At 57.5% G+C, this 60,948-nt stretch overlaps 8 protein-coding genes across 40 annotated transcripts; 6 read left to right on the top strand and 2 right to left on the bottom strand.

Annotated features, from left to right (window-relative positions):
- Positions 1–439: 439 nt before the first annotated feature.
- Positions 440–3,054, top strand: MYADML2 (myeloid associated differentiation marker like 2). The gene is made up of 2 exons (XM_008997922.5): positions 440–583; positions 773–3,054. Exon 2 carries the CDS (start codon positions 952–954, stop codon positions 1,873–1,875), a length of 924 nt encoding a protein of 307 aa, XP_008996170.1. The 5' UTR covers positions 440–583; positions 773–951; the 3' UTR covers positions 1,876–3,054.
- Positions 3,055–4,891: 1,837 nt separating this feature from the next.
- PYCR1 (pyrroline-5-carboxylate reductase 1) lies at positions 4,892–12,046 on the top strand. Of its 22 annotated transcripts, none has more exons than XR_013536075.1 (8): positions 4,892–7,251; positions 7,896–8,021; positions 8,256–8,326; positions 8,936–9,115; positions 9,308–9,526; positions 9,706–9,798; positions 9,935–10,098; positions 11,049–11,869. XR_013536075.1 is itself a non-coding variant. In XM_078374979.1 (8 exons), the coding sequence occupies exons 1-8, from the start codon at positions 5,384–5,386 to the stop codon at positions 11,212–11,214; spliced, it is 2,973 nt and encodes a 990-aa protein (XP_078231105.1). In that variant the 5' UTR covers positions 4,892–5,383; the 3' UTR covers positions 11,215–12,046. The 22 variants fall into 22 exon arrangements, 17 of the variants coding, with proteins under 17 accessions (XP_078231105.1, XP_078231104.1, XP_078231106.1 ...); XM_078374979.1 differs by having other exon boundaries at positions 8,170–8,326; positions 11,049–12,046; XM_078374978.1 differs by having other exon boundaries at positions 8,170–8,326; positions 9,305–9,526; positions 11,049–12,046.
- A 6,774-nt stretch (positions 12,047–18,820) lies between these two features.
- MAFG (MAF bZIP transcription factor G) lies at positions 18,821–24,887 on the top strand. 3 transcript variants are annotated; one of them, XM_035302134.3, is made up of 3 exons: positions 18,821–19,020; positions 23,275–23,339; positions 23,427–24,887. In XM_035302134.3, exons 2-3 carry the CDS (start codon positions 23,304–23,306, stop codon positions 23,877–23,879), a joined length of 489 nt encoding a protein of 162 aa, XP_035158025.1. In that variant the 5' UTR covers positions 18,821–19,020; positions 23,275–23,303; the 3' UTR covers positions 23,880–24,887. The 3 variants fall into 3 exon arrangements, with proteins under 3 accessions (XP_035158025.1, XP_078231161.1, XP_035158026.1); XM_078375035.1 differs by lacking the exon at positions 18,821–19,020 and adding an exon at positions 19,092–19,416 and having other exon boundaries at positions 23,427–24,883; XM_035302135.3 differs by lacking the exon at positions 18,821–19,020 and adding an exon at positions 23,014–23,156 and having other exon boundaries at positions 23,427–24,883.
- A 3,364-nt stretch (positions 24,888–28,251) lies between these two features.
- SIRT7 (sirtuin 7) lies at positions 28,252–34,408 on the top strand. Of its 2 annotated transcripts, XR_004743671.3 has the most exons (11): positions 28,252–28,353; positions 28,424–28,561; positions 28,674–28,778; positions 30,736–30,806; positions 30,904–30,976; positions 31,688–31,786; positions 31,860–32,096; positions 32,223–32,303; positions 32,504–32,610; positions 33,082–33,167; positions 33,763–34,408. XR_004743671.3 is itself a non-coding variant. In XM_035302132.3 (10 exons), exons 1-10 carry the CDS (start codon positions 28,261–28,263, stop codon positions 33,959–33,961), a joined length of 1,203 nt encoding a protein of 400 aa, XP_035158023.2. In that variant the 5' UTR covers positions 28,252–28,260; the 3' UTR covers positions 33,962–34,408. The 2 variants fall into 2 exon arrangements, 1 of the variants encoding a protein (XP_035158023.2); XM_035302132.3 differs by lacking the exon at positions 33,082–33,167.
- A 493-nt stretch (positions 34,409–34,901) lies between these two features.
- On the top strand, positions 34,902–41,889 carry PCYT2 (phosphate cytidylyltransferase 2, ethanolamine). Of its 8 annotated transcripts, none has more exons than XM_002806880.6 (14): positions 34,902–35,041; positions 36,784–36,872; positions 37,344–37,505; positions 37,736–37,802; positions 38,482–38,566; positions 38,740–38,784; positions 39,070–39,123; positions 39,426–39,564; positions 39,810–39,892; positions 40,182–40,259; positions 40,599–40,664; positions 40,846–40,911; positions 41,132–41,220; positions 41,295–41,889. In XM_002806880.6, the coding sequence occupies exons 1-14, from the start codon at positions 34,953–34,955 to the stop codon at positions 41,389–41,391; spliced, it is 1,209 nt and encodes a 402-aa protein (XP_002806926.5). In that variant the 5' UTR covers positions 34,902–34,952; the 3' UTR covers positions 41,392–41,889. The 8 variants fall into 8 exon arrangements, with proteins under 8 accessions (XP_002806926.5, XP_078231144.1, XP_008996158.4 ...); XM_078375018.1 differs by having other exon boundaries at positions 34,902–35,644; XM_008997910.5 differs by lacking the exon at positions 37,344–37,505.
- Positions 41,890–43,128: 1,239 nt separating this feature from the next.
- On the bottom strand, positions 43,129–43,796 carry NPB (neuropeptide B). The gene is made up of 2 exons (XM_008997908.5): positions 43,518–43,796; positions 43,129–43,422 (listed from the first exon to the last, which is right to left on the bottom strand). Exons 1-2 carry the CDS (start codon positions 43,758–43,760, stop codon positions 43,150–43,152), a joined length of 516 nt encoding a protein of 171 aa, XP_008996156.3. The 5' UTR covers positions 43,761–43,796; the 3' UTR covers positions 43,129–43,149.
- A 2,695-nt stretch (positions 43,797–46,491) lies between these two features.
- LOC103793428 (anaphase-promoting complex subunit 11) lies at positions 46,492–52,616 on the bottom strand. Of its 2 annotated transcripts, none has more exons than XM_035302137.3 (3): positions 52,476–52,616; positions 51,421–51,540; positions 46,492–46,834 (listed from the first exon to the last, which is right to left on the bottom strand). In XM_035302137.3, the coding sequence occupies exons 2-3, from the start codon at positions 51,527–51,529 to the stop codon at positions 46,689–46,691; spliced, it is 255 nt and encodes an 84-aa protein (XP_035158028.1). In that variant the 5' UTR covers positions 51,530–51,540; positions 52,476–52,616; the 3' UTR covers positions 46,492–46,688. The 2 variants fall into 2 exon arrangements, with proteins under 2 accessions (XP_035158028.1, XP_035158029.1); XM_035302138.3 differs by having other exon boundaries at positions 52,486–52,616.
- A 136-nt stretch (positions 52,617–52,752) lies between these two features.
- ALYREF (Aly/REF export factor) lies at positions 52,753–56,492 on the top strand. Its single transcript, XM_035302133.3, has 6 exons — positions 52,753–53,016; positions 53,503–53,634; positions 55,007–55,154; positions 55,752–55,815; positions 55,916–56,093; positions 56,187–56,492. The coding sequence occupies exons 1-6, from the start codon at positions 52,759–52,761 to the stop codon at positions 56,199–56,201; spliced, it is 795 nt and encodes a 264-aa protein (XP_035158024.1). The 5' UTR covers positions 52,753–52,758; the 3' UTR covers positions 56,202–56,492.
- The last annotated feature ends 4,456 nt before the right edge of the window (positions 56,493–60,948 follow it).

The following is a 60,948-nucleotide window of genomic DNA, read 5'->3' as shown; positions in this document are numbered from 1 at the left end:
GCTGAGGCAGGAGAATCTCTTGAATCTGGAAGGCAGAGTGAGCAGAGATCGCACCACTGCACTCCAGCCTGGGCAAAAGAGTGAGACTGTCTCAAAAAAAAAGGAGAGTTCAATGTTTTTCTAGGTGTTCAATGTGAAGGACAAGTGAAGAGCTACGAATCGATCCCTGCAGACAAGAACTAACAGTCAAATGTCTCTGCTCCAAGCAGGCTAGGGACAAGATGGAATGAGGGTGGGGAGGGGGGCCCTTGAGGAGTAGAAGCCAGGGTCTCCTTACTCTGCTCCCAGTACTGCCACAGCAGAGCCCTGCGAGGCCTGGGCAATGGTAGCAGGGTCCTGAAGCCCGCGCAGGCTCTGAACTATCTTGCTGTCCGGAAGGGGTGGGGTAAATGTTGGGGAAAATGCCCAGAAGCCTGGGATCCCTAGCTGCCGCCTTCCTGCCTCCTTTGCCCCTCCCCCGTGCGGCTGGCCCTGGAGGCTGTAGGAGCTGGGGTTACCCCATGGGGACCCTCATGTTCTCTTCTCCCCTCCATCTCCCTCCCCTCCCCACAAGCGTGCAACCAGCTGACCAGACTGACAGCAGGTGCGTGGAAGGTGGGAGGCGGGAGGTGGGAGGCGGGGAGGCGGGGAGGCGGAGGTGGGGTGACGCCAGCAGCCTATGGGTTAATGATCCTGGCAGGGGCTCCACAGGGGATCAGGGTCAAATGTCTAAGATGGGGACAGGCACATGGGCTACTATTCTGGGGCTCTGATCACGGCTGTCTATTTATAGGGCTGGGGGGGGCCGCCTCACATAGGCAGCAGAGAGGCTGCCCTACTGCAATGTCACCGTCCTCACCGCCTCTGCAGGCTGCGAACACCTACCACTACTGCAAGGGACTGAGGGGCCTTGACCTAGCAAGAACGCCAGGGCCTTGGGGCACTGTGTGAACTGGTAACGTGGCTGCCCACATGGGCAGCAGCATGGAGCCCCCTGAGGGTGCGTACCTGTACCTGGGCGCTGTGATGTCCCCCGTGGGTACAGCCCGCGTGCTGCAGCTGGCCTTTGGCTGCACCACTTTCAGCCTGGTGGCCCACCGGGGCGGCTTCACGGGTGTCCAGGGTACCTTCTGCATGGCTGCCTGGGGCTTCTGCTTTACTGTCTCTGCACTGGTGGTGGCCTGCGAGTTCACAAGGCTCCATGGCTGCCTCCGGCTTTCCTGGGGCAACTTCACGGCTGCCTTCGCCATGCTGGCCACCCTGCTGTGCGCCACAGCTGCGGTCCTGTATCCGCTGTACTTCGCCCAGTGGGAGTGCCCACCCAAGCCTGCCGGATGTGCTGCCAGGGACTTCCGCCTGGCAGCCAGCGTCTTTGCTGGACTCCTCTTCCTGGCCTACGCTGTGGAGGTGGCCCTGACACGGGCTCGGCCTGGCCAGGTGACCAGCTACATGGCGACCATGTCGGGGCTGCTTAAGATCGTCCAGGCCTTTGTGGCCTGCATCATCTTCGGGGCACTGGTCCACGACAGCCGCTACGGGCGCTACGTGGCCACCCAGTGGTGCGTGGCCGTCTACAGCCTTTGCTTTCTGGCCACGGTGGCCGTGGTGGTCCTGAGTGTGATGGGCCACACAGGGGGCCTGGGCTGCCCCTTTGACCGGTTGGTTGTGGTGTACACCTTCCTGGCTGTGCTCCTGTACCTCAGCGCTTCCGTGATCTGGCCAGTCTTCTGTTTCGATCCCAAGTACGGCGAGCCTGGACGGCCCCCCGACTGCGCTCAAGGCAGCTGTCCCTGGGATAGCCAGCTGGTGGTGGCCATTTTCACTTACATCAACCTGCTCCTGTACATCATCGACCTTGCCTACTCCCAGAGGATTCGCTTTGTGCCCAGCCTGTAGCCCACAGCAGCAGCTGCCCACCTCCATTCTCTGGCCAGCATCTCCAGGCCCCTTGAGGGGGACTCAGGTGAAGGTGTCAAGTAGTGAGCAGAAGGGAAGCCAAGAGCTCAGGGTAGATGAAGTGCATTGGGAGAGGTCACTCCCCAACTTCCAGGGTGGGCTCACAGAAGGGCAGAGGGACAGGGGCTGGGTAGTAGGGCAGAGGCCCAGAGCAGAGGCAGGGAGAGCCTCCCCTTGGCCAATCCCCAGCTCGCTCTCTCACCACTTCCCAGTGCTCCTGGAGCTCAGTGCTGGTCACTGCAACATAGGGAAAACCTTAAAGCAGCTGCTGTTGTGACCCATTCTGCTGCTGGGGACACAAGGCTGGAAGGATTTGCGAGGCACCCAGTACCTCCAGTAGTGTCTGGAGACCACACTCAGGCTGGCTAAGGCAAGCCGAAAAAGGAATGATTTCCAGAGGAGACAAACCCAGGAGAGCACCTGGGCCAGGCAAAGGGAGGAGGGGCATAGGGAGCCAGAACCACCTCCTGGCTCGGAGGGGCAGCTCCCAGAACCCTGGGACCAAGAGGTCTGCTTGGGGGGCTGTGCCAGCTCACAGACAAGGAGCCAGAAATCTGGACCAGCCTCTCCCACTCAACTTTGGGAAGCCTCTGGGCTAGTGGCCACAGCCTTCGGGACCAGAGCTAAGACTGTGCTATGGTGAAACCAGGCTGCCTCTGGTGTCCTCAGGCTGGAGGTGGCGCAGGTGGCCTGGAAGAGCCTGTAGAGGTCGGTGGCACCAAGTGCACCGTGTGCAGGGAGGAGACGGTTCTGCCTCAGCCATGGAGCCCCACCCAGACACCCACCATCGGCTGTGGTGAAGCAGCTTCAGCTGTGACCCAGTGGGCACCCATGGCACTGGAGGGAGCCCGGTTGAGGGCGGCCACTGGACAGTCTGGGCACTGCTCGCCTCTGCTCAAGGGTCCAGTTGCCAGACACTCCTGACACCGGGGCTGCCACCCTCTATGCTCCAGCCAGTTTCTCCTGCACAGAAGCCCAGCCCAGCCTGAACCAGCCTGGAGCCGACCCACTGGCCATCCCTGAGCCCAAGCCAGATGGGCGGTGGCACCACAGCCCCTCAGCCCATTAACTAGGCCCAGACGTCTTTGAGCGGGAAATAAATGCTGATGTTTAGACACACCCTGCCTCTGGCCCAGCAGTCTCTTCTGAGGGAGCCGTGGGCACCAGCCACTCCCAGCGACCCATCTCAGCACGCTCTGGGGGAAGGCTGAAGAAAGTGGCCCTGGGTGTATCCCAAGATTGTGGTGCAGGGAAGGCTGGGCTCCTTAGGGTCTGAGCAGCCTCCTGGGGATGGGGCAGGCAGTAACCTCTGCCTCAGAGGGGTGACAGGCCAGTCTAGCTCAGATGGGCCTGTGGCTCATGCCCATCTCTCCCAGAGGTCCTCAGCGCTCACCTCCTTCCCCTAACACCCATCTAGGCATCTCTGGAGGCCCTGGACATGAAGGTAGACAGACACATTGCTGCTCCTTTTGGACTGCAGTCCCCATAGTCACACCTGTGCTGCTGCCAGGATGTGAGGAAGGGCCTCTGTGGGTCACTGGGGAGGGGCTCGCTTGTGTTAGCAACAAACAGGGTCTGACCAAGCAGGTGGGTGTTTTGGGCTCAGTGGCTGATCCTAGACAAGGGCAGTCAGCTGTGGAGTCTGTCGCTGGCTGAGGGCGGTGGTGAGGGGGCACAGGGACCACCTGCCTCCTGACTCTAGGGGAGACCTGGACACCAGTCTTGGAGGGGCCCTGGCCTCCTTCTCTCCTTTCTTTGCTGGCCAGAATTCTGAAATGAGTTGTCAGCAACTTCCCAGTTTCCTCCCTGTCCAGTGGCCTTCTGCCCCCAATACTCCACCAACCTATTACTAAATCTCAAAGGTCCTGAGGAAGAGAAAGGAAGGGGAGGGGATCAGGGCTGGGCAGCTTGCTTCAGAGTCAGTCCTGTTGACAGTGTATCCTTAGCCCAGAGGGCTGTCCATGTTGAGTTTTGGGTTTTTAGGGAAAAGCATTACTTGCTTTTATCACTTAATGATAACATGATTTTGAAACTGGATCTGAAAGCGCTGTGGCAACACTAGGCTTCATGCCCCAGGTTTGAGCTGTCCATCTGGACAAGCTCCTCCCATGGCCACCACACAGAGGCCTCCCAGTGTTGGTGGTGGTCATTACGTGTCCACACAGGGGGACCAGGTGGACAGATGATAGCTAGAACACGTGGCCCTGACGCTGCTGCAGGAGCATACCAGGTCTTCTGAAACGACATGCTAGAACAGCCTGTCATCATCTGAGAAACAGCATGGAAAACATAAGGCAGCTCCAGCCGGGCGTAGTGGCTCACACCTGTAATCCCAGCACTTCAGGAGGCCGAGGTGGGCAGATCACCTGAGGTTGGGAGTTGAGACCACCCTGACCAACATGGAGAAACCCCGTCTCTACTAAAAATAAAAAATTAACTGGATGTGGTGGCACATGCCTGTAATCCCAGCTACTCTGGAGGCTGAGGCAAGAGAATCACTTGAACCCGGGAGGCGGAGGTTGCGTTGAACCGAGATCGCGTTGCTGCACTGCAGCCTGGACAACGGGAGTGAAACTCCATCTCAAAACAACAAAAAGAAAAACATAAGGCAGCTCCTGTCACTCCTTGGTAGGGGGATGGGCTGTCAATGATCACTTCTGACTTTGCCCTTTAATGCTGCCACCTACAGGAACTCTTGACTATCCAGAGGTTTAAACGAAGACCAGGATGAACTCCTAGCATGTCTTCAGGTGAAATGACTGGAGCTTCACTTTCTTTAAAACCCAGGGCAGGCAAGATGCTCCAGGACTGGGGGATGCTCCGGGCGGCCTGGGAGCTGGGACTTGATGGGATCGGCTTCCTGGGTTTGCTGGTGGAGCGCCACCGTGTGCCCAGCTAAAAAAAGCTCAGATGGTAGTGCCCGTGGCTGAAGTGTTAAGCCAATTTCTTTCTTTTCCTTTTCTTTTCTTTTTTTTTTGAGACGGAGTCTAGCTCTGTCACCCAGGCTGGAGTGCAGTGGCCTGATCCCAGCTCACAGTAACCTCTCCGCCCCCTGGGTTCAAATGATTCTACTGCCTCAGCCTCTCCAGCAGCTGGGATCACAGGAGTGAGCCACCACAGCCAGCTAATTTTTTTTTCTGTATTTTTAGTAGACGGGGCTTCACCATGTTGACCAGGCTGGTCTCAAACTCCTGACCTCAGGTGATCTGCCGCCCGAGCCTCCCAAAGTGCTAGCAGTACAGGCGTGAGCCACCACGCCAGGTCAAAAGAGTGATATATTTAAAATGCTTCCACTTGTGAAATTATTTTCAACCCTATCCTCACCAGAAAAGAAAAGAAAAAAAAAAAGGAAAGAAAACACTGTGCAGCCGGGCTTCTGTAAACGCGATGGCAGGAGGGATCAATTCCCAGAGAATGCCTGCCCTGCACCCAGAGACACCAGCTTGACATGTCCCTGTCCCGGTGGCCCACGAAAAAGCCTTGCACGGAGAACCCCTCACAAGCGCCCCTGACAATTAGACGCCCCTCACGGAGAGGCTCCCCTCACACGCAGGCTCCCCTCACACGCAGGCTCCCCTCACACGCAGGCTCCCCTCACGGGCAGGCTCCCCTCACGGGCAGGCTCCCCTCACGGGCAGGCTCCCCTCACACGCAGGCTCCCCTCACACGCAGGCTCCCCTCACGGGCAGTCTCCCCTCACACGCAGGCTCCCCTCACGGGCAGTCTCCCCTCACACGCAGGCTCCCCTCACGGGCAGGCTCCCCTCACACGCAGGCTCCCCTCACACGCAGGCTCCCCTCACACGCAGGCTCCCCTCACGGGCAGGCTCCCCTCACACGCAGGCTCCCCTCACGGGCAGGCTCCCCTCACACGCAGGCTCCCCTCACACGCAGGCTCCCCTCACGGGCAGGCTCCCCTCACACGCAGGCTCCCCTCACACGCAGGCTCCCCTCACGGGCAGGCTCCCCTCACGGGCAGGCTCCCCTCACACGCAGGCTCCCCTCACGGGCAGGCTCCCCTCACGGGCAGGCTCCCCTCACACGCAGGCTCCCCTCACACGCAGGCTCCCCTCACAGGCAGGCTCCCCTCACGGGCAGGCTCCCCTCACACGCAGGCTCCCCTCACGGGCAGGCTCCCCTCACGGGCAGGCTCCCCTCACACGCAGGCTCCCCTCACGGGCAGGCTCCCCTCACGGGCAGGCTCCCCTCACACGCAGGCTCCCCTCACGGGCAGGCTCCCCTCACGGGCAGGCTCCCCTCACGGGCAGGCTCCCCTCACACGCAGGCTCCCCTCACACGCAGGCTCCCCTCACACGCAGGCTCCCCTCACGGGCAGGCTCCCCTCACACGCAGGCTCCCCTCACACGCAGGCTCCCCTCACACGCAGGCTCCCCTCACACGCAGGCTCCCCTCACACGCAGGCTCCCCTCACACGCAGGCTCCCCTCACACGCAGGCTCCCCTCACACGCAGGCTCCCCTCACGGGCAGGCTCCCCTCACACGCAGGCTCCCCTCACGGGCAGGCTCCCCTCACACGCAGGCTCCCCTCACACGCAGGCTCCCCTCACACGCAGGCTCCCCTCACACGCAGGCTCCCCTCACGGGCAGGCTCCCCTCACACGCAGGCTCCCCTCACACGCAGGCTCCCCTCACGGGCAGGCTCCCCTCACACGCAGGCTCCCCTCACGGGCAGGCTCCCCTCACACGCAGGCTCCCCTCACACGCAGGCTCCCCTCACGGGCAGGCTCCCCTCACACGCAGGCTCCCCTCACACGCAGGCTCCCCTCACACGCAGGCTCCCCTCACACGCAGGCTCCCCTCACGGGCAGGCTCCCCTCACACGCAGGCTCCCCTCACGGGCAGGCTCCCCTCACACGCAGGCTCCCCTCACACGCAGGCTCCCCTCACGGGCAGGCTCCCCTCACGCGCCGGCTCCCCTCACGCGCAGGCTCCCCTCACGGGCAGGCTCCCCTCACGGGCAGGCTCCCCTCACACGCAGGCTCCCCTCACGGGCAGGCTCCCCTCACACGCAGGCTCCCCTCACGGGCAGGCTCCCCTCACGCGCCGGCTCCCCTCACGGGCAGGCTCCCCTCACACGCAGGCTCCCCTCACGGGCAGGCTCCCCTCACACGCAGGCTCCCCTCACGGGCAGGCTCCCCTCACACGCAGGCTCCCCTCACACGCAGGCTCCCCTCACACGCAGGCTCCCCTCACGCGCCGGCTCCCCTCACGCGCAGGCGTCCCTCGGACCGCCCCTCCGCCAGCGTCCTCAGACCTCTAGTGCAAGTCCCGGGAAGCGCTACTCAGAGAAGCGCGAGTAGGTGCCCCGAGTGGAGGGGTGGGTGCCTGAGAGGGGGTCCGTCCGGGCGCAGGGGTTCGGTGGGGCGCGCGAGAGACGGGTCTGGCGGGCGGCGTGGGTGGGGGCTCCCGGATGATGCAACCGCTCCGGCGCCGCCGCGCGCTCTGAGTGGCCAGCGCCTTGTGGCCGCGCCCGGATTTGCCAGCGCGGCGGGGGCGGGGGCGGTGTGTGGGTGCCGCGTGGCGAGCGCGGAGCTGAGGACTGGGGACCATCTGCGCGCGGTAGCTGGGCTGGGATCGGGCTCTGGGAATAGTGGGCGGCGGCCACCGGGTGGGTAGCGACGGTCGCCCAATTCCGAGAGGGGTGGGAACAAAGACCGGAGACCCCCCCGGGCGCCAGGCCCTCCCCGGACTTTCCCCCTCCAGTCACTTCCTCTGCGGAGCCTGGACCCCTTCAGTAGATGCAGGACCCTCGGCAGCTGCCCGGGGATCGCCGCTCTGTCCAGGGTCCCCGGAGCAGTTAACGGGTCGGGGCTACGGACAGCAAAGTGGAAAGTTAGACCAGCTGGGACCAAGGGAGGTGGGCACGCGGCTGTGGGAGGAACGGCCATGCTGGAACTACCCCCCCAACTTGCTCTGGATCCTGCCGGTCTCGTCCCGCAGCTGCCTCTGCAGAGCCGGTGTCAACTGTGGGGGCTTTGGGCCAGGGGTCTCCGGACAGCATGAGCGTGGGCTTCATCGGTGCTGGCCAGCTGGCTTTTGCCCTGGCCAAGGGCTTCACAGCAGCAGGTAGGCCCCTGGGTGGGGGACGGTGAGGCCCAGTGGGAGAGGCTGGCCTCTTTCCCCTTCTGCAGCGCTGGGGGCTGAATGTGGGGGACTAGGTCTCAAGGCCTGAGTCCTGGGGGAACTAGGAGCTTGTGTGTATTTGGGGCTTTAGGTGTGCTGTCTTATACCCTCCTTCCTGGGAATGGGGAGGGACAGAGGCCAGAACTGGCCGTGAAGAGGAGCTCTTTCCCCTCTCAGGCATCCTGGCTGCCCACAAGATAATGGCCAGCTCCCCAGACATGGATCTGGACACAGTTTCTGCCCTCAGGGTAGGTGAAGGTGGAAGGGAGGAAGGAGACTGAGTCCCTGTGGAGCTGGGCATGGAGAGGCAGGAGTGTGTGCTGCAGCCCCCACCCCAGTGAGGGCAGGGTCCCTGGGCTGGGGTCTCGTCTCCTGCCTCCTCATCATGCCAATTGCTCTTGGGAGCTGGGTGGTGGGAATGTGTACAGCTGATGAGAGGGGGCTATTCTGGAATGTAGTTCCCTGCACAAGGTTAAAGTTTGAGCAGGGCTCCTCTGGGGGCCTGGCAGGTGGGTCCACAGCCTGCCAGCCAAAAAACACACCTGGAGATGGCAGGCACACCACTGGAGACCACCACTCACACGTGGAGGGCAGGGGTCTGGGTTGGCAGTCCGAGACGGGTGACAGGGTGGTGGCGTGGATGGAGGCTCTTTTTCTGTCTGTAATAGGAACACATTCCACAAAGAGTTTTTCCTCAATTTCTGGGTGGGAAGGGTAATTGAAGGGGTGGTCAGAGGCCTGAGCCCCCAGCCCTGCCCACCCCCAACTCCAGCATTCTCTGTGCCATTCTGCCCTTGGGTTGGTGGGGGTGCGGACAGTCATAGGACCAGGCTGAGCCCACCTGTTGCCTCCCGCAGAAGATCGGGGTGAAGCTGACACCCCATAACAAGGAGACGGTGCAGCACAGTGATGTGCTCTTCCTGGCCGTGAAGCCACACATCATCCCCTTCATCCTGGATGAGATAGGTGCCGACATCGAGGATAGGCACATCGTGGTGTCCTGCGCAGCCGGTGTCACCATTAGCTCCATTGAGAAGGTAGCACTGTAGGCCCAGCGGGGTGTGGAGAGGGTAGACTGGAGCCCTGGCCCTCAGTGCTTCCGTTTTCATCTGCAAAAGGGTTCCAAGTGTCCCAGCCCACCGAGAGAATGCGGGCACTGTTCGGTGGGGTAAGTGCATCTAGGCGCTGTGTCCAAGGCCAGACTGACACACTGGTTTCTCCTCCAGAAGCTGTCAGCATTTCGGCCAGGTCCCAGGGTCATCCGATGCATGACCAATACTCCAGTCCTGGTGCGGGAGGGGGCCACTGTGTATGCCACAGGCACACATGCCCAGGTGGAAGATGGGAGGCTCCTGGAGCAGCTGCTGAGCAGCGTGGGCTTCTGCACAGAGGTGGAGGAGGACCTGATCAACGCCGTCACGGGGCTCAGTGGCAGCGGCCCTGCCTACGTGAGGACTGTGGGGGCAGCTGGTGGGAGCAGAGACTTCCCAGGACCACAGGGTGCATCTGTGCCTGCCCCCCTGGGAGGACCAGGGTGGAGGGCTCCAAGGCTGTGGGAACTGGAGCTTGCCCAGAGGGGAAGGATGAGAGGCCCAGGACAGAGGCTCAGGGTGCCTTCTCCCCACAGGCGTTCACAGCCCTGGATGCTCTGGCTGATGGGGGCGTGAAGATGGGGCTTCCAAGGCGCCTGGCAGTCCGCCTCGGGGCCCAGGCCCTCCTGGTCAGTGTGTTCCCTGACCCTCTGGTGGGGCTGCTCTGGGAGCAGCAGAGTTGGGAGTGAGCCGGTTCTGCAGTGGCTGGGGAAGTGCCCTGCAGAGGCAGGTGGGTGCCCACAGCCATCAACCTTCTGGCTGCAGGGGGCTGCCAAGATGCTGCTGCACTCGGAACAGCACCCAGGCCAGCTCAAGGACCACGTCTGCTCTCCTGGTGGGGCCACCATCCATGCCTTGCACGTGCTGGAAAGTGGGGGCTTCCGCTCCCTGCTCATCAACGCCGTGGAAGCCTCCTGCATCCGCACACGGTGGGCTCCTGATCTGCGTGCATCCCTGGTTATGTCCTGGCATGGCCGAGGCCTCCTTTTCACACACATCTGCTCATTCACACACTCAGCAGATATGTATTGCACTCTGGCCTGGCGTTGGGCAGGACACGGGGGGCCCTGAGGTTCCCTGGGGCGTTATTGTGGGCAGTGCCCCCACCTTCCATTTTCTGCGAGAAGGGGACGTCCACAGAGGGACCCAGATGCCCTGCCCTGTGCTCCCCACATAGGTCCACGGTCATCACAGCCAGGAGGGTTATTCAAGCCAGGGGCCACACCAGTAGGGTGGCAGGGTGGCCAGGCACATCAGGAAACCTCTGTGGGCCAGGTTCTACTTTCTTCCTTCTCTGACTGGGAGATTAAGTAAGTTAGACCAGCCGGACATGCAGTAGCATCCAGGCACAAGGAAAACTCCATGGAAAGTGAAAGAGAAGCAAAGAGCAGAAGAGAGATGGAGTTTGCTGTTTGCCTGGGATCCCACAGCTGGTCAGGGTCAGGCTGGGAGCCGCTGTCCCCAGTTAAGGTTTGCAGGGTGGGTAAGGACATCTTTCTCGCCACACTGGCCGCTCTCCAGCCCAGACACCCTCAGAGCCTGCTGAGTGCCAGAGTGTGACAGTGAGGGGAACACGGAGTTCCTGGCCTCACCTCCAGCCTGCAGGGGAGATGGGCGTAAACCCACATCCCATGGTGGGGTCATGAGGACTGGGTCTGGGGGGCACTGTGGGGAGATTTGGTGATGCCAGGCTGATTCGAATGAGGTGGGAGGGAGCTGAGCAGCTGTGCAAGAGTGGGTCACTGGCAGAGGGAATGAAAGGTGCTGAGATGGGAGTGACCACATCGCCCAGGCCTGACTGGCACTGGGAGCTATGGCTTTGCTCCCATGTCCCGGGTGCACATTTGTGCTCTGAACCTCACCTCTCCCACCTCTCCAGGGAGCTGCAGTCCATGGCTGACCAGGAGCAGGTGTCCCCAGCCGCCATCAAGAAGACCATCCTGGACAAAGTGAAGCTGGATTCCCCTGCAGGGGCTTCTCTGTCACCTTCTGGCCACGCCAAGCTGCTCCCCCACAGCCTGGCCCCAGCAGGCAAGAAGGATTGATGCATCCTGCCTGCCCACCATCCTGCCTCCACCTTCTCTTCTCTCCTCACTAGAGGGGATAGGAGGTCCCTGAGGTGGCCCACTGCCTGTGGCCCGGATCAGTGCAGGGAGCCAGCTGAGGACATAGCCAGGGAGGAGCCTCATCAATTCTTACTGGAAATTTTTGTGATCTCCAAGTGCCTCCCAGCCTAGAACAGGGTAGATTCCCCAAACTTAATCTCCTTTCTCCTCTACTCCCAAACCATGTCAGGACCACCTTCCTCTAGAGCTCAGGAGCCCAGAAGGTCTTCACCCACTCCTACCCCAGTGTCAGCTGGTGTAGGCTCCTTCCTGAGTGCAAAGGTCAGGGACCCCCTCTGTGAAGGCTTAGCGGAGGTGGGATCCCACCCTGCCTTCTACCCACTCCCTGCTCTGCACTCAGGTAGAAACCTCTCCTTCCCATGTAAGAAGGACCAGAGGGTCCCAGGCATCCCACACCCAGTGTGGCTCCTCTTGGCTGCCAAGCACCCAGATGCCATGGACATTTGGAGAAAGGGGTCCTTGGGTTGCTGGTGAACTTCCTGTGGCCATCGCCTTCAGCTCCTGACCTGCCTGGTAGGGTGCTATCACTTCTGTCCTGGCCCTTTAAGTTTTATAAATTGGTTTCCAGCCTCCAGTGCCCTAACTTCTCATTCTGCCGCATGAAGAGGGAGGATCTACCTGGGAGGGAGGGTGGTTACTGTGGATGGAATAGTGGAGGTCTTCAGCTGATGAAACAAGGCCTGCCACATCTTGGAGGGCATCTGCCTTACTGATTAAAATGTCAATATAATCTAATGCAAAAGTCTGCAAATTCAAGTGTTAGTCTCATGCAAAACCAACCCCCTGCCAGAAACAATAATGTTTGACCAAACTCCCAGGCACCCTGTGGCCAGTCAAGTAAACACATACAGTCAGCCATCCCAGGAGGCCCACTGGATTGGAGAAGCTGCTGAGGGTTGTGGGTTCCTTCAACCAACACACTGAGCATAGAGACAGCAGGATGAGGCCCCCCTTCCCTCCAGAGATAGTGCACACTGTGTGAGGGGAGCTGGGCCAGGTGGCCACAGGGTGTCAGGGTGTATGTGGGGGTCCAGAGTATGCAGGGGGGTCAGGGTGTGCAGAGGGGTCCAGGGTGTGCAAGGGAGTTCAGGGTATGCGTGGGGGCAGGTGTCAGGATAGCTGAGCAGCTTTCTGGGAACTTCATCCCAGGAACTCATTTCCAGAGAACCCACAGACCCACTGCAGAACCCTGCTTGGCATGTATGAGGTGTATGGAGAGGCGCTTGGGGGACAGAATCCAGCCCTTCCCTTCTGAGGGAGGGAAGACATGCAGGGAACAGGGAGAAGACGTTGCAGCAGGGCAGATGGCATGGCTGCACCCTCCACCACAACTGCCACAGTGGCGAGTCCCGGCCATTCCCCACCATACTGAGCACCCACCACACTCAGGCACAAAGGGGAGGGTAGATGGGGTGAGCACCTGCTGTCTGGCCTGGATCTGGCAGTGCAGGAGCTAGGTGGAGGACACAGATGGACAGTGCTGGGCTGGGAGTCTGCAGGTTCCCCTGAAGGCCCCCCCGCCGTGTGGGTGGACGTGGGATCAGGGCGGATGGGGAATGTACCTGAATCAGGGCTGTGAGCAACAGAATCACCCCTGCTCCAGCAAAGACCCTGGCACCCCCCCCACCTGGGCAGAGGTACCCCCAGAAGAGATGGTCCCACAGGCCACGTGCCTGCCTCAGGACCAAGGCTGCCCCTGACTGTTTCCATTGTGTCAAAGGCAGTTTCCCTGCCAGCACCCACTCTCGGGTTGCTGACACAGAGAAAGATGGGGTTGTGGAGCTGTCAAAGGCAAAGGTGGTTCTGGTCCGGGACATGAGGGAAGGCAGCAGGCGGCATGGATTTCTTTTTTTTTTTTTTTTTTTGAGGCAGACTTTCTCTTGTTACCCAGGCTGGAGTGCAATGGCGCGGTCTCCGCTCACCGCAACCTCCGCCTCCTGGGTTCAAGCAATTCTCCTGCCTCAGCCTCCCGAGTGGCTGGGACTATAGGTGCTCACCACCATGCCCAGCTAATTTTTGTATTTTTAGTATTTTGTATTTTTCATCTTGTTGACCAGGATGGTCTCGATCTCTTGACCTTGTGATCCACCCGCCTCAGCGTCCCAAAGTGCTGGGATTATAGGCGTAAGCCACCGTGCCCGGCCTCTTTTTTTCTTTAAAGAGATAAGGCGGAGAGAGATGCAAGATGGCTGATTGCTAACAGCTCGGGATTGTAGCTCCCAGTGAAAGCACAGAGAATGAGAGGACGCCACACTTTCAGACAAATTTTCATCGCTCACGGACCAGAAGATTTCCAGTGGAGGAGCCCCACGGGTCGCCAGCACGACTCTGGTGGCTGGTGCAGCAGTTTTGCCAGTGCCTCGGCATGGCAGCTCTTCATGCAGAGTAAACGGGACTGGTTCCCCTACTGACCGGTGTTTGGAGCTCCGGGAAGGCAGAGCCACTTGTTACGGACTCAAGAAGGAAGCCAGACCGGAGATTCCCGGGCAGAAGAGCACCATCAGTCTTATCGCTGCTATTTTGACCGGCGCAGTGGGTTGCTCGGATCCCAGCACTGGGAATCAATAAATTGGACTTCCACTCAGAAACCTAATTAGAAAGGTGGTAATTGTAAAGATGACAGATGGATAAATTTATAATAAAGGGAAGAAACCAGCCTAAAAAGGCCGAGAATACCCAAAATCAGAACCCCTCTCCCTCTACAGGGGATTGCAGTTCCTCATCAGCAACGGAACAAGCCCTGATGGAAAAGGACTGTGTTCCATTATCTGAAGTAGGCTTCAGAAGGTGGATGATAAGAAACTTCTGGGAGTTAAAAGAACTTGTTCTAACCCAATGTAAAGAAACTAAGAACTTTGAAAAAAGGTTTGACAAAATGCTAACAAGAATAGACAATATAGAGAAGAATATAAATGAACTAATGGAGTTAAAAAACACAACACGAGAACTTAGCGAAATATGCACAAATTTGAATAGCCGAATTGATCAAGCAGAAGAAAGGATATCAGAGATCGAATACCAACTTAATGAAATAAAACAAGAAGACAAGAATAGAGAAAAAAGGATAAAAAGGAATGAGCAAAGTCTCCAAGAAATATGGGACTATGTGAAAAGACCTAATCTACGTTTGATAGGTGTACCTGAATGTGATGGAGAGAATGAATCCAAGCTGGAAAATACTCTGCAGGATATTATCCAGGACAATTTTCCCAATCTAGCAAAGCAGGACACTATTTAACCCCAGGTAATACAGAGAACACCACAAAGATATTCTCAAGAAGAGCAATCCCAAGGCACATAATTGTTAGATTCACCAGGGTTGAAACGAAGGAGAAAATACTAAGGGCAGCCAGAGAGAAAGGTCAGGTTGCCCACAAAGGGAAGCCTATTAGACTTACAGCAGATCTCTCAGTGGAAACCCTACAAGCCAGAAGAGAGTGGGAGCCAATATTCAACATCCTTAAAGAACAGAACTTTCAGCCCAGAATTTCATATCCTGCCAAACTAAGCTTCACAATTCAAGGAAAAATAAAATCTTTTATGAACAAGCAAGTACTCAGAGATTTTATTACCACCAGGCCTGCTTTACAAGAACTTCTGAAAGAAGCATTACACATAGAAAGGAACAACCAGTATGAGCCTTTCTAAAAATATACCAAAAAGTAAAGAGCACCAACATAAAGAAGAATTTACATCAACGAATGAATAAAATAGCCAGTTAATATCAAATGGCAGTAACCCTAAATTTAAATCGACTAAATCCCCCAATCAAAAGATAGAGCCAAAACCTAACTGTATGCTACATCCAGACCCATTTTATATCCAAAGATACACAAAGACTCAAAACAAAGGGTTGGAGAAAAATTTACCAACCAAATGGAAAGCAAAAATAAATAAATAAACTAAAAGCAGGAGTTGCAATTCTCGCATTTGATAAAATAGATTTCAAAGCAACAAAGATACAGTGGTAAAAGGATCAATGCAACAATAAGAGCTAATGATCCTAACACCCAGACACATAAGACCCATAAAGAGATTTAGATTCAATGAGACAGAAAATAAATAAGGATATCCAGGACTTGAACACAGATCCGGAACAAGTAAACTTAATATTTATAGAGCTCTCCACTTTAAATACACAAAATATACATTCTCCACTTTAAATACACAAAATATTGATCGGCCATTATTAATACCCATTTTTAGAATAAAGCAATATTCCTGTTCTGTTCTCTCTCCCTCTTTTTCTTCCTCTTTCTTCCTCTCCTTTTCTCCTTTTTTTTTCTTTCAAAAAAAAAAAGAGATAAGGCTGGTCGAGGTGGCTCACACCTATAATCCCAGCACTTTGGGAGGCCGAGGCGGGTGGATCACGAGGTCAAGAGATCGAGACCATCCTGGTCGACAAGGTGAAACCCCGTCTCTACTAAAAATACAAAAATTAGCTGGGCACGGTGGTGAGCACCTGTAGTCCCAGCCACTCGGGAGGCTGAGGCAGGAGAATTGCTTGAACCCAGGAGGCGGAGGTTGCGGTGAGCCGAGATCGTGCCATTGCACTCCAGTCTGGGTAACAACAGCAAAACTCTGTCTCAAAAAAAAAAATAAATAAATAATAAAAATAAAAGAGATAAGGTCTTTGTCGCCCAGGCTGGACTGCAGTGGTATGACCACAGCTCACTGCAGCCTGCATGCAACCCCTGGGCTCAAGTGACCCTACTACCTCAGCCTCCTGAGTAAGTGGGACTACAGGCATGCACCACCTTGCCCAGTCCTGGGGGGTCCATCGATCCTCCCACTGCCTCCCAAAGTGCTGGGATTACAAGTGTGAGACACCGCACCTGGCCTGCTGGTTTCTTGGTTGGAATTGCCCTGACTCTGGCTTGCCCACTGGGGCCCTTGCTCTGCCCAATTCTGCCACGCCTCTCCAGTGCCCAGCTGACCCCTATCCATGGTGCTTGTGCAGGACAGGCTCAGGCTCCAGAACGAATGAGTCAGCAGTCCCTGACCAGGCAGAGATGGGAAATGTCCACCCTGGGAGGGACCTGCCTGGAGACCAGGGCTGGACTGGACTCCCACCCATCCCATCCATCTCTCTGGGTGTGGACGCCAGCACCTGCTGCTCTCAGGAGGAACCAACAGGGTCCTCAGCTCAGTCCACAGAAGGCGCAGCCTGGCCAGAGGGTGCTGGGGAGGTGCATGTGGGAGGGAGGCTTCCAGCTGCAACGGGAAATAAGCTCACGGAGGTGCAGAAAAGTCCAGACAGGGAGCCAGGCCTGTAAGATGGCACTTACAGCTGGTTGTGGAGATGACTGTGTGGAGTGAGAGGGATGCTCAGAAACCCTCAGGCCTGTCTTGCAGTATCCCTCTCTGTAGAGTAGCTTTTTGCTGTTGCAGTGGCCTCATGGACTTTGGCCCAAACACAGCTGCACCACTATTTCCAGGGACAAGTGTCTGGGCTCTCCGTGGGGAGCTGCCCAGGAGCTGCTAGGCAGGTGAGGAAATCTTTGTGCAGAGCCATTGCCGACCCTCACTGACCACAGAATGCCTTGGGCTCTCTGGAAGTATGGGGAGACAGCTCCTGGGGGCTTGGCTTGGGCTCCCCTACCTCAACACCTTCTCTATAAACCACCATCTGCTACTCCGAAGGTGACCTGGAACCCCACCCACCCCAAGAAGATTCTGGGGTGATGGGCAGCAAAGGAGCCTGGGCAGCTCCCCAAGTGTCCTCCCCACCCCAACCCGCCCATCTCTCTGACAGTGACCAGTGAGGGGAGAAGTGAGGCTCCTTCCTAGGAGTAGAAAACAGCACCACAGTGAGGATGATTCATAAATGCATTCCCGGTCCATGCTGATGTGTAAATGAGAGCGGGCTCGACCCTGTGAGGAGGAGTCAGGGTGCCAGACATGAGTGGGAAGAGCCTGGTGAGCGTCAGAGACGGAGTGGGGGCTGCCAGCCCCAGGGCCAATCATCCCTGGCTGCTCAGGGCGCCCTGAGGATCCAGCTCCCGCTGTGTGGCACCAAGGGCAGCGACCCCAGGCTTCCCGGGTCCCTCCTGCGCCACGTGTGCCCAGAGTTCAGCGCTGGGTTCGGCAGCTCCGAACGGGGGAGACCTCCCGGCTGTGGGAGGTGCCCGGCGGGAGGGGTGAGGACTCGGGGAGACGGGAAACTGAGGAGGACCCCGCCTCTGGACTTTTCCTGAACCCTTTTCCCTTCGCAGCTGTGAAGCCGGGAAGGGGAAGAGTGGCTCCCAGTCTCCAGCCCGCAGCCGACCCCAGATAGAGGAGACTGGGTAGGGGGCAGGTCCCCGCTGCGTGGACCCAGCCCTCACAGCCAAGCAAGGCACGACCTCACGCTCCCGCAGAGCAAGTTGGCCAGCGGCTCGAGGCGCCCTCCCCGTGCCAGCCCAGTGTGGTGTGAGAATGAGGACGGAACCGGGACAGGGCTGCACTCCCAGCCTCAGGGCCCCATGTGCTGTTTTGTACACTAAGGTTGAGGTCTCCGAAGCCACACCAGGAGCATATAATGCCCCTATAGGCTGTGACCAAAGCAGGGTATACAGGTCCCTAACGGCTAGGAACACAACCTTAAGAACCAAATGCAGCCCCACAGCGCACACTGCGACCACGTGCTGTGGGGCCGGGATGAGGTCCTGGGGTCTGGCAGGGACGAGCCTGGGGACGCTTCTGAGCCTTACACCGAGCGGCTTCGGGACAGGCCTCTATCCACCTGCATCATTCAAGGATTGACGGATGGAGCCCAGGAGGATCCCACAGCCCGTCCCCGCCCCTCCCTCTTCCCGCTCATCCGCTGGTGGGGTGGCCACTCTTCCCCTTCCCGGCTTCACAGCTGCGAAGGGAAAAGGGTTCAGGGAAAGTCCAGAGGCGGGGTGCCCCTCAGTTTCCCTTCTCCCCGAGTCCTCGCCCCTCCCGCCGGGCACCTCCCACAGCCCGGAGGTCTCCCCCGGTGGAGCGGCCGAACCCAGCGCGGAACTCTGGGCACACGTGGCGCAGGAGGGACCCGGGAAGCCTGGGGTCGGCTGCGGGCTGGAGTCAATCCTAGCTGCTGAGAGCCGCCAGGCCGTCCGTCCCCGCCCCGCGCGGCTCCCAGACCCTCGAGTTGGTATCGCAGGGCCCCGGCGGCGCCGTCCGGACTCAAAAGCGCCTCTGCCTGGCAGGACTGGGGCAGGCGCAGCCACTACTCGAGGGGACGCACGCGGAGTCCACCCTCACTCGCGCACTCGAGCTGAAAAACGCCGCCGGCGCCCGGGAGCTGGGGCAGGGGCCCCGGACGGCTTGAGCAGGAGCCAGGTTAGGCGGACGCGGGCTCAGGATCCCGGGGGCTGGGGTTGGGGACAGACCCGTGAGACCCCACCCGCCGCGCGCCAGCCAGTGTTGCCAGGGGCGACCGCGCGCGCGTGGCGCATGCGTGGCTCGCCCGCCCGCCGCCGCGCCTTCCCCTTTAAGCGCCCGCCGGCCGCGTCGCCGCTTCATGAATGGAGCCCACGTGACCAAACATCATGTGACGTCTGTAGAGCGGCGGCGGCGGCGGCGGCGGATCCCCAGCCTGGTCCGGCCCGGCCTTCCTAGCGCGCTCGGCCCGGCCCGCGCAGGCGGAGAGTTCCCCGAGCCCCGGGACCGGACCCCTCTCGCCGGTCCCAGCCCCGCGCGGCCTCGGAGCGCGCGCGGCCCCGCCCCGCCCCGGCCTCGGCCCGCCGGGCCCGCAGTGTGGTGAGTGCGGCGGCGGCGGCGGGCCCGGGCGGCGGGGGCGGCGCGGCGGGGGCCGAGGGGGCGCGCGGGTCGGGCTCCTCCCGCGGCTCGGCTGGCGGCTGGGGGCCCGGAGGCGGGGGCCGCTGGTTTCGGGGCTGCCGCGCACCCTGCTGGCGGCCCGTGCCTCGATTTCCCCGGCGGTCAGGAGCCAGCTCCTGCCCTTGCCGCCCGGGTGCTGGGGGTGGACCGCGGGCGGCGGCGGACCCGCAGAGCCGGGCGAGTGCAGGGCGGACTTGGAGACCCGAGCTTCCTGGAGGGAGGGGCGCCAGGCGCTGGGAGGAAAGGGTGGGGTCGAGCGAGGCGCCCGGGGGTCCGCGTCAGGGCCCGGCGGCCGGTCTGTAGCTGCTGATTCATCAGGTGGCCGCGTCTGCGCTCCCCGGGCGTGGGGGTCCGCGGCGGGCCCGGGAGGGGATCGACTGTGGTGGGGGACGGCCGGGAAGACCCTGCCGGCGCCGGCGCGGGCTCGGGTTCGGGCTCCGTCACTCGCGTGCCAAAGCCCAGAGGGAGACTTGCTGAGTCATCAGCATGAGGTCACTCGGTGCTCAAGCTGATACCAGCGGGGATTGGAGAGAGGGGCCTCGGGGACTAAAAGGCCGCCAGCCGGAGGTGGGAGGGAGTGGTGGAGATGTGGGAGGGGGCCGGGCCCGGCGCCTTGGGGTGCCTGTTTAAGTGAGGGCTGAGCGATCCTTTTGAAGGCAGGAGTGCTTGAAGAGGAAGTAGGGGTGGCTTGTTGCAGGTGTTCTACCGGGATCAAAGGTGAAGCCCCGGGCCGTCCACCCGTTCCCAGGCAGCTCTTCTTGGGCAGCTGGTCCTAGTCCCACGTCTGGGGCAGTTTCCCAAACTGGGAAATAGTTCCCTGAATGAGGGAGGGGAGGAGCTTCGGTGGGCTGTGCTAGCCAAAGGGGAAGTCGGCTTTCCCTGGGACTGGCCTGTCTGGACAGCCCCTGGCCAGGGATCCAGGCCCTGGGAGAAAGAGCGGTGTGCGTACCAAGCCCTGGGTGACAGTGGGCAGGGCAGGGCAAGGAGGAAGCAGGGCAGGTCTACTAGGAAATTACAAGGGAGAGGAAGCAGCCCTGCCTCTCTCCCCAGTTGGCTTCGGAGTCTGGGTTGAGATCGTGGGTGGTGGGAGCTTAGGGGTGCCGAGCCTTGGGCTGGTGTGGAAGGCATAGGGTGGCAGAACGCAGCATTCAGTCACACCAGAGTTGTTCGTACCTGAAGCCAGGTCTTAGTGTTGTGTGAAGTTAGCAAAGAGAATGGCCCTGCTGGGTGTCCGTCCTGGTGGCCCAGAGGACGTGTGCCAGGATGTTTGGAAAGTGGCAGCCTGGCTGGGCGCGGTGGCTCACTCCTGTAATCCCAGCACTTTGGGAGGCCGAGGCGGGTGGATCACGAGGTCAAGAGATCGAGACCATCCTGATCAACATGGTGAAACCCCGTCTCTACTAAAAATACAAAAAATTAACTGGGCATGGTGGCGCGTGCCTGTAATCCCAGCTACTCAGGAGGCTGAGGCAGGAGAATTGCTTGAACCCAGGAGGCGGAGGTTGCGGTGAGCTGAGATCCAGCCATTGCACTCCAGCCTGGGTAACAAGAGCGAAACTCCGTCTCAAAAAAAAAAAAAAAAAAGAAAAAGAAAGTGGCAGCCTGGGAGTGATGTGGCTTGAGCCACCTTTCCTTGGGTATGTGGAGATTCGTGAAGGTAGCCTTCCTTTGCCCAGGGGTCCATGACTGGGTTAGTCCACTTAGTGGTTTTTCCTCAGGGATGCCCACACAGAGTACATGTTCACTCTCATTGAGCCCTGGGGCTTATAGATTCCAGATGTTTCAATACTTCAGCTGATCTTTGGTCTGGAGTTTTACGCCCTGGGAAAATGCAGGGCCCTGGAGGGGCATTTATGATATTCTCAGTCACTTATGCATCAGTGGAAACTAAGTTTTAGGTTCTGTTCAAAGAGTGACTTTCAGGAGCTGAGCACTTCTGCAGCAGGTGGGTCTAAGGGTGGGATGACAGCAGAGGCCACAACTTCCGGGGAGTTTTGGCCACTGGGCTTTGCAGCCTAGTGGGGCTGTCTTTGTTCAGTCACAGGTGTTTCCACTTAGCCAAAGGGAGATGGAGCTCTCAAACCTCCTTCCCTTTCCTGGCTCTCAGTGTGAAATGGGTGGCCCAGGTACCGTGGCGGGTTGGGGAGCCGTGACCGCCTGTGCCTCCTGAATGAGGTGGGCTCAGCCTTTGAGGGAGCAGAGGATGCCTGATCAGCAGAGGATGTTTGGCCAGCCTTCAGGGTGGAGGAGGGTTGGGTTGGGGCCAGCTTCTCCTGAGGCTGTCTCTGCTCCGCGTGTCCCCCACCTTGCCAGAGGCTAGGTCAGGAGCCTGGAAACACTGGCTGTGCTCAGGCCTGCCCCTCCCCCACCCAGGCACACCTTTGATTAGGAGGTGATTGGCTGCACTCGTGCTGAGTTCAGGCCTTCTGCAGAGGGCAAAATCTGTCGAGGAGGCAGTTTTCCATGTGATCTCTTCAGCAAGTCACCGCTGTCATTGTGCTTAGCAGCAGGGGTGGGAGAAGCTGGTGCCAGGGCAGTGCCTCTGCACCCTGACTTGCACTCAAGGCTGGGGGCCCCTGCTGTGCTCAGCTGAGGTCCTGTCTCCTGGGGCTGTGTGGTGCCGGTTGTGTAGGAAAGAGCTCCTGTGGGCCTTCTGACCTCCAGCGCAGGTCTTCCCCATCCTTTATCTGGAAGAATCCAGTGGCTGGAGCCTTGGGACCTTGCCTCTGAGATGGCTTGGCTGTGGAGAGACAGGGGTCTCTGACCTCACCTCCTGATCCAAGGCTGGATGAGGTGGGGTCTCCACCCTGGTGAGGATGTGTGCCTTCACCTGGCCACACTTCAGCAACTGGTGAGAGTAAGAAGTCCCCCAGCCCATAATTTCCTGAAGTGCTCCTGGCTCCTCTGGAGGAGACTCTCATCTGTCTGCATCAAACCTGGAAAGTGGGGGATAGAGCGTGGGGTCGGAGGGGTCCATGTCCAAGGGTCTGGTGGGAGCTGGGCTGAGCAAGGAATCCCAGATGGGTTTCTGGGATGAGGTGCACAGAAATGTCCTTGGCAAGAAAGTGAGCTTCGAGCTGGGAGGACCCCAGGTGGGTGTGTCGGTTCTTTAGTCTGACCTCCTCAGTCCTTTTGTTTTTGTTCCCTGGCTCTGTGGGCACTGACCCGGGGCAGGGGGCCAGAGAGCAGGCTGCCACTCTGAGGGACTGACTCCACCAGCCTCCATTTGGGCAGGCCCCAGGATGGCTTACTGTGGGAGAACTTGTGAAACACCCTGGATGGGGTGGGGCAGGGGCTGCTTCCTGCAACCCAAAGCCACAGGATGGTTACTCCATCAGTGGAGGAGGCAGTCTGGGAGGGCCAGAGGGGCCTCAGGCCAAGCTCCTCCCAGCTGATGGCCTGCCACCTGGAAGGTGGGGGAACTCCCTGGCCAGTCGGGCCAACAGACCAGAGCTAGCTGGACAGCTCACCCCCAGCTACTCAAAGTTAGGAGACTCTGGGAGAATCGGGGCTCCCTACAGCCTCCTCTCTGGCCCAGTCCCCAGTGGGGCCCCTGTGCACCCAGGGAGCAGGGGGCTTTGTCCCAGGCCGGCTCAGTGGAGGGAGGTGGCTGGAGGAGGTAGGATCCCGGAGGATTCATGCACAGGGTCCCTGGCAGGCCCTCACCTGCTATTGGCCGGGCTGGCCTTTCTGGCCCCCAGCAGCTCCGCTGCAGCTCTCCTGGGGCACTCTTGGCTGGCGGGCCCAGGGAGTGCGGGCGCCGCGGGGGAGCGGGAGGCAATGTGCTGAGTCAGCGTGACTCGCCAGGAACAGCCGTGCTCTGGGGCAGTGCTGGGGTTATTTTTAAAGCTCCCGGCTTCCTTCTAGGCCTGCCCCACCCGAGTCATATTCCTTCTAATCTCTCCCCTGCCCCTTGTCTTGCTTTTGCCTCTCTAACAGCCTTCAGTTCCCCTTCTCCCATTAGACCTTCCTGACTGCCCACCTGGTTCTCTAGGGGTAGGGTGAACAGGAAGCAGCTCAGCCAAGCCTGGGAGAGGCCAAGGGCTGCCTCCAATCAGGTAGTGGGCCTGGGCACCCGGGCAGAGACTGGGGCGGGCTGTGCGGCAGGGGCTCTGTGAACTGGGGTGGGGGTGAGGGTGGTCTCCAGGGTACTGACCTCTGCTCTGTGTCTTGCAGAAAGCGCCTGCTCACTGTGCCCCCGGGTTATGACGACCCCCAATAAAGGAAACAAGGCCTTGAAGGTGAGTGGAGAGGGACAGGGAGCCTTCAGGCTGGGGTGGTGCCGTGGGCATGCCTGCTCAACCTGTGACCCTGTGCGCTGTGCCCAGGTGAAGCGGGAGCCAGGTGAGAATGGCACCAGCCTGACCGATGAGGAGCTGGTGACCATGTCGGTGCGGGAGCTGAACCAGCACCTGCGGGGCCTGTCCAAGGAGGAGATCGTCCAGCTGAAGCAGCGCCGGCGCACACTCAAGAACCGCGGCTACGCTGCCAGCTGCCGTGTGAAGCGGGTGACGCAAAAGGAGGAGCTGGAGAAGCAAAAGGCAGAGCTGCAGCAGGAGGTGGAGAAGCTGGCCTCGGAGAACGCCAGCATGAAGCTAGAGCTCGACGCACTGCGCTCCAAGTATGAGGCACTGCAGACCTTCGCCCGGACGGTGGCTCGCAGCCCCGTGGCGCCGGCCCGGGGCCCCCTTGCCGCCGGCCTGGGGCCCCTTGTCCCAGGCAAGGTGGCCGCCACCAGTGTCATCACAATAGTAAAGTCCAAGACGGATGCCCGATCGTAGGGACGCGCATCTGCCCAGGCGGGTCTTTGCGGGGCCACTAGGCACATGGCGAATTCGGCTGCCCTGTCCCTCTGTTTCCTTCTCTTTCCTCCCTCTCTTCCCTGCCCTTCTCTCTTCCCTGCAAAGCACAACCTGTACCCCAGGGGCACCAGGCTGAGCCCCTTTGATCTCGTCATTGTCGTCGTGTGTTTTGTATGTTGGGATTGGTCAGTTCGGTGGTGATGTGGGGTCGCCCCAACCCCTTTTGTACCAAGGCCATGCAGGCTTGGAGCCCAGAGTTGGTGCTGTGGGAATGGACTTGAGAGAAGTGCAGGGAGAGAGAAGGAGCAGGCACGCTGGGCCTCGCGTGTCCCTGAGCAGTGAGGGTTCCCATGTGTTCTCCCGGGCTAGGAAGGATTCACTCTCTTTAGCCCCAGGAGGGCAACTCAGCTCAGCCCAGCATGAAGAGACGGGCTGTGCTCTGAGAGCCGGCATGGCCTTGAGGGCCCTGATGAGTAGACCGCTGGCCTGGGCGCAGTGGTGCTGGGGCCTGCAGCTGGGGCCAGGGACTGCGCGCTCAAGCCTGACCCGTTGCACTGAACAAGACCAAATCGCTGGTTGTGCGCTTACGTGAGGGTGAGTCCAGTGTGCCCTGCGATGGGTCCCGTGTCACTGTTTACATGACCTATTTGTGTGGTTATATAGCCCTTTATTTAAAAGAGAGAAGTTCCTTTTACAAAGTTATTAATTATATGTTTAAAAGTTAAAGAAAAAAGCTGCAGAGTATTTATAAAACTGTCTTTTAGAAAAAAAAAAAAAAAGCAAGAAGACCATTTGACCATATCAATGGAAAAGGGAAGAAAGTATAATAGAAACTTTGCTAGTTAAAAAAGAAAAAAAAAATCCCTTTCTTGTAAACTTATGGACAACTCTTTGTGGCTGTTGGAATTTAGTTTTTATATACACAGAGTTATCGGACATTATTTATAAAACTTAGTTTAAAAAAAAGACAAAAAAAAAAAAAGCCAAGCCGTGAACCGACCAGAAGGCCGTCCTCTTTGATATCTTTTGCAATTGTACCGAAAGTGACTTACTCCTCTGCCCTTCCTGCTTCCGTCTCTTGCCGGTGCCGTGGTGTTGTCCGTGCCTGGTGAGGTTTTGTGCAGCGGTAAAGTGCTGGTGCTTCTGGTGACCTTTGACCTGTGGGTGTCACTTCTTGTGTCTGTTTTTCCGTGTTCGTTTTTTGGGTTTCATTGTGCTTTTGCTTCTGCTGGCTTGCTGGACCTGGGCTGGGGTGCCAGGGGGTACCTGCTTCGTCAGAGCTCAAGGAGTCTGTGCCCACCAGCAGTCCCTGATCCCTAGGAGGTGAGACGTGGGGCTCTGTCACGCTCACCCCATTGAACCTTGGCTACATCTATGTTTAGGGCTGGGGCTGATCCTGTGGCGGGGTAGGTGACATTGGGGGTCCCTTGGGGCCCCCCCACGCTGCTTCCACAGCCACCACCTCTGGCCTTGGGTGGTGGTGTTGCAGGGACCAAGGAGTCACTGTGGGTGGCCACAGGAGTTCCCTGGCTGTCTTCCTCTGGCCTCTTCACGTGGGGCCTCAGCTGGGAGCCCCAGGGGCACGCACCGTGGGCTGCAGGTTCCACCGCCCACTTGATCCCTGAACTGTTTCCATGCTGCAGGGTGCTTCCAGGCAGAGTGGTGGGTGGCTCCACCAGTGCAGACAAGGGCTACGATCTCCAGGGCTGGGTCTTATCCCTCTTCTCTGCTGGTCCATCCTGGCAGCACTTGGCTTCAGGCCTTCCTTCTGCCTCCCTTTGGGATCTGTCTTCCAGGGATCAGCTGCTTGGCTTCACTGGGGGTGCCTCCCTCTGGGGGCCCAGCCTGCCTCTTGCTCCCAGTTCCTCGACAGAGGCTGCTGCCCTTCCCGGCTAGGCTCAGGAGGCTCCTGGTAGGCATATGATGGGGAGAGGTGTCCCCACCCCAAGAGAGTACAGCCCTGTGTCTGGCCATGTAAACTTTGACCTTTCACCAGGGTTGCTGGTTTCTTCTCTATGGGGCCCAGTCCCCTGTAAAGCACAGAAATGTGGGCTGGTGAGATGAAAAACTGTGGCCGACAGGGCTTAACCCTGTGGGTGGTGGGATTTTCATCCAAGAGTTTGGCCTGGTGTGCCTGTGAGATGTGAACAGGGATGTACCATCAACATTTGTCTTAATGAGCTTCTCTTTGCTGTAGGTGTTCAGAGACAACTCTTGTTTCTACCTAGGCCAGCCTGAAAATCGAAATCTTGACTCTAGTCATTTAGTGACTTCATCCCCCTCTCCTCAGTCTAGTTTTGTCTAACTAGAATCCAGGCATTAGTTGGAATCATATCAAAAGTATCTATGAAGAAAATGTCATGATCTGCCTTGGAGCAGGAAGGAACAGGCCCTCCTTGTCCCTGTGTGGCCCCCACTTTTGTCCTGGCTGGGGGTGGCCATTCATTTTGAGCACCTCTGCCAGGCTGCAGACCTGGAGGCAAAGGGAGTGCAGAAGAGGAGGGTGTGAGGGTGGGCGCAGGCTGAATGGAAGGGGTAGTCCTTGACGTGTTGGCAGAAGAGGCCTCTGGAGTGTTGAGGCCATACCTCCTTTCAAGAGCTTTGAATTTGGAGCGACTTCCCTAGGTCTAGGGGAGTGTTCCTGTCTCCTGTCAGGCCAGCCCTGTGGAGCCACTCCATCCCTCTTCCCCTTCCTTGGGATTTCCTGACATAGATGCTGTGTTCATGTGCACATGTGAGTGTGCTGTCCTTCTGATAGCTTCATCCCGCTTTCCTACTGAGAAAAGGGTGGTGGCCTCTTCTCACCTCAGCTTTTCTGACACAGCCAATTGAGGGCTATGGCCAAGGCCAGGTCTCTCAAACTTGTCCGCCAAGTAAACCGTGATGTATGTCTTCCCTTCCACCTTGACTTTGCCCCAACTCCTCCCTTACCCTAACATGGATACTCAGATTTCAGAGAAATGCCTGGTGGGGACAGGTCAGCTCTCACCCAGAGAGTGAGGCCCTGGCTGCTGCTCCGGGTGGTGCTGGTGTTGCTGGGGCTTCAGCTCTTGGTGCATGTTTCAGATATGTGTGCATACTTCTGACCAGCAGCAGCAGCAGCAGCCTCAATAGTCAGTGCCCAGCCCACAGCCCTGAGGAGCTGCAGCCTGCTTTGGTACTATGGTAAGGTTCCATGTTGTCCTTGCTGCCTCCCGCTCTGGAGTGGCCACTTGACCAAAGCTTCCATCCACATCTGGAAAGTCTGAGCCTCGGCCTGCTACACCTTTTCCGCTCTGGGATCTTGTGTTACTTTTTTAGGCTGTGGTTTGGTGAAAGGAACCAACACATTAACGATTTTTCCCCCCAGAAGCCACTGAATAATTCTTTTGGCATAATTTTGCCTTCCTGTTGGCTGTCTGGCCTTGGAGCAGGTGGGGAGAGTGGAGTGCATAATCAGTGCCACACAGAGGCAGGGTGTGTCTGAGAGACCGATGCCTGGCCTGTCTCTGGCCTGTGTCCTGGGCGGGTGCTACACCTGCCAGACCAGTCCCCCACACATTTCCACCCTGCCCCTGGAGCAGCAGCTTTGATACCATGGGTGTCCCTTGAGTTTGAGATACAGTGTGAGAGTGTGTCCCCTATAAACTGTGAGACCTCCCTGTTCTTGGTGACCCCAGTTGGGCTTAGGCCCCTCCAGCAACCTGTGTCCCAGCCCTGCCCTTTTTCCCATCCCTCAATCTGCTAGTCCCTGAAGCCTTTAACCAAACGGGAGTGGGTTCAGAAAGCCTTCTCCTGGCAACTTAGGGCAGCAGGACAAGGGCTACCCGCATGTCCAGCCCTGTTGCTCTCCTGGCGCTGAGAGGTGGGTCCAAGCAGAGTTGATCAGTCCCTGCCTGCCCTGTCTAGGTCTAGCCAGGGTAGGCTGTGTGTGGGAGAGGACCTCGGGATCTGCTGGGGTGGGATAAAGGTTATTAAAGATCTAAGTGAGGAGGGGCTGGGGTTTGGATGCGGGCTGAGGCCCGAGAGCTCACACTTCGTGTAGGGCGGGCAGGGGCCTGACCTGCAGGGCAGTGGCCTTAGTGCCCCACCCCTGCCCTGCGCAGTATTTATTGCTAAATTATTGTCCAGGAGGGGCAGCACTGGGCCTGCCCCCCCCGGGTATTTATTGCTGTATATAGTGTATGTTTGTGATATATAAGGTTTTCTTTATTTTGTATATGATCAATAAACCTTTTAAAGAGACCGACAGGTGCTTCTTTGGAGTGACGCAATGGGCGGGGCCGGAAGGGGGGGGGCCTGGGGGCCCGGCTCACGCATGCGCCTTGGGAGCGGCCTGCCTTGTGAAGCGGAAGCGGAAGCGCGGGTCTCCAGGGGAGCCATGGCAGCTGGGGGTCTGAGCCGCTCGGAGCGCAAAGCGGCGGAGCGGGTGCGGAGGCTGCGGGAGGAGCAGCAGCGGGATCGCCTCCGCCAGGTACGCATCCGCCGCTCCCCGGCCCACCATGCCCGGCCGCCGCTGCCGCTCACCGCCCGCCTGCCCGCAGGTGTCACTCATCCTGAGGAAGGCGGCGGTGGAGCGCAGCGCGGAGGAGGTCCGGCTGCTGGCCGAGAGCGGGGACCTGGTGACGGAGTTGCAGGGCCGGAGCCGGCGGCGTGAGGGCCTAAAGCGGCGGCAGGAAGAGGTGAGTGCAGCGCGCGGAGGCCGCGGGCGCCTCGGGTTTCGGGAGCAGCTGGGGCGACGGACGGCCCAGGGTGGAGCGACCCGGGGCGGTGACCACCTTGGCGTCTCGACAGGTGTGCGACGACCCGGAGGAGCTGCGGGGGAAAGTCCGGGAGTTGGCCAGCGCCATCCGGAACGCCAAATACTTGGTCGTTTACACAGGCGCGGGAATCAGCACGGTAGGGAGGAAGGCAGGGATTGGTGGGGGGTGCCCCTTCTGGGAGGTGGACCCCAGGACGGTGTATGCGCTCCAGTTGGTTAACTCCCCAATCGTGAAAAACTCATCTTTAAAGCAGCTCTAAGGTTTTTTCCTTTTTTAGAAAAACACGAAACGACCAAAACTTACCTAAGGTAAAGACTTCTTAAATGCTTGGCCTCTATTACAGCCAGTTAAAAACAAAAAAGCAGATATGAATGGGATGTAGTAGCCAACTGCTCTCAGGCACCCCCAGGTTATGTGGACAGAGCTAAGCCCAAAATTGTCTTGTGATTCTCCACTCTGTTCTCTGCATGTTGAGGGAAGATAAAAAGAAAGTGACACAGTAAGAGTCGGACTATACCAGGTAAAGGAGAGAATTGCAATGCGTTTTGAGAAGTTTCACTGACAAGCTCTCCTGGGCTGTGAGACATCACTAGCTTCGAAAATGTAGCTGGCACCTTGTCCATCGAGTCTAATGGGTGAGCATGGAGTGCTAGGCACGCCTGGGTATAGCAGATCTGAACGCCAGGTGATTTCTGTTCTCAGGAAGCGTTTAGATGACAAGAATCAGGCATGTGAACAAACAACTGTAAGGTAAAGCTGGCTGTGCTAGATCACTAGAACAAACCCAGACAAACACACTGTCCTCATGGAGTTGAGAAACCCATCTGTGTTGGCTTTTTGTGGGAGGTGGCCATGAGTTGGGCCTTGAAGAAAAGAAGGTGGGAATGAGGCACTACAAGCAAATAATAATAGAAGCTCAGCAGCAAGAATGCAGAAAAGGAGTTCATTGCTAACTTAGATACCTGGAGCCCTTGGGGTTTGGGTCTCCTACCGCCACAGTCATGTGTGAAAGTCCAGTCATGCTGGGCGCGCTGGCTTACGCCTGTGATCCCAGCACTTTGGGAGGCTGAGGCGGACAGATCACGAGGTCAGTAGTTCAAGACCAGCCTGGCCAACATGGTGAAACCCTGTCTCTACTAAAAATACAAAAATTAGCCAGGCGTGGTGGCGGGTGCTTGTAATACCAGTTACTTGGGAGGCTGAGGCAGAAGAACCACTTGAAACCGGAAAGTGGAGGTTACAGTGAACCGACATCTTGCCACTGCATTCCAGCCTGGGTGAAAGAGCAAAATTCCATCTTGAAAAAAAAGTCCAGTAATATAATTATATAGCAATCATGTGACCTCTTACAGAGAACTTCCAGTGGCAACTGAGAGCACATGCAGCTCGTGGATTTCATGTTACTGTTTGAGGTTCCCCTCTTGAATGTGACTGTCTGAATACTGCTGTCCAGGGCGGGTGTGTGTTTCTGAGTTTAAGCAGGAGTTGGGAGATGACTTCCCCAGTAGGAAACACAAGACACCTTTATCCTGGCATGTCTTCTCAGTCCTTCTCTGGGCCTCAGTTTGTTTCACAGGATTGGAAACCTGGGAAGTTAGATGCTTATCTCATCTGGAGAGGTGGTTCTGCTTTTGTTAAGGTGGAGCAGGAACCCTTAGCATCTGGATATGAGAATGGACATTTGCCTGCCCCCACCTAGGGATTCACCATTTGCTAAATGTGTGAGCTGTGGGCTCGGCCCTGGGGATGCTTAGGAACATGACTTGTCTTCCCCTGCCATGTGAAGGACACATGTGCCACAGAGCCCAGCTTTGTGCTTGGTGCCAGAAAGGCTCCCAGAGACAGGCAGGGCTGTGTTTAACCTGGAAGGATAAGCTGGGCCAGGCAGGAAATGGAAGTCCAGGTAGAAGGGAGGGGCCAAATTGCGGTACACACCATATGGGCTCAGGTTGGTCAGCCTGTGGAATGCATAGAGGCCAACGTGCAGGCCAGCCCGGATGCAGCAGGAGGGACAGTGGCTCCCTGTTTCTGGGAATTCTGCCAGTACCTACAGTGGTGCCTTTACTTGGCTTGCCTTTTTTCTTGACATGCAGGCAGCCTCTATCCCAGACTACAGGGGCCCTAATGGAGTGTGGACGCTGCTTCAAAAAGGGAGAAGTATTAGGTAAGTGGGCCAAGCGTGGCCTCCCACATGGGCTGAGCAAGGGCAGTGTGGGCCTGAGCTCCAGCTCCCTTCACCTTGCCTTCCCTCCGCCTGGTAGTGCTGCTGACCTGAGCGAGGCTGAGCCAACCCTCACCCACATGAGCATCACCCGTTTGCATGAACAGAAGCTGGTAAGAGCCCAAGGCGGCTGGTACACTTGGCAGAGCATCTTGGTGCTCAGTGGACAACTGCATCCTGCCTCTGTCTACCGCTTGACTCCCATGATGAGCACCCACCAAGTGGGTTAGACCCCGGGTTGGATCCTCCCCCTGCTTCCTCTCCAAGACAGAAGGGCAGCGCCCCCTCTGAACCATCTCATCCACAGCCAGCCTCAGACCCAGAGGTGCCAGTGGCCTTTCCCCTTTGTGATTCCTTTGCATTTTTCTGTGGATCTCAGAAGCCATCCTAGTCACAGGGGAGGCTTGTAGGAATTCTCTGGGGACCTTCTGCTGAACACCCTCAACCAAGGCACCGGTAGGGGTTGATCTGCTTGGGTCCGAAGGGACCTGAAACATCATGACCCACAAGAGCATGGATCCAGAGCAAAGTGACCCTTGCCAAAGCCCCAAGCCACTTCCCAACCTTGCTGGGACGGTACAGCCTCTTGCCCTCCCAGCCAATCTGGGTGCATCAGGGCTGGAGGGAAGGGCACAGCGCCACCCACCATAGGCCCTCTTGAGTCTTGGTGGTTGGTCCTATTGTGTGTTGTACTTTCAAAGGCTCTCTGTGGGGTTGGAGTTGTTCCTGGTCTTGGGAGCCATCAGCTGGGTTCAGAACAGCCTCTCTGTGGCCTTGTTTTGATATCCCCACCCTCTGACAGCCCTTCCCATTCCACCTTCCAGGTGCAGCATGTGGTGTCTCAGAACTGTGACGGGCTCCACCTGAGGAGCGGGCTGCCACGAACGGCCATCTCAGAGCTCCACGGGAACATGTACATTGAAGTGAGCAGTCCTAAGGGGACCCGGGAACTCCACGGGCAGGCGGGTCCCACTCACTGTGCCCTCTCCTCTTCAGGTCTGCACTTCCTGCGTTCCCAACAGGGAGTACATTCGGGTATTCGATGTGACGGAGCGCACCGCTCTCCACAGACACCAGACAGGCCGGACCTGCCACAAGTGTGGGGCCCAGCTCCGGGACACAATTGTGCACTTTGGGGAGAGGGGGACGTTGGGGCAGCCTCTGAACTGGGAGGCGGCAACTGAGGCTGCCAGCAGAGCAGACACCATCCTGTGTCTGGGGTCCAGCCTGAAGGTGCGTGCCAACGACACCATGAATGAGCTGAGCCCCCACCTGCCCAAGGGTGTCCAGCTCTGCAGCCCAGCACTCTACAGCCTTGTCCCTTGTGTGTGTGCTGTGTCTGTCCGTCTGTTCCCACAGGTTCTAAAGAAGTACCCCCGCCTCTGGTGCATGACCAAGCCTCCTAGCCGGCGGCCCAAGCTCTACATTGTGAACTTGCAGGTATCTCGGGTGCTGAGAGCCACATGCTCGGACCTGGGCCTTAGAATGCAGAGCCAGAGACACCCATGCACCAGGGCAGTCTGATAGGGTCCCCCGTGGGTGTTCAGGGAGCAACGACCGAGGCCACCTGGGCCGAGGCTGACAAGCCACTAGGAAGGATTGGGCTGCTTTTACCCTCATTTGGCTTTCCCTGTCCTCAGTGGACCCCAAAGGATGACTGGGCCGCCCTGAAGCTACATGGGAAGTGTGATGACGTTATGCGGCTCCTCATGGCCGAGCTGGGCTTGGAGATCCCTGCCTATAGCAGGTGAGTGGGCCTCCGCAGCAGCCCGTTTACCCGCACCTCATGTGCTGGGCCTTGTCTGTCTTCTTTCATGAGCTGAGCGTGGAGGAGGCTCTGAGGTGTTCGCAGCGATGTCTGAGGCGTGACTGAGGCGTGGTGGTCTCCAGAGGGCCTGACCTTGGTGTTTGGCCGAGACTATGCATGGGCCACTCGTGCGCCAGCTGATGGTGCACAGAATCCCTAAGGGGAGAGGGATTCTGCCCGCATGCTGCTGCTCCAGGCCTCCCCATGGAGCTCTCTGAGATGCCTGGTGGGAAATGTCTCGAGGGGACGTGCACTCAGCAGTCTGGTCAGACAGAATCTGTGCTTGGTTTTGGGAGTTGGCGTATTTTGGGAAAGCTTAAACTTGTGCTTTAATACAGAATTTGTGCTAATTTAGACTTGGTGTATGTATTGAGTAAAAAGTTTACACTCTCTTTCTCTGTGAATTTTCAGGGTCTTATAGGGGAAATCAATAACTTCTTTTAATCAAAGGGTTCAAGAATTAAGGATCCCTTCGCCTTCTGGGCCTGGCACTTCTTGTATGTTATGTGTGTGGTGTTCTGTGATGTGGGCTATCGTGTACTGTATTTTTTTTTTTTTTACATTAACTTAGCTCATTTTCCTTATCAGTGCTTATCTGTATCTTAAGTTATGATCTGTGGTTCTACATCTCAGTAAGACACATGGTTTCTTCACGGTGTCGTCTGTAGGCCACGCCTCCCTAGTCAGCTGGGAAAGGGGAGAGGGTCTGGTCCACCTGCCCCTGGCCTTACAAGTCAAAGGTGGGGCCCAGAGTTGCTAGTGACTCATCCCTGGAGACGGAGGCAGCCCTGGGGCCACTGCTGCCCCGCCCTGTGTGTGCACGCTGCTCAGTGGTGGATGAGGACACGGAGTTCTGAGGAGACCAAGCTAGCTAATGTGGGCACTGACCTTTAGTGACACCTGAGAGGTGACCTCTCCCACATCCGTTCTGCAGCTTGGTAACAAGCTGCCACCAACTGGAGCCCAGCCGCGGTTGACACGGGAGGGAAGGGGATGGGAAGGCAGGGACCGCAGACAGCTTTCCCGAGCTGGGGAGGGTGTGACTTCGAGAGGCTCCCAGGCCTGCCTGATGCAGCTTTCCCTTTTTGGCAGGTGGCAGGATCCCATTTTCTCACTGGCGACTCCCCTGCGTGCTGATGAAGAAGGTAGCCACAGTCGGAAGTCGCTGTGCAGAAGCAGAGAGGAGGCCCCACCTGGAGACCGGGGTGTACCACTTAGCTCAGCCCCCATTCTAGGGGGCTGGTTTGGCAGAGGCTGCACAAAACGCACAAAAAGGAAGAAAGTGACGTAACCTGGTGCTCAATGAAGAACAGCTGGCACTTTGCAAATGGCCAGTGTCACGGTGAAGGCTGGGTTGTCCCACAGGTCTAATGAGAACTTTGGGGATGACGTTTTCACCATGACATCTTTAGCCATTTGTCCTTGCAGAAGCCCCTTGCACTGCTGCGGTTGTCTCCTGATACAGCTTGGCCATCCTCTATGTCAAGAGGTGGCAGCCGCCCCTTTCTGTGAGAACGGAACTCGGGTTATTTCAGCTCTGGCCCGCAGAGGAAGCGCCCAGCTGCCTTCCCTCATTCACCAGGCCAGTCTCAGGGCCTCACCCCATTTCTACTACTAATGAAAAAGTGTGAACTTTATAAAACCCTCTTTCTGTACTGAATGTGCGGTGGAGGGATGGCTCCGAGCCTCGGCTCTATGCAGACCTTTTTATTCCTATTAAATATTTCTCTGCACTGGCCTCCAGTGTCCGCGAGTGGTTGTCGCGGGCTCCCCAGGCGCAGGTCCACTGCCTGGCAATGTGGTCCTGGCTTAAAAACTCCACAATGATGAATATTATTATGCCAAAAAATAACAAGGAAAAAAAAAACCCTGCTTGGGACAGCGCCCCGTGGGGGTTCATGGAGGCGGCGGCGGCGGCGGGACCCCCCGCGCTCCGCACTGCCAGGCCCGCCCTTTGCCAGGAGTAGGCGGTGCGGAGAGGCCAGGTGTGGGCAGGGGGCGGGGCTCTGGCCGTGCGTGTGGGGGGGCGGGACCGTCGGGGTCTCACGCTATTGGCCGTGCGCGGAGGTGCGGTGGGGCGCAGCCTTCGAGGGCGGGGCACGGTCCGGAGTGCCCGTCGCGGGTCCGGGACGGCGGAGGCGGGACTCGGGTCGGCGGCTCACACCATTGGCTGTAAGGAGCGGGTGAGGCCCGCGTGACGGCGGTTGCGCATGCGCCAGGCGGGCGGCGGCGCTCGGAGTCGCCGGGAGCTGCCAGGCTGGCTGCGCCGCCGCTGCGGAGCCATGATCCGGAATGGGCGCGGGGCTCCTGGCGGCGCAGAGCAGCTGGCCCCGGAGGGCAGACGCGCTGTGCGGGTGTGGTGCGACGGCTGGTGAGCACAGGGCCGGGGCGGGCTGTGGGGTCGCCGGGGCCGGCTTCTTTTCGGAGCGCTGAGCCGGCCGTTACACGGGGACCGGGCCCCCGTTCCAGGTAGCGTCCGCGTCCGGCGTGGGCCGGGGCTGCCAGGCTGCGAGGCGCGCCCGCCGGGAGGGTCGGGCTCCAGAGGCTTCGCGCCCTATCGTGGGCGCCCCCGTCTGTCCGTGGCGGAGGCCTCATCCGGTCGCGACGACCCATCCAGTGCAGCCACCGCGCTGAGATCTGGAGCGAAGGCCTCCCCGCTTCTCCGTGACCACCAGACACCAGCTTGCCCGGCTGCAGCCCAGGGTTCCCCTGGCCCTTGGGCGAGCGCCCCTGTAGCTGGACAGCAGGTGTGACCTGCCTGTTCGAGACCCGCAGTGTCTCAACTGCGGGAGGAGGACCTGGGTCCTCCTCCGCGGGTCTGGAATTCGATCGGCCTTCTCTTGCCAGACAGAGGGCATTGTTTTCAGAAAAGTTTGGGGTTGTCAACAAGTGAAAGGAAGATGACCTTTACTGATAATTTGCTGTCTCTGATCCTTTCACATGCCTAACGGACGGCACGTGAGTTGCCACGAAGGTTAGCCCTTCCTAGGAGAAAACGGGACCTTGTTCTCTTTGTCTGAGTCACCTCTTGGGAGAAGGAATGTGGCTTTGTGTCAGTGGACTTTGACCTTGCCCTGATCAGGCTCCAACCCCATGTGCTTGTAGGCTGCAGTGACTAGACCCAGTCCCATTCCAGGCTGTGCTCCACTGGCCCAGCCTCTGACGCCTCCTCCCCTCCAGCCTGTCCAGTGGGTACATGGGCCCACCAGACTTGACCTTGCATGTCTGCTGGGGATCCGTGCACTGTGGCAGGGGTGCTGGGTGCCCATGCTGGGAGGAAGCAGTGACACTCATGGAGCAGCTCTGTGTACTGTGTGGGGCTGCCAGGGTCACATCTCTCCCTGAAGAGGCAGGGACAGCTTCGTCCACTCTTGAGGGGATGGGCAGCTGCTGTAAGGAAGAGGCAAATAACCCAGGCCAGTGGGGCCCAGTTTGTGGCAGGGCTGTGTAGCCTTGGGCTTGAGAGTCAATGTGTTCCCAGACCCAGATTTGTGAATGAAAACTCTAGAACCAGGTGGCAAGGCAGTGGCTGCTCACACTGAGAGTGAAGTCTACTAAGCTTCAGAGACCACTGGGGTGGAGGAAACAGGATCTTCAGGGCCAGTGATTCCCAGGGCCACCTTCTGTGGTTGGGTTTGTTTTGGGGTGGCCCCAGGGACTCTTCACTTCTCTCAAGGCAGTCGAGGATCCAATCCCACGCCAAGAGTTAACACTGGCTTATTTTGAAGTGAGTGCCCAGGGCAGTTTATATTTGGTGAGGGGATAGGACAAGGACAGAGTGCTCAGAGGTGTGGGACACGGGGCCCTGCAGCTTTCAGTGGGTTCCGGTCTGTCCTACACCCACCAGTCCTCTGGACCCGGCCAGGCCTTGACATTCCTGCTGCTGCTACCCTTTCTAGATCTGGCACAGAGGTCACACCGTTAGGCCCAGAAGCCAGTGGGGTGGAGAACTGAGCACCTGTACCCCGAATCCCAGCCCCAGGGCTCCCAGCAGCAACTTCTCAGAGCACTTCCTAAGGTGTCCTCAGAGGAGCAAAGCTTTGCCCTGAAGCCATAGGGCTACCTGGTTCCCACCCTTGGCATGGGGACCAGCTGCTCTCTCTTTCTCCACAGCTATGACATGGTGCATTACGGCCACTCCAACCAGCTGCGCCAGGCACGGGCCATGGGTGACTACCTCATCGTGGGCGTGCACACTGATGGTATGCACAGGCAGCCTCGCCCACCCACTGCCCCACAGCCCTCCTGTGGGTTGCGCCTGTTGACTGAAAGCCTGCAAACCTGGGATTCCCTTGCCAGGACATAGCTGCAGGGGAGGGCACTGTAGGCTCACCCAGCCGGCCCCAGCTGAGGATGGCCTAATGCCTTTCCCATCTTGCACTTCCTGTCCCAGCTCAAGAGAAGGGGCATCTGCTCCTCACCACCGCCAGCATGGGTCCCAGCCCCTCAGGGGCTGAGCACCTGCTTGTTGGAAGGAATCCCTGCCTTTGCCTGAGACTCTCAAGGGGGAGAGAGCCACCCAGTTGATCAGCACTAGTGGGCTAAGGACTGGCAAGAGACGCAGCCTGCCCTCTGCCCTCATGTGTGGCTACAGCTGGGGGCTGAGAAGCGACCTCCTATCCAAGGGGCCAGGTGGGCTGGGGTCCCCAGTGTCCCCCTTGTTCTTTTCCTAGAGGAGATTGCCAAGCACAAGGGGCCCCCGGTGTTCACTCAGGAGGAGAGATACAAGATGGTGCAGGCCATCAAGTGGGTGGATGAGGTGGTGCCAGCGGCCCCCTACGTCACTACACTAGAGACTCTGGACAAATACAACTGTGACTTCTGTGTTCACGGCAGTGAGTGTTGGGGATGGGACCTGGAGTCCTGGGGATGTTAGGTGGCTCAGGATCAGATCTGCTGGTGGGACATCCAGGGACAGGGAGCCTCCATGCCCTTCGAGGATCTGAGACTACCTAGAAATGGGCACATGGACACTAGAGCAGGCCAGGGGCTTGGAGGGTCCTGGGCCCTGAAGGTCCTGATGGCTTTGGGTTAAGGATCCATGTCCTTGTGTGTTATTGCTTAGATGACATCACTCTGACTGTAGATGGCCGGGACACCTATGAGGAGGTAAAGCAGGCTGGGAGGTACAGGTGAGTCTCTACCTCGAGCCCAGCTGTCCAGGGAGCTGGGCACGGGGCTCCCTCCAGCTAATGCTTTGCTATTTCCTGGGAGCCCATAATGGAGCGTCTGAGTCCTGGGGACTTGAGGGAAGGGGGCAGCATTGTGGGGTGCACCTGGTGGCCCTCGCCATTTGGTGCTGCAGACTCATGGTCCCAAAGCTCCAAAGGCACAGCTTTGTGAGGTGATGGCTGTGGAGCTTGGGGGATGTGGCTGGCACTGCCGGGGAGCTGGCACTATATCTCAATTACCAAACGTTAGGGAGCACAAGGCCAATGGCTCCTGCATGGGATGCTGCAGCCAGGAATTCGCTTGGCCACAGATACTCACTGGGCAGGACATGGGCATGAGGGAGGCAGGAGCAGAGCCACCACCCCAGTGCCCGCCCTCTACCTACCATTGCATACCTGTGCCCCAGTGAGGGTCCTTTCCATGCTCCCATCCCTCCCTTCAGTCAGTAAAAGAATGGAGGCCTTCCTCACGTTCCCAGCCCAGGTTTTGTCGTGGCCTTGCACAGAGAGGGGATCCTCAGTCTTCGGGCAGCTGTAGGTTCTGCCACAGCGGGACCGCTAGTGTCCCCAGTAGTGGTAGCTGGAGGCAGAGCCTTGCAAGTGCCCCAGGAAGAGACCCCACTCCCTCTCTGTCCCCCAGAGAGTGCAAGCGTACACAGGGAGTGTCCACCACAGACCTTGTGGGCCGCATGCTGCTGGTGACTAAAGCCCACCACAGCAGCCAGGTGAGTAGGGGGCAGAATCCCCGAGGCCCCTGGGTCCAGGTCGCCATGGGAAAGGATGAGCATCTCCCTGCCCCCTCAGGGCCCTCCTGCCCACACTCCCCATCCCCGCCTGGTCCTGGGGTGGCCACGCGTGGAGGGCAGGCCCTTCAGCCCTGCTGTGCTCTTCTGTGCAGGAGATGTCCTCTGAGTACCGGGAATATGCAGACAGTTTTGGCAAGGTGAGTGTGGCCATGCAGGGGAGCTGAGCACACAGCTACAGAGGCTACCCTCAGCCGCCTGTCCCAGCCATCCCTTGGGGAAAGGCCAGCCCAGAGCCTCACCCTCCACCCTGCTGGCCAGCAGTGACCGCCAGGCTCAGCCGACTGATGGGTGCTGGGAGGGAGGGCAGTCAGGTGGTGGCACTGGCTGGCCAGTCACAGCAGCCACTGTTTGGAGGAGGAGCAAGAACTGCCCGTGGACAGGTGGCCTCTAACCAAGTGGCCGGGTCCTTTCTCCCTTTGTAGCCCCGTCACCCGATACCCGCCGGGGACATACTTTCCTCAGAAGGCTCCTCCCAGGTGACCAGAGGGTGGTCTCAGGGTGCCAGGTCCCTCCCAAGGGCTGTGTGCACTGGCCACCCGGTTCTGGGCCTCCTCCTGGCGGTCAGTGGCTGGGCTGAGGTGGTGTCAGCTGTGGTGCCTACTATGGCTGTGGGTGCGCCACAGTCCCACCTGCTACCTGGCCTGGCAGTGTGTCCCCTGCCCGAGGTGACTGCCTGGAAATGGGTTGCTGGCAGGCAACAGCTGAGGGTTTGGTGACCTGGCAAGGGCAGCACCTGGGAGGCCTCCCCTGCCAACCTGCTCCCTCTCTCGGCTTACAGTGCCCTGGGGGGCGGAACCCCTGGACTGGGGTATCCCAGTTTCTGCAGACATCCCAGAAGATCATCCAGTTTGCTTCTGGGAAAGAGCCCCAACCAGGGGAGACAGTCATCTATGTGGCTGGCGCTTTTGACCTGTTCCGTATCCTCTGGACCTCTACTGCTCCCTATGTGTGCCACGTGGGGTGGGACCCAGGGGCCTCACTTGACTCCTTGGAGCCCCCAGACTGGGCTGGGTTGCAGGGGAGCAGCTGTTGGAGGGAGGATGGCGGGAGGCCCCTGGGCACGAGCTGTCGGAGGGAGGATGGTGGGAGGCCCCTGGGCACCAGCTGTCAGGGAGTTGCCCCCTGCCATCCCCTTCCCAGCTACTTCTTAACCTGGGCACAGACATTGGGCATGTGGACTTCCTGGAGAAGGTACACAGGCTGGCAGAGAGGCCCTACATCATAGCTGGCTTGCACTTTGACCAGGTCACTGCCCAGTGCCCTCTTGCTCCCTGGGCCCCTGGGTAGCTGATAGGCCCTTAAGGGGGCCCTAAGAGTTGGGTGCAGATGGTCTCTGGGAGGAGGAGGTCTGAGGTGAAGTCAAAGGAGACCCTGGGGGGTGATCATGGGCTTCTGGGGTCCAGGTCTGTCCTGTCTGGGCATCCCCACAAGGGCGGGCATCCTCCTCGACCTCTTCCCACAAGGGACAGCAGGGAAGGGTCATACCCTGTCCACCTGAAGTCTCTGGGCTGAGCCAGCATCACTCTGGCCACAGGAGGTCAATCACTACAAGGGGAAGAACTACCCTATCATGAACCTGCATGAGCGGACCCTGAGTGTGCTGGCTTGCCGGGTGAGTGGGGGCCAGGAGCCAGCCCAGGAATGGGGGGACATCCCTACAACATCTCCCCACCAAGGGCTCCCTGAACCAGGGCAGGGCCACATCCAGCACTCCGAGTTCTGTGGCACCTGCCCATACCTGTTTGGTGAGGCAGGAGTTGGGGTGGCCAGATCTCCAGGTGCTGTTCCTTCTCGACTCACAGAGAAGCCCAAGGGGTCCCCAGCCAGCCCAGCCCATCCCTGCTACTCACTGGCAGCCCTGCCCCATGTCTGGACTGTCTCCCACCACCCGCTGGCCCTGGCTTAACAGTAGCAGAGACCAAGCAAACCTTTCTGCCCACTGTCCCCACAGTACGTGTCAGAAGTGGTGATTGGGGCCCCATACGCAGTCACAGCAGAGCTCCTAAGTCACTTCAAGGTGAGGCTCCGCATGGGCTGGGAGTGCCGTCTGGCCGTGGGCTCCTAGGTGGGGCCTAGGAGGTGCCTGGGCTGAGGAATGGGCAGGGTCAGCTCTCCTAACCCCGGGGCCTGTGCTGGGCTGTGGGTGGCGACGGTGGCTGCCTCCCTGGGGAGGGCTCCTGACCCCCCTCCTTCTCCAGGTGGACCTGGTGTGTCACGGAAAGACAGAAATTATACCGGACAGGGATGGCTCCGACCCATACCAGGCAGGTCATGGCCCTCGCTGGGCACAGGGGTTGCCATTGGCACTTCCCACTTAATGCCTCACTGTACCTGCCTGGGAAACAGGCACAGTGGCCACAGCTGCTCTGACTGCACCACTCCCACGGGACCCTGGGTGCTGGTCTCTCTCTGGGACAGGGCACTGGATGGGTCCTAGGGAGGTCAGCAGGAACCTTCATCCCCCTCCTCCTCTCTGGACCCCAGGAGCCCAAGAGAAGGGGCATCTTCCGTCAGATTGACAGTGGCAGCGACCTCACCACAGACCTCATTGTCCAGAGGATCATCACCAACAGGTGAAGCTGGCAGGGGACACTTTGGAGCCACCTCGTAGGCGCCCTCCACTAGACTCACCCTGCCCTCCCCCCAGGTTGGAGTATGAGGCGCGAAACCAGAAGAAAGAAGCCAAGGAGCTGGCCTTCCTGGAGGCTGTCAGGCAGCAGGCAGCCCAGCCCCTGGGGGAGTGAGATGGTGGCTTCTGACCTGGTGGAGGCTCTGGCCAGCCCTCACCCTGCTCTGCTTCTGCACCTTCTGCATTTGCCATAGGACTCTGGGCCGCCCTCTCTAACTGGCCTGGCTATGGAAAGGCTGGTGAGGACTTTGCCTCTTGCCTGCTTTCAAGGCACCTGGTTCACAGCAGGCTCTCTGCCCTTTCAGTGAAGTTGCTCAGAGAGGGCGTCCAGCACCTGGACAGAGGCCACACTGACTGCCCACCGAGCTGTGGTGGGAAATGCAGAACAGAGGGCTTTAGGGAGCAGTGACCAGGGTCACCCCTTTAGTTCTCTGGGTACAGACCATGCCACCTCCCACTTGGCACCCCCCAACACAGTGTCCTGCCACCTGGAAAACGTGCTTGCCTTTCTCCCTGGCAGCTTCCTGGCTCTCCTTATGGACTCCATTCTGTTTGAATATAATGGCTAATGTAAATCTCTTTGGTATAACCAAATAAAGCCTGGTGGCAGTGCTGTGCGCGGTTCCCCGCCCTGCTGGGAAGGACTGGGGAACCACCCACCCAGCAAGGAATGCCTCTTGGCCCTTGTGGACATCCCCACAAGGGCAGGCACCCTCCCCAATTTCTTCCCACGAGGGACAGCCGGGAGAGGGCATGCCCTCAGAATGCACCCAGCAGCCGGTAGGGCAGCGGGCAGCCTGGCAGTGAGTGGAACCCCAGCCTCCAGCCCTCCAAAGTGTGGGGCTGCCCCCTACAGCAAGGGAAGCTAGAGTAGGGAGGAGAACCAGGGTGGAGGCTCCTTGACCCTGCAGCGGCCATGGGATCTCTGCTTCCTGCACCTGTCAGGGCCCGCCTGGAGCAGCCCAGAGGCCAACAAGGCTCTTATGGCAGCCTCCGCTGTCCTCTGCTTTTGTAAGGTCGACCTCACCACCTAGCACAGGAGCCGGAGGTGAGGTGCACCCGAGGCTCTCCCACAGCCCAGGAAGGCAGTGTCTCACCTTGCTCTCCTAGCCATGAGCCAAGGTGTGAGAAGCACAGGCAGGCCATCCTGGTCCCACCAGGCCCCCACCTTCAGGAGTGGGGTGGTGCCAATGCTCCCCCTCAACCCCTGGGCTTTGGGGTCCCCTGAGCAGAGGGACCAGCCAGTCCCCCAAGATTGGGGCAGGGGCTGCCTGGGCCCCAGGCTGGGGGAGGGTGGAAAGGCCCCAAGTGTGCTGCCTGGGCCTGGCCCTGTTCCCTTACCAGCACTGGAGGTCAGGGCCCACACCAGAGACCCAACCACAGAGGGAGAACCCACCCGTCTCCCACCCTCAGCTCTGAGAGGCATGTTCCAGGCCTCTGGAGCCAGGGCTCAGGCCCCCAACTCTTCTTGCCCCTGCTCTCTTGGACCTGGCCTGGCCAGAAGGGATGGGGGAAGAGGAAGGCAGCCAGGGGCTCTAGCCCGTGCCCTCACAGATTGGGCTCTCAAGTGTGGGTGCAAAGGAATGGGTGAAGACACTGGGGACAGTGCCAGCAGTGGCCCTGCACTTGCCCCCAGGGAACAACAACGCTAGGTTCGCCTTCACCTTGGGCTGGGGTCCTTCCAGGCATGGGTCCTGGCCAGCTTCACCCGGGGGGATCTGAAAACCTCTGGGCTGCCCAGGCCAACTTTGCCCTGCTGCCACACACCCCGATGCCCTCTCCTACCCATGTTTGGGGACTTCCAGGCCCGGTACCCCTCGTGGTCCGACTGCCTATCATTCAGCACTCCTCATTCCGAGGCAGCCTTATTTATTTATTTACCATTAACTGCAGGGTGGGCGGAGTAGGGGAGAGCTGGAGCGCCATCCCGCACCCGGCGGGGCCCGGAATCCCGGAGTGGGACGGTAGGGGCGGGGTCCCCATTGGTGCCAGGCGAGGTCCAGGTCTGGGGTCCGGGCTCAGGGGCGCGGCAGTCGACTGCGCGCAGGGACAGGAAGATGTCCACCTTGCACTGGAAGGTCCCGAGGCCGTCGGGGAGCCGCTCGCACCTCTGCAGGTTCGGGGCAACGTCCTGGACGCACAAGGCCTGGGACAGGTGGGTGGAGGCTGAGGGGCCGCCGCGCCCCAACCCCTGTCCTGCCGCCGCACCCCCCCCAACAGCTCCTGGCCCACTAGACTCACGAGACTCCGCAGCCTGGGGTGCAGCTCGAGGGAGGCGCCGGCTGGGCCCGGGGGTTGCGCCCCGCTGTGGAGCTGGGAGCGCCGCGCGTACGGGGACCTGCGGAAGCCAGACAGCAGCCCCGCAGCGCGGCCCACAGAGTAGGAGTTGCGCCCCGTTGCTGACTTGTACCACGCGAGGCCGGGCGGCGCCAGCAGCAGGCACAGCGCCAGAGCAGCAGCTGCCAGTGTCGCGGGCCGGGCCATGGGGCTGCGGACCGGTAGGCAGCGGCGTCGAGGCTCAGAGCAGCCACCTCCTGGGCCGCCTTTATATCTGCGGGGGGGCGGGGGCGGGGGCGGGCCGAGGCCCCGGTGGGCGGGCTGGCTGGGGGTGCAGCGAGCCCGCGCGCGGAGGACTGGTCGCACCTCTCCATCCCAGAGGAACCAGCACCGCGAGTGAGCACGGCACAGAGGTCTGGCTCTTGGTGGAAGCCCGATGCCCCCTCAAGCTTCCCACCCACACCGCTCGCGCCCTCCAGACCCGGCCTGGGTGGGCTTCAATGGGAGTAGGGGAAGGCCCAAGGGCGCCCAGCCCTAGGAATCGTTCCCCAGGAGGTCCGCAGTATTCCTGAGGCTGGAGAGGACCGCACAGTGCCCAGGGGGCGGGTTCTCCCACCCTAAGGGAGATTCTTGGCCGGAGTTTGGCCCAAGGCATCAGAGTCCGCGCGGCTTGCTGGGACCCTCATATCTTTCATGCCCATGGGGGAGGTTCCACCAGTAGGGCTACTACTGGCCGGGTCCTCTGGGAGCAGGGCAAGAAGGCCAGGCACTGACCTCAGGAAAGCCACATGAGGCACTGGAGCTCCAGGATTCCTGGCCTAGGATTGGAGGCCCCTCCCTGCCTAGCTCTGCCCCTGCGGGCCGGTGGCCTGGAAGCTCCTTCCACCTAGGTGTGCCTGGCACCTTCTTCATTCACGCAGCAGACACGGAGGTCCGGTCAAGCAGGAAATGGAGCTGACGGCAGAGCGCGAAGGGGAATTGCTCCAGGGATGAAGCAGAGAGGCCTGGGGGATGTTTTCAGAGGTCCCCAGAATTCTGGGCCTGTCTGGCAGGGCACACAGACTGATGCTCTCGACCGGACAGTACCCCAAAAGGGCCCTGAGCTTTCATAGGGAAGGCAGATGGCGGAGCAATGCAGGAGAGGGAGCAGAGGTGGCCCAGGAGAAGCCCCTGCTGTGCCCAGGAATCACAGAATTGGAGGAATCCAGGTGGCTGGGAAGCCAAGAGGCAGGCAGTTGGCCACAGCGGGTTGAGTTGAGCCTGCATATCCTGTCATTCAGGAGGAGGCGCCAGGAAGGACGGAAGCAGAGCACATTCCCTAGGAGAGGCTCCATCTCCCAGGAGACAGTGGGCACTCCAGGAAGGAGGGCAGGCAGGGGCCTGCCCCCACCAAGCCTGGGGAACCCAAGCCAGAGAACATCCAGGAAGCTCTGGGGCCACAGACCTCTCACCTGCGTCACTGCAGCCCCTGTGGGGGTCCCAGCCAGCATCCTGACTCCTCAGTATTGGCACCCATGCCCAGATCCAGACTTCGGTGCCTGCCCAGCACTGGCCAGATGTAGAAGTTTGCAGAGCGGCCAGGAGAAGCTCTGCGGGGCACCAGGCAGGACTGCTGGACACTCTCCTGGCAGGTGCCATTCAAGCTCACTGTGCCCTCACCATTTCATGCTCCCCCCAGGTCCTGGTCACGTCTTCTTTTAGATATGTCCTCAGGACAGGCACTGGCACTGCAGCCCTGACACCTGTGTTTCAGGGTTCCATGCTTCCCAGGTGTGATGGCAAATACTGAGGGTCAACTTGATAGGACTGAAGGAGGCAAAGTACTGTCCCTGGGTGTGTCCGTAAGGGTGGCGCTAAAGGAGATTCACATTTGAGTCAGTGGACTGAGAGAAGCAGACCCACCCTCAATCCAGGTGGGCACCATCTTATCAGCTGCCAGTGTGGCCAGGATACAAGCAAGCAGAGGAACGTGAAGGACTGGACTGGCTGAGTCCTCTGGCCTCCATTTCTCTTCCATGCTGGGTGCTTCCTGCTCTTGAACCACGAACCCCAAGTTGTTCAGCTTTTGGACTTTTGGACTCACACCAGTGGTTTGCCAGAGGCTCTCGGGCCTTTGGCCACAGACTGAAGGCTGCACTGTCAGCTTCCCTACTTTTGTTTTGGGACTTGGACCAGCTTCCTTGCTCCTCACCTTGCAGATGGCCATTGTGGAACTTCACCTTGTGATTGTGTGAGTCAATTCTCCCAATAAACTCCCTCCCTAGATAGGTCTATCCTATACGTCCTGCCCCTCTAGGGAACTCTGACACAGATTTCTGGTGAGTTCTGGTCTAGTCCCCAGGGTGCTGTGAGGAAGGAAGCGTGTCAAGAGGCTCACACTGGGCATGGGGCACTTGCCCTGTGCATGCCAAGGGCTCCCTAGGTTATTGGACACAGCCTGTGCCGTCTCCATCCAGAAGCAGCCTCAGACCCTGGGGCTGGGCCACCCTTCCCTAGGCAGGGGACCCTCAGACATGTGTGGACATACTTCTCAGTGTCAGGACATCAATACCTACACTGCAAGGGGCCCAGCCCCAATGAGGAGCTGCCATCAGTCCCAGTGAGAGAGAAGGGATAGAGAGAACAGGAGCCCACTCAGAGATGGTGGCCATCAGTCTGGAGGGACCATGAGCTGGAGACAGTAGCTGCCAGCTGTGCATGACCAGGTTCACTCAGAGCCCAAGGAAGGGTTCCAGGGCCACCGCAAGGCTTCCAGCAGGCAAGAGCATGCCCCAGGCCCTGTTTCATCCTGCTCTTTCTCCTCTTAAGAGTTGTGACTCAGGATTTGATGTGGGCCTTGGCAGTGTTTCACAGAGATGTTTATTCATGAGTTTTCATATCAAAACACATGGAGACCGCATCAATATGCCAAGAACACAGGCACCCAAAGGCCTCCGGCAAGATTTGAGTAGTTTAATGAGTTTTACTTATTAGATAAAAGTGTCAACATCGTGATGGAAAAAAAAACGAAGCTCCAGCCCTCATTCCACCTTGTTGCAGCCCAAGAGAACTGTCCCCAACAGCGACTACAGCCACTGGCGCCAGCATGAGGAGGGGTCTCAGGACGCCACCTCCAATGAGGGCAAGGCTGGGCCCTCACTCCTTGAACTTCCACTCCTGGCGACACATGGGGCAGTGCTGCTGCACCTGCTGCGCGTGAAGCCACTTGAGGATACAGTGCATGTGGAAGCAGTGGGAGCACTGGCCCCACACCAATGGGCAGTCGTCGCCGGGCACCTTGCCTGCAGGGGGGCGGGGGGGGGGAAGAGAGGATGGGCGTGACCAGGCTGGACACAGAGCATGTGACAAGTCAGGCAGAGGCGCAGGGAGGAACCCTGGGCAGTGTAGTTTCTCATGTTTCAGAAAAGCCGAAATCAGGAGAGTTACCCAATCAGTCTCCTGACTAGATTGCCCCCAGGCAAAGAGCAGCAATGACCAAGACAGGAGGCCCCCACCCAGGACAACTGCAGCAGGCACTCATCTGAGGCGGTGACAAGGAGCTCTGGCCTAGCCCACCATGTCTCCCCTGTGCTTGAGACTGGGGAAAAAGGGCATTGTCCGACCTACAAGCCCTGGGGCCCATCTGCAGACACTTGATCTGTGATGCCAAGAAGGTCATATGAATGGTCAAGGCACCAAGGAGACTCCCATCTGGGTAGTGAACAGGTCTCTTGATCAAGGGCAGGAGGGGTGGGGCCTGGGGACCCAGAAGACTCTTCCTAGACATCTAGGATTGGGTGTGCTGCCCGGGGGCTGGAGACACCGTGCTGATGGGCAGCTGTGGATGGGCCCTGCCAGCTGAACAGCACTGCATCCATCTCTCATCTGCTACCTCAAAGGGCTCTGCCTCCCAGGACAGGCACAGGCTGCGGGCACTGGCGCAAACACCTAGAAATGCTCTCTCCATGGAGAGGGCCTGGTACAGAGAAGGATGCTCGATGCTTGTATCACCAATGATCAAGAGAAACAAGCATCCCTGATCTCCAAGAACCTGAAGACCCCATGGAACAGCTGCAGCCAGCTGAGCACAGCAAGTCCCAGCCTTAGCCCCACAGCAGGGTCAGCCTGGCATTGTGGAGCTGGAGCTCTCAGCTGCCCCAGTCCTGGCAGCACCAGCCCCACAGCAAGCCGGCTCCCAGCCCCAGGAGGACCCGCCCATGGGGGCTTTCTAGCCTCAGCACAATTCTGCTTGAAATCACCTCTTTCAAATTAGAGTTGTCAAGGACAGGGGTCTGGGCCACACCAAGTCCTGGGGGAAGGCTAATTGGGACAAAGGTGCCGCTTCATTCTAGTGTGTCTGCCACGTGAAGCTGGCCTGGGGTGTCTGATGAGTCTGAGGATGCACTGAGGCACTGACGGTGACTCATTAGAGGACCTGCCCATCTCCCTGATTGCATTTTTTAAATTAAAATACCTCTGGGCAACATTCATTGTTACCAGAGTCCTCTGGGATGCGGAATGGATTCATTGTTTACCAGCCTCCGGCTCCCAGGGTCTTTGTTGAACTTAGTCACTTTGAATTTTTCACAGTTCAATTTTAGCAAAAGAAACCTGGGGCTGCTTATCCTCTATGGAAAGCACAGAAGACTTGTCAAACACTGTGCCTTAAAACTGACTCACTAAAGGCTGGGCAGGGTGGCTCACACCTGACGTCCCAGCACTCTGGGAGGCTGAGGCAGGCGGGTCACCTGGGTTCGGGAGTTCCAGACCAGTCTGGTCAACATGGTAAAACCCTGTCTCTACTAAAAATACAAAAATTAGCCAGACGTGGGGGCGCATTCCTGTAATCCCAGCTACTCAGAGTCTGAGGCAGGAGAATCCCTTGAACTCAGAAGGCGGTGGTTGCAAGTGAGCCGAGATGGCGCCACTGCACTCCAGCCTGGGCGAAAGAGCAAGGCTCCATCTCACACACACAAAAAGCAAGCCCAGACGATTGTGGTGGTGTGCTACCTGGCAGGGTGAGGCAGGACAACTGCTGGAGCCCAGGAGTTCAAGTCCAGCTAGGGCAACATAGTGAGACCCTGTCACTAGAACAACAACAGAAACAACAAAAAATGGCGGGCACGGAGGCTCACACCTGTAATTCCAAGCTGAGGCCGGCAGATCACAAAGTCAGGAGTGAGACCAATCTGGCCAATACAGTGAAACTCTGTCTCTACTAAAAATACAAAAAAAAATTAGCCAGGTGTAGTGGTGTGCACCTGTAACCCCAGCTACTTGGAAGGCTAAGACAAGAGAATTTCGTGAACCGGGGAGGCAGAAGTTGCAGTGAGCTGAGATTGTGTCATGGCACTCCATTCTGGGTGACAGAGCAAGACTCCATTTCAAAAAAAAAAAAAAGAGCCTCTATTATCAATATGGGCATTCACCTGGCCCCACCAAAATACACCTGGTTACTTGGGGTAGTGAGAAGGAGCTTCTCAGCACTCCCTATTCCCCACTGTCCTCTGGGGAGTTCTTCCTATCCTCCCTGGGCAAAGCCCTGGCCCTTGCTTCTGGTTTACATTCATTTTGGTGTCGTGAAAAACCATTTCATTGGTGTAAAACTCTGCTTTCAACCTAAATGTAATCAAACATCTCCACTTTACAGAACTTACTGGGGACAGAGAGAATGCACAAGACACTTATAAAGAAAAAATGTGATAAGCCTGAAGATAAAGCACCCTGCAAAGAAACATACCATGTTTTTAAGAGAGTCAAATGTCTTGAAAAAGTTAAAGTTGGATAGAGGAGGGGGTTGTAGATTACAGGGCTAAGAAATGGATTAATGTTGAAAAGTTGAGTCCTGGCCAGGTGTGGTGGCTCACACCTATAATCCCAACACTTTGGGAGGCCAAGGCAGGCAGATCACCTGAGGTCAGGAGTTTAAGGTCAGCCTGGCCAACATGGCGAAGCCCCATCTTTACTAAAAATACAAAAATTATCCCAGTGTGGTGGTGAGCACCTATAATCCCAGCTACTTGGGAGGCTGAGGCAGGAGAATTGCTTGAACCTGAGAGGTGGAGGTTGCAATTCACACCACTGCCTGGCCAACAAAGCGAGACTTCATCTCAAATAAATAAATTAATTAATTAATTAATTAAAATAAATAAATAAAAGTTGAGCCCTGGGCCAGGCACAGTCCCTCATACCTGTAATCCCAGCACTTTGGGAGGCTGACGCAGGCATATTGTGAGGTCAGGAGTTCGAGACTAACCTGACCAACATAGTGAAACCCCATCTCTACTAAAAACACAAAAATTAGCCAGGTATGGTTAGCACATGCCTGTAATTCCAGCTACTCAGAAGGCTGAGGAAGGAGAATTGCTTGAACCCAGGAGGCAGAGGTTGCAGTGAACCAAGATCACCCCACTGTACTCCAGCTGGGCGACAGAGCGAGACGTTGTCTCAAAAAAAAATAAAATAAAAGCCGAGTCCTGGCTCAAACCACTCAACCATAAAAAAGACATTTGGGGACAGCTGGTGAAACAAGAAGCAGGAATGACTGTGAAACTGCCAGATGTACAACAGTGGTGGGTAAAAAGACACATGGCTGAAGTGTGTGGGAAGATGCATCAGATATAAAATTTTAAATCATTAGTCATGGCCGGGCGCAGTGGCTCACACCTGTAATCCCAGCACTTTGGGTGGCCGAGGTGGGTAGAACACGAGGTCAAGAGGTCGAGACCATCCTGGTCAACATGGTAAAACCCCATCTCTACTAAAAATACAAAAAATTAGCTGGGCACGGTGGTGCGTGCCTGTAAATTCCAGCTACTCAGGAGGCTGAGGTAGGAGAATTGCCTGAACCCAGGAGGCGGAGGTTGCGGTGAGCCGAGATCGTGCCATTGCACTGCAGCCTGGGTAACAAGAGCAAAACTCCATCTCAAAAAAAAAAAAAAAAAAATCACTAGGCACAAAAAATAAAGCTAATATGGAAACATGATTTGCCGTTTTTCAATGTGCTGGAAAGGGAATGCCCTTATTCCATTCAACTTTTTTTTTTTTGAGATTGAGTCTTGCTCTGTTGCCCAGGCTGGAGTGCAGTGGTGCAATCTTGGCACACAGCAACCTCCGCCTCCCAGGTTCAAGTGATTCTTCTGCCTCAGCCTGGAGTAGCTTGGATTACAGGCCACCCACCAACATGCCCGGCTAATATTTATGTATTTTCAATAGAGACAAGTTTTTGCTATGGTGACCAGGCTGGTATCAAACTCCTGGCCTGAAGCAATCCACCCACTGGCCTCCTAAAGCACTGGGATTACAGGTGTGAGCCATAAGGCCCAGCCTATGCCATTCAATTTTGAGACCTTTCAAGTAAAAAGTTTAATCTCTTTTTAATGCCATGTATTTCACAGCTGAGTTTCATCTTATCAAATGCAGTGAAAGGATCTTTATACTGACCTGGGTTCCAACCACCTGGCTTTTTTTCTATCAACTTTTCTTCAAGAAATGAAAATGAAAATGTGGGGCCGGGCGCATTGGCTCACGCCTGTAATCCCAGCACTTTGGCAGGCCAAAGCGGGCAGATCACCTGAAGCTGGAAGTTTGAGACCAGCCTGACCAACATGGAGAAACACCATCTCTACTAAAAATACAAAATTAGAAGGGTTTGGTGGTGCATGCTGGTAATCCCAGCTACTTGGGAGGCTGAGGCAGGAGAATCCCTTGAACCTGGGCGGTAGAGGCTACAGCAAGCCAAGATTGCACCATTGTACTTCAGCCTGGGAAACAAGAGCAAAACTCCATCTCAAAAAAAAAAAAGGAAAATGTGGGGATTTCCTGCAAGTATATTTAACAGGAGCCACTGAGGCTAGTCCAGCAGGCAGACAGCGGAAGGGACACTCACAGTCGGGGCAGCAGCCATTAAACGCCATCCTGCAGATGCCACAGTTCTCATCGTTGGCCACCCAGAGCCAAGTGGCCACGCCATTCCAGCACTTAATCTTCACCTTCATGGCAGCAGAGCCTGTACCCGAAGGGAAGAGGATGACAGGCTTAATTTAGTCTGCAGAACTAGAAGATTTAGGCACCAAAATAGGAATAAGCCTGGCACAGTGTAGTCTCAGCTACTCAAGGGGCCAAGGCAGGAGATCACTCCAGCCCAGGAATTCGAACCCAGCCTAGGAACATCGTAAGCCGTTTCTATTTTACTTTTCTTTTGTTTTTGAGACGGAGTCTTGCTCTGTCGTGTAGGCTAGAGTACAAGGGCGCACTCTTGGCTCACTGCAATCTCCGCCTCCCGGGTTCAAGCCGGCCTCCCAAAGTGCTGGGATTACAGACATGAGTCATCGCGCCCGGCCCGACTAATTTTTTTTTTTTAAGAGACAGTGTCTCACTATGTTGCCCGGCTGGCCTCACTGAGCTCAAGCAATCCTTCCACCTCGGCCTCCCAAGCAGCTGGGATTACAAGTGTGCAATGGCACACCCGACTTTCGACTTTTTTTTTTTAGATATGGGGGTCTCACTACGTTGCCCCAGCTGGTCTCAAACTCCTAGGGTGAAGCGATCCTCTTGCCTCGGCCTCCCAAAAAGTTTGGAGCACAGGCGTGAGCCCCGCGCCGGGCCCGTACCAAAACTTGTAAAGGATATGACTAGCAAATGTGAGATTGGAGACTTCGAGGTTGCAGGTGGAGACCAAAAACCCCGGCTCAAAAACCAAAAAGCAACCCGCAGCAGGTCTGCACCGGCTGCAGCCCGCTGAGGCCACTCCCGCAGGATCCCGCCCCGAGCCAAGCGCACAGCCCTCGGGCGGGCGCAGAAACAAGGACCCCCGCAGGTTCCCGGACACCCGCCGCGCCCGCAGCGCCCCCAGCCCTAGCAGAAGGGCGGGGCAGGCGGGGAGGGAGGGGAGCGCATGCCCCACTCCCAACGACCGCCGCCCAACCCCCTGCGGCCTCGCACCTTCGCCAACCTAATCACGCACGGCTCTGCCCGCCCTTCCGTTGGCAGCGCTGACGTCCGCGCGGGAAGGTATAAAAACGACCACAGTCACGGCCCGGCTCCCTCAGCAGCGCCCGCCGAGTCCCGCGCGGCAGTGCGCACGCGCTTCCCCGTCTCTCCCCGTCCCGCGCGCGCTGCGGTCCGCAGGCGGCCAATCACTAGCCGCTCCGAGGCCGTAGCACCGGAAGGCCTCACGCGGCGCCGGAGGTGACGTGCTGGCGTGCTGACGCGCGGGCTCGAGCCGATGCCCGATTCCGCGCCCGCCATGGCCGACAAAATGGACATGTCTCTGGACGACATCATTAAACTGAACCGGAGCCAGCGAGGAGGCCGCGGCGGGGGCCGGGGCCGCGGCCGGGTCGGCTCCCAAGGCGGCCGCGGCGGCGGGGCGCAGGCCGCCGCGCGAGTGAATCGAGGCGGCGGGCCTATCCGGACCCGGCCGGCCATCGCCCGCGGCGCGGCCGGCGGAGGCGGGAGGAACCGACCGGCGCCCTACAGCAGGGTGAGTGTGGAGGCCGGCCGCACCGGAGAGGGCAAGCCGGGGAGGCTGGCGGCGAAGGCCGAGCCCGGCTGGCTGATAGGGCTGGTGGAGCGGCCGCCCGGAGGTCCGGAGGGTGCGTGTGGGAGGGCGCATAGGGGGTGGTGGGCGGGGGCGAGGTCGTTCATTCCGGGCCCGGCCCGGAGGCTGAGACCCTTTTCAACCCTTTGTTCCGGCCGCCGGGACCTCGTGGCGGCGTGAGCGGAGGGGTAGCTGAGCGCGGCAACAGCGGCGGGAAGTTAGTGGAAGGGAACTGAAGTTGTGCTGCCGCGGTGGGACCGTGCGGCCTCGTACCTGGGGCTGCTTTAGCGGCCGGAGGGAGCGCTGGCGGCCTCATCTCCGCCGGATCCTCTCAGGCCGGGAAGAGGAAGGGTCCGGGGTCGCCGCGAGGACTGGGAAAGCCCTGGACTGAGACTCACAGGTCTGCTGTTGTTGTGGTTTTTCCTTCAGCCAAAACAGCTTCCTGACAAGTGGCAGCACGATCTTTTCGACAGTGGCTTCGGGGGTGGTGCCGGCGTGGAGACGGGTGGGAAACTGCTGGTGTCCAATCTGGATTTTGGAGTGTCAGATGCCGATATTCAGGTAAGAGACTAAGGCTTCTCGGTGACCCGTTCGCCCTGCACAGGACGGATCATATTTTGGGGGATGTGGCCCTGAGTCCCCTTCCCGCCTTGGCAAAGGGAGCCCTCCCAGCTCTGAAGGGCTGCAGGACAGACCTAGCGCCAGTAAAGCCAGGGTCAGTCCGCAGGCAGGTGCGAGCCTAGCCTAGCCTGAGGATCTGCTGCTCTTAGTCTGAATATGGGTTCTGTGAGTGAAAATCCTCTGCCAGGGCTTCCAGTTTCTAACAGAGAAAAAGACTGATCAAATGTGAGTGGTTCTTGGCTGTTAGACTCAGCCCACTTGTGCTTTAAATTTAGTGCCTGTTTTAGTGGGTTAATGTGACAAAAAGAATCTTCCTTATGTACCTTGTAAAGCAGAGGGAGCCTGTGTGTTTTTCTAGCTCTGTTTGACTTGAGTATTGTCTTAAAAAGACCTTGTAAATTGTGGTTTTATCACTCCCCGCCCCCATGTCCTGTCAGCGACTTGATTCTCTAACTCATTAAAGCTTTTTTTTAAAAAAAAAAAAAAAAAAAAGAAAGAAAGAAAAATTGAATCCCAACGGCATTTAAAGTTGTTTTCTGGTTAAGAAGTGGCTTTTTGGGAATCAGTTTTGGAGATGGCTGGGCAGGGTTCAGTTGTCCACAGCCTAGCCATTTGCCTTGGGAGGACAGAGCAGGGCCAGTGAGCACTCACAGTGTCTCAACACTTTTTTTAAGGTGGTTTCTAGCATCCACTGGAAACCGCTTTTGGTGAACTCCACTTCCCGCTGTGTGCCTGCGGCCGGAGTATCCCCACACTCTGGGTTCCCTCTCCAACTCCCAGCCTGCCTGAGGTCAGGGCAGTTTCCATGGCAGCGCTTGACTTCAGACTTTGCCGCAGGCTTGAGTAGGAGGAGAGGGAAAGGTGAGCCAGAATCTGCCTTTGGGGGAGGGGCTGGGGTCAGGGTTCCCAAGTCAACAGGCCCTTCAAGCTGGTCTGATACCGGACCAGTTCCCTTGCTCTTGATCTTGGCCTTTACAGTTTCTTGGAACAGCCCTTGGGTGTGTTGTAAATTTTCCTTTGTTGAAGAGGATAGTGGCTTAATTTTGTGCCCCTTTCTAGTGGGCTTTGCGACTTCCTCTACCTGCATCGTGGTACACCTGTCAGGTCCCCTCAATGGCAGGAGCCCTCAGACCCAGGCGCTCTTGGAAGTTGCTGTCCCTCCTGCCCTGCCCTTCCCTCATTTCCCATTACCACTGCCCTGCCTCCCAGGGAACCACCCCCAAAACAGCTCACGCTTCCAGGGCCTGTCCCTGGGCCACCAGAAGGAGCACAGTTTTGTTGCTCTTCTGACAACTGCTCTTTGCAACTCCAGGAACTCTTTGCTGAATTTGGAACACTGAAAAAGGCAGCTGTGCACTATGACCGCTCTGGCCGCAGCTTAGGAACAGCAGATGTACACTTTGAGCGGAAGGCAGACGCCCTGAAAGCCATGAAGCAGTATAACGGTGTCCCTCTGGATGGTGAGTGTGGGCGGGGGGACCCACGCTGACTGTCGGGCTTGTGGAGTTTGGGGCTGGCACCTGTCCAGGTAGGAATATGGGGTACCCCTGTGGCTGAGGACACTTTGCATTTGCCCCTTTGTCTCTCTCTTCCATCTGCCACCTCTCATGCTGCCCCACACATCTGGACCAACCTCTTGTGAACCCCCATCCAGCAAGCTACATCCCTCCCCTCCTTCAGCTCCTTCCGGAAGATTCACTTCTGTGAAGCCTTCTCAGAACCGCCATAGTACACCTCTGAGTGCGGGGCTGTAGTCGTAAAGACAAAGGTACCGGTTCTTCTTCGTCAGGTCACCCACACCTCTCCACCTACGAGCACCCCAACACCTCAGCAAGCAGCCCACCTAGTCTAGACTGAGAAGGAGTGAGGAGGTGTTGGTGGGGTTGCTTCCTTGCCATTTTGTTCTCCCGCCAGTATCTCCAGGCCATTTCCCTTGTCGGGGGCATTTGAGATGCACAGAGGCCCTTTCCAGTGTTTGCATGGAGACCAGGGTGTGGTGCCAGCTGGGTTGGTTTCAGAGCCTCTCAGAACGTGTCCTTTTGTATTCTTTGTCGCAGGCCGCCCCATGAACATTCAGCTTGTCACATCACAGATCGATACACAGCGGAGACCTGCACAGAGGTGACTTGTGGGGCCTCTAGGGAAGGGATTGGCCTGGGGTGTGGCTGCATCGCCCTTGGGGTCTTTCCAGGTTTGTGAACAGTTCCATTTTCCTTGCTAGCGTAAACAGAGGCGGCATGACTAGAAACCGTGGCGCTGGAGGCTTTGGTGGTGGTGGAAGCACCCGGAGAGGCACCCGTGGAGGTGCCCGGGGAAGAGGCAGAGGCGCCGGCAGGAATTCAAAGCAGCAGCTTTCGGCAGAGGAGCTGGACGCCCAGCTGGACGCCTATAATGCAAGAGTGAGTCCGGGAGAGCCGGCTGGGGGCCTGGTCAGAGCCCCAGTGGGGAGCAGTCCTCACTGAGTGCGAGCCGCTTTCTCCTCTGTGTTTCAGATGGACACCAGTTAAACAGACCGGCAAATCCGTGTGGACAGGACCCAGGCGTCTCTTCTTGCTCCCTGACTGGGGAGTGGTGGCTGGGGCTGTGCGGCCAATAATGGATTTGTTTCTTTTATGTTTTAAAATAGGATTTAAAAACTCATGTAAAGGCTTTTTTTTCCTTTTTTTTTTTTTTTAATTTCTGAAACAGACCTGTTTTGTACCGAGTTATTTTTGGGATAAATTTTACTGGTTGCTGTTGTGGAGAAGGTGGCATTTCCACCTTTTCCATAATAAAATAGAAATGTGTGTAGAACTGGATATGTTTGGTTTGTCCCACTGTTGGAGTCCAAGCCTGGGCCAGGACTTTGGTATCTGTCCAGCTGGGAGGAAGGGGGAACCTGAGTGGAGGATAGAGGGAGCAGCCCCATCTGGTGTTGGAAACCTAAAGCTCGGGTTCCCGGCTCCTGGAGGGCCAAGGCTGCCTGCCTTCTTTCTCTTCCTCTTTCCTGCCTCAAACCTAACACCTTCCTCTCTAACTCACCAGGTGGGAGGACACCTTTGCTGGGAGCCACCTGTTGACCCTTGTGCCTGTGCCTCCAGGTGAGGGGAGGTTGGGTGGAGTGGGCTGCCCTGGGTACCGCTGGGCTTTTCCTTTCCGTTTTGTATTCTGGTTTTCAGAGAAACATGCATTCAGCAGTTTTTGACTTTGTAGTGTAATTCCTTTGATTTTCTGGGCCTTTTTTTTTTTAACTTTGCCACATAACAAGGCACGAGGATGCTCTCTTGGTTGTAAATTTGATGTAATAGCTGGTGGAAGCTGAGTGGCACAACATCTGATACCTGTAATCCCAGCACTTTGGGAGGCCAAGGCGGGAGAATCTCTTGAGCCCAGAAGTTCGAGACTAGCCTAGGCAACGTGCAAAACCGTCTCTACTAAGAATACAAAAATTAGCCCAGTGTGGTGGTGCACCCCCAGGGTCTCAGCTATTCCAGAGGCTGAGGTGGGAGAATCTCTTGAGCCATGGAGGTCAAAGCTTCGATGAGCCATGATCACACCACCGCACTTGAAGCTGGGCAGTGGAGAGACAGCCTTCTGCCCCCTGATGCTGGGTTGGTGACAGCACTTCAAGAATGAGATGGGAAGGGGGACTGAGTGATGCTTTGTGCAGACAGCGACAAACTGGACTGGCAGCCTGTTCCCTAGGGGCACTTGGAACACCCTCTGCCTCAGGCAGTCCTGTGGTTTTGTGTTGGTACGCGTCTCTGTAGTCCCAGCTACTCTGGAGGCTAACACGGGAGAATCACTTGAACTTGGGAGGCAGAGGTTGCGGTGAGCCGAGATCACAGATCATGCCATTACACTCCAGTCTGGGCAAAAGTGAGCGAAGCTCTGGGAAAAAAAAAAAGCATAGGGATTGGCCCAGATTGGACACATGACTTAAGCATGTCCAGGCTGAGTTATACTCAGGATGTTCAACTGTGTGGAGAATAGGGAAGCCCTGTTCTTCCTGGTCCCTTTCCCTGGCCAGCATGGGTTGAGAGTAGGAACTGGCCAGCCCTGGGGAGGAGAGGAAGCACTCCCGTGGGACTTGGAGCTCTTCCAAGGTGGCTCATGGCCTGCCCAGCTCTGCCTTCAGCCCAATGACCTTGGAGAGGGTCTCAGGTGCAAGCAAGCAGCTCCCACAGGTGCTCTGGCTTCTGGCTGGTATGCAGAGATCTAACCAGCAATCTACACTAAGAAGCAGATTGAATCAAATTGTGTTCCACCTCACATGGGTTAAGGGGCTACACTGTTGCTCTCAGACATCCTTTGTGATCCCATGAGATGGCTGTGTCTATACCAGGTAACAAAGGTGTAGTGTAAATGAGTGCAACTTTTGGTTCTTACCTTCAGTGAACTGATGGTCTAATAGAGGAAACAAAAATGATAGGCTGCAGTCTAGCCTGTGGAGTGTGGGACATGGTGGGAGTGCAGGCTTCACAAGCACTCCTCCCTTTGGCTGCACCTCTGCTGGAAGTTCTACATACACGTTTAATTTATTCTCTCAGCAATCTAGTGATACAGTCTTTCATATTAGAATTTTTAATTTGAGAGTTTCGCTTTGTCACCCAGGCTCTAGCACAGCAGTGTGATCAAGGCTGCTCGCTGCAGTCTCAACCTCCTGGGCTGTTGATCTCAGCCTCCTGAATAGCTGGACCACAATGCCACTGTGGCTGGCTAATTTTTTGTATTATTTTTTTTTGTAGGGACTGGGGTCTCACTATGTTGCCAGGCTAATGTTGAACTGCTAGACTGAAGCAATCCTCTCACATTGGCCACCCAAACATGACAGGTGTGTCACTGTGCTGGCCTAATTTTAGAAGTTAAAAGGAAGTGGCCGGGCACAGTGGCTCAGACCTGTAATCCCAACACTTTGGGAGGCCAAGGCAGGTAGATTGCAAGCTCAGGAGATCGAGACGATCCTGGCCAACATAGTGAAACCCCGTCTCTACTAACAATACAAAAAAATTAGCCGGGCATGGTAGTGCATGCCTGTAGTCCCAGCTACTCGGGAGGCTGAGGCAGGGGGAATTGTTTGAACCCAGGAGGCAGAGATCATGCCTCTGCACTACAGCCTGAACAACAGTGTGAGACTTCGTCTCAAAAAAAAAAAAGGCAAGTTGGTTTTCTTACTCCACAGATACATGGGGTCTGCTGCACTCCAGGTACCCATTTCAGGTGCCAAGGAAACCAGCAGTGAATGAAACACAATCTCTGCCCTTGTAGAGCACATGTTCTAATCAGAAAACAGTGAAATGCAGGATGTCAGATGGTGAAAAGGCTGCTGAAGAAAACCAAGCTGGGACTGGGGAGGAGTTGGGTGGGGCCTGGCTGGTCTTAGTTCTACAGGGTCAGAGGCCTGAGCTAAATAAATGGATATCTGGGGAAAAGCATCACTGGCAGAGAGAATGGCAGGTGCAAAGGTGCCGAGCTGAGAACACACTTGGGAGGTTCAGGAACAAGCCAGGGAAAGACATGGCTCAGGTTGGCTGGGCGCCATGAAGCAGGGCATTAATATTTGCCCTTGCTACGCCTTGAAGGAAGGAGCCCTTTAAGGACATCACCCAGAGGTGGTCTGCCCAGGGGAAGAGCCACCAGTGTGGGGAGGTCATGGGCTGGGACCCGGCATAGAGGCCTTGATGTGGATGACACCTGGAGGCAGAGGCTGTAGAGTCAACTTTTAGTCCTGTTTTGTTTTTTTTTTGTATATTTTTGAGGCAGAGTTTCGCTCTTGTTAACCAGGCTGGAGTGCAATGGTGCGATCTCTGCTCACCACAACCTCCGCCTCCTGGGTTCAGGCAATTCTGCCTCAGCCTCCTGAGTAGCTGGGATTACAGGCACGTGCCACCATGCCCAGCTAATTTTTTGTATTTTTAATAGACGGGGTTTCACCATGTTGACCAGGATGGTCTCGAGCTCTTGACCTCGTGATCCACCCGCCTCGGCCTCCCAGAGTGCTGGGATTTACAGGCTTGAGCCACCACGCCCGGCCTTGTTTTGTTTTAAAAATATATAAAATATAAAGTGCTTTCTCTTTTTTTGAGACTGAGGCTGTTGCCCAGGCTGGAGTGCAATGGCATGAACTCAGCTCACTGCAACCTCCGCCTCTGGGATTCAAGGGATTCTTCTGCCTCAGCTTCCTGAGTAGCTAGGACTGCAGACATGTTCCACCACACCCAGCTAATTTTTGTATTTTTAGTAGCGACGGTTTCACCATGTTGACCAGGCTGGTCTCAAACTCCTGACCTCAAATGATCTTCTGCCCACCTTGGTCTTCTAAAGTGCTGGAATTACAGGTGGGAGCCACTGTGAGTCACTGTGCCCAGCCTAAAGTATTTTTTTTTGGAGACAGTTTTCTTTCTGTTGTCAGGCTGAGGTGCAGTGGCATGATCTTGGCTCACTGCAACCTCTGTCTCCCAGGTTCACACAATTCTCCTGCCTTAACCTCCCAAATAGCTGGGACTACAGGTGCACACCACCACGCCCAGCTCATTTTTTTTTTTTTCGAGATGGAGTTTTGCTCTTGTTGCCCAGCTGGAGTACAATGGCATGATCTCGGCTCACTGCAACCTCCGCCTCCCAGGTTCAAGTGATTTTTCTGCCTCAGCCTCCCAAGTAGCTGGGATTACAGGTACCCACCACCAACCTGGCTAACTTTTTGTGTTTTCAGTAGAGACAGTGTTTCACTGTGTTGGCCAGGCTGGTCTCAATCTCTTGCTCCTGATCTGCCCACCCTGGCCTCCCGCAGTGTTGGCATTATGGGTGTGAGCCACCACACCCAGCTTCAAGTAGTCTTAAAACTTTCTTATGAGGGCCAAGGCGCAGTGGCTCACACCTATAATCCCAGCACTTTGGGAGGCCGAGGCAGGTGGATCACAAGGTCAAGAGATCGAGACCATCCTGGTCAACAAGGTGAAACCCCGTCTCTACTAAAAATACAAAACTTAGCTGGGCATGGTGGTGCGCATTCAGGAGGCTGAGGCAGGAGAATTGCTTGAGCCCAGGAGGCGGAGGTTGCGGTGAGCCGAGATCATGTCATTGCACTCCAGTCTGGGTAACAACAGTGAAACTCCATCTCAAAAAAAAAAAAAAGAAAGAAAACTTACGAGGCCAGGCATGATGGCTCACGCCTGTAATCTCAGCACTTTGGGAGGCCAAGGCGGGTGGATCACAAGTTCAGGAGACCAAGATCATCCTGGCCAACATGGTGAAACTCCATTTCTACTAAAAATA

The sequence above is a fragment of the Callithrix jacchus genome, chromosome 5 (assembly GCF_049354715.1).
Source record: "Callithrix jacchus isolate 240 chromosome 5, calJac240_pri, whole genome shotgun sequence".
NCBI lineage: Eukaryota > Metazoa > Chordata > Mammalia > Primates > Cebidae > Callithrix > Callithrix jacchus.
This window is presented reverse-complemented; position numbering and strand designations above follow the sequence as displayed.

Bases quoted from the DNA above. Each gene is read 5' to 3' on its own strand.
- LOC103793428 (XM_035302137.3), bottom strand. From the start codon at position 51,529: ATGAAGGTGAAGATTAAGTGCTGGAATGGCGTGGCCACTTGGCTCTGG. The intron at 46,835-51,420 runs GTGAGTGTCCCT...GCCCCCCTGCAG, and splicing joins TAATGGCTGCTGCCCCGACT to GCAAGGTGCCCGGCGACGAC.
- NPB (XM_008997908.5), bottom strand. From the start codon at position 43,760: ATGGCCCGGCCCGCGACACTGGCAGCTGCTGCTCTGGCGCTGTGCCTG. The intron at 43,423-43,517 runs GTGAGTCTAGTG...CACCTGTCCCAG, and splicing joins ACCCCAGGCTGCGGAGTCTC to GCCTTGTGCGTCCAGGACGT.
- SIRT7 (XM_035302132.3), top strand. From the start codon at position 28,261: ATGGCAGCTGGGGGTCTGAGCCGCTCGGAGCGCAAAGCGGCGGAGCGG. The intron at 31,787-31,859 runs GTGAGCAGTCCT...TCTCCTCTTCAG, and splicing joins ACGGGAACATGTACATTGAA to GTCTGCACTTCCTGCGTTCC. The intron at 32,611-33,762 runs GTGAGTGGGCCT...CCTTTTTGGCAG, and splicing joins GAGATCCCTGCCTATAGCAG to GTGGCAGGATCCCATTTTCT.
- MYADML2 (XM_008997922.5), top strand. From the start codon at position 952: ATGGGCAGCAGCATGGAGCCCCCTGAGGGTGCGTACCTGTACCTGGGC.
- ALYREF (XM_035302133.3), top strand. From the start codon at position 52,759: ATGCCCGATTCCGCGCCCGCCATGGCCGACAAAATGGACATGTCTCTG. The intron at 53,635-55,006 runs GTAAGAGACTAA...TTGCAACTCCAG, and splicing joins TGTCAGATGCCGATATTCAG to GAACTCTTTGCTGAATTTGG. The intron at 55,816-55,915 runs GTGACTTGTGGG...TTTCCTTGCTAG, and splicing joins CAGCGGAGACCTGCACAGAG to CGTAAACAGAGGCGGCATGA.
- PYCR1 (XM_078374978.1), top strand. From the start codon at position 5,384: ATGTCCCTGTCCCGGTGGCCCACGAAAAAGCCTTGCACGGAGAACCCC. The intron at 8,327-8,935 runs GTAGGTGAAGGT...TGCCTCCCGCAG, and splicing joins ACACAGTTTCTGCCCTCAGG to AAGATCGGGGTGAAGCTGAC. The intron at 10,099-11,048 runs GTGGGCTCCTGA...CCACCTCTCCAG, and splicing joins GCCTCCTGCATCCGCACACG to GGAGCTGCAGTCCATGGCTG.
- MAFG (XM_035302134.3), top strand. From the start codon at position 23,304: ATGACGACCCCCAATAAAGGAAACAAGGCCTTGAAG. The intron at 23,340-23,426 runs GTGAGTGGAGAG...CGCTGTGCCCAG, and splicing joins AAGGAAACAAGGCCTTGAAG to GTGAAGCGGGAGCCAGGTGA.
- PCYT2 (XM_002806880.6), top strand. From the start codon at position 34,953: ATGATCCGGAATGGGCGCGGGGCTCCTGGCGGCGCAGAGCAGCTGGCC. The intron at 37,506-37,735 runs GTGAGTGTTGGG...GTTATTGCTTAG, and splicing joins TGACTTCTGTGTTCACGGCA to ATGACATCACTCTGACTGTA. The intron at 39,124-39,425 runs GTGACCAGAGGG...CTCGGCTTACAG, and splicing joins CCTCAGAAGGCTCCTCCCAG to TGCCCTGGGGGGCGGAACCC.